This window comes from Camellia sinensis, chromosome 15, assembly GCF_055761805.1.
Source record: "Camellia sinensis isolate YWXY chromosome 15, ASM5576180v1, whole genome shotgun sequence".
Taxonomy (NCBI): domain Eukaryota; kingdom Viridiplantae; phylum Streptophyta; class Magnoliopsida; order Ericales; family Theaceae; genus Camellia; species Camellia sinensis.
In genome coordinates, this window is record NC_138975.1 from 28,222,580 (window position 1) to 28,294,668 (window position 72,089).

A 72,089-nucleotide genomic window follows, 5' to 3' on the forward strand; every position below is an offset into this window, starting at 1 on the left:
TTGTAGGCTCAAAAATGATGAAGAAATTATGACTTAAGTGGTGTATAAGCCTTATGTAGGCTTGATTAGAGAATTAATTAAACTTAACTTAAGCTAATCAAATTGACATTAATTATGCTAATCAATTAAACCTACCATAATTTTCTAAAAATTCTAAATAGCATATATACTGTGTCAATTTCATGTTCGGATGCCGATAAGACCTTCAATTCGCAAGACAAAAAAAGAAAAAAAAAATAGATATTCCTACAACAGACAAATATAAACACAAATAATGCAATACACATGCAATTAATCCAGAATTTCATCTTAATTACTTATTAAGCATATTTAATCATGATTTATCGACTAATCACAGGTCAGGGTGGTTACAAACATCCCCTAAGAACTATCAGTTTTCTATCTATGTGATCAGCGATCTTGCACTCACTAGTAGCCACCAATTCAAGAATATATTCAGAATTATAAAAATTCAAAAAGAATATATTCACCCACCCTAATGGGTTATCTCATCTTACTTTCAAGCAAAGTCACATAGTAATCATACATGCTATAATTAACATAAGGATAATATACTAATTGACTCTGATAAATTCAGAGATATCATTATGTAATCTTATGATTTTATTTAATCACACTTGATTTCTCTTAATCTTCCTTTAAGAACCTCGCAAGGCTTAAGGTTGTCAGGTAGAACAATATTTTTTGTTGTCACCTCTTGAAACCATTTCTGAAAAATCACAATAGATTTTCACTATTCTGTTTTTCCAAAAACTAAACTTAACACTAGAAAATTCAAAGTCTGAAATTTAATTCAAAATTAATCTCACCACTTACCCTAGAATCGAACATGGTCAGGAAAGTTTCTAGGAAGACTGGAGAGGTCCCAGTTAACCTTATACAAAACTTTCAAGAGCATGTTGACTCCTAGTTTATGGGAAAAAAATTTAAAAATAAGTTTTTCAGGAGATAAAATAGGTTAAAACAAATCAATTCCCAAGCAAATAAAAATTGCTACCAGAATTATATCACTCATAGAAGTTAACTGGTACTCCTCGAACCGAGCCCATTATTTCTGAATATAACTCCTAACAACTTAAGCACTAACCATCAAATAACTTATGCAATAACAACTAATTAACATAAAATAAATTGCATAAATAAATTATTTGAAACAAACAACTCAAATTCTAATAACTCTAGGTAATTAAATTAATTTTAATTCCAAAAGTCACTAGAATAAAATAAATGTTTTAAGATTGTTGGTATTTTTTCATAATAATAAATGAAAAATATATAAAATAAATTAAATAGAAATGACGAAACAATTTTATTATTAAAAAGATGAAATACAGAATAAACGACACAACTAAAAATACATAAATGAATTAAATTACATTAATAATAGAACAAATTATTAGTATATATAATTAAAGATTAGAACTCATCTTTGTAAACTAAATATTGAAAAATTTAAGAACAAATATAAGAAAAGAAGCAAATCGAAACTTGCACTAAACAATTTTCTTAAAACAGATTTACCGCATTCTGATAAATGCTGGAGGTACGCTGGTGTCTGTCTCTCAAGATATGATGATCGAAATTAGCTAATACAAAAGCACCTTCTGAATAGTTTCGGCAAACTTAACAATGGATTTATTCTCTCTAACAAGAACCAAAGAAGAGACTAACAAAACAAGATTAAAAAAAAAAAAAAACTTTGGTGTAAAAAACCATCTCCAACTTTTTATCTCAAAATACTATCTCATTTTTCATCACAAAACCTCTCTAAAACCAACCTACTAGGTTGGAGGAGAAATGCCTCTATTTATACTAGTAAGGGAGAGCCTTAACCATGAAGGCTAACATCACTGGGGTCATCAAATGTCATTAACTCTAGTCATTAGGGCTAGAGTTAAAAAAGTTCAAAACTCCAAAACTATTCTATAAATCATAATGTAGAATTAAACTAGATGGGTTACAAAATGGATACGGGTGTTTGGTCACAATCTGATCCAAGCCCAATCTCAAACATATACACAAACTAAACCCAGCATAGCTCATCCCAAAACTCAAGACTAGGTCCAAGTCCAAGTCTAAGACCAAGCCCAACACATACACAAGTATAAGTCTAAGACCAATCCAGACCAAAACTAAGTCCAAATCTAAACCCAACTTTATTGATGTCCACTTCATGAAACAATTCTCATTCACAACTCAATGGTTTCAACTCATTATTTCTGTATTGCAAACTTCTCATCTAAGAGAATACTAAACCACTCAGACCCACCTCAACCGACAGTTGGGTTCCACTTTAATTTCGAATTAAAATTTCTAAAAAACCTATTATTTTCCAGCAAGCAACAGTGAGAGGTGATTGTCAACCGAGAGAGGTACTGGCCAGAGGTGATTGTTGAAGGAGTTCATCAATGATGGTGGTGATTGGGTGGTGGTAAGGGGAAGTGAAAAAAAAGATAAAGAAATGAAAAAAAAAATTATAATAATTAAATAAGTGGAATAAATTTTTTTTTTTTTTTTTGTGATTACAAAAATTTATTAAATTTTATAAAATGTTTACAGCTTTTTAAAAATGAGATTTTATTTGCAATTTTAACAAATTGTATAAATATTGAATTATGGATTTGAGTAGTTTTTTTTTTTTTAAATTATATTTGAGTTACTTTTTACCTTTTTCTTTTCAAATTTTTATCCAATTTTATTATTGAAATACAATGTTAGTGTTTCAGCTTCTTCTTCTTTTTTTCCCCTAAATTAATAACGCTTCATATTTAGGCAAAACTAGAATATTGTAAAATAAAAATATTCTCCAAATATAAAAGTGACGCTTCTAATATCTTAATAATCTCAATCAATAAAATATCAAATAAGCTTAGGTGACATTAGATAGGAGCAAGTAGGGGTGGCGTCGTGTGTTGTCGTATTGGGTTGTATTTGTATCTTGTCATTTTGGATTCGTATCAAAATTATCTTAATAATAACTCAATTTGTTTATTATTTCGTATTATCATGTCGTATTATTTTCGGTTCGTGCTTGGTTCGTGTCATGTTAACTATCATGTCAAAAAAATTATTATTAACTAAAAATATCAAATGTATGAAAAAAAATTAAATTTTCTTCATAAGTTAAATTTAATGAAACTAATCTCTATTAAATGAAATTACTTATAAAAATATTTGATTTCAACTTAATTTTATTTTCTTAATTTATAAAAATTATATTTTATTATTATATTTTTTACTAGATTAACTCAAACAATAGACAAAAAATACATTAAGTTCAATTAAAAGCAAAATAAGATCTATATTAAACTAAAAATCATATTTTACATATTTTTTTAATAAATTAGATGTAATTATATAAGAGATTTAAAAATGTCATGATATTCTTTAATGAAAATAATATTAAAATGTGTAACTAAGTTTTCATTATACAGATTATTCGTATCAATTTCGTGTTATACAGATTTAACACTAACTCGACATGTTTAATATCCGTGTTATCGAGTCATGTCATATACGTGATAGTGTCAGGAAATGATTAATCCTAATCTGTTAACTTCGTATACGGTTCAAGTCATGTTATCGTGTCGTATCGCAAATTTTCACCTTAAGGGCAAGAAGGCCATGTCCCTCTTGTAAGAGCATCTCCAATGACTTGCCATTGGAGTTGCTATTGTCATAATTTGATAGCTAGAGATGAAAAGTGTGCCCCAATGGTTGGTTGTGGCAACTGTCATAACTTCCAACTCATCAGGTTGCAAAACCAAACACAAAAATTGGTGTGTTCGGCACGACCGGCCAGACTATCGATCATCCGAACACACTAGTTTTTGTATTTGGTTATGCCAAAATGATATCTAACTATTGGAGTATCACTGCTATAATTTTACTATTTTTTAGTATTCATTATCAAATTATTTGTAATGACAATGTTATTATAACATTTGTTATTAGAGATACTTTAAGGCCAAGTTTGGCATGATTGAAAAAAGACAAAAAGTCAAAAAGTCACTATTCTATTTAAGTTACATCATCTTATTTAAGTCACATCACCTCTCTAACACATCACTTCAAACCCAACCCAAACCCAACCCATATTTCATAAACTAGGCCTAAGTTTCAAAAGATTGTTTAAGTAACCCCCATTTGATGAATATTTCTCAAATGTATATGTGGATTATCCCTATTTATTTATTTATTTTCTAAATTTTTTAGTTCGTACTCGATTTTATGATTTCTATGCAATGTATATGGAATGACAATTGGTATGCCCTTAAAATGGCGATTTTAATCAATTATACAATAAGATCCTAATTATATAATTCACAAATTATATAAAATAATTGAAGTAAGTATTATGAATTGATTTATATAAAGAGAAATTTTGATTGAGTTTTTTCTTACGGTAAAAACGAGCAAGTGGGTTTTAGTGGAGATGAGCAATATAGTTATGGATTATTATAAATTAATGTATTTTTTTTATTGCTCTCTAGCTGTGTTTGTGAATTTATGAGGCTCAAATTAATAAATTCACAAACATAGGCTCATTTTGAAAAGTGGATTAAAAGTCACTTCTTAACTTTTAACTCATTTTCATCTCTCAGAAAAAAAAATCAAAAAATAATTTTTAACCATCTTTTTAAGATAGACCTAAATTTTATTATATGGACTATAAAGTGACCTCTAGATTTTTATCATCTCACATTAATTTTTTTTAAAATTAATATCTAAATTAAAAGTTGCATAATTTTAAAATTTTAAATATAAAATTAGTTATTAAGAATATTTTAACAATATTAATATAGGATGTTATTCTCAATGCAAAATTTATGTATCCAAGAAAGTTTTATGGGAGCATTAATGAAACTTATTTATCAAAAAGTTAAAAAAAAATTATAAATATTAATAATTAATATCATAAAATTTTTTTTATTAATCTATAATTTTTTTTCGCTGACCTAACCGTCAAGTAATTGTGTCAAGTTTTATTGCCTGACCTGATCCAAAAAAAAAAAAGTTTTATTGCCTGACAATTTTGACCATTCTCGTTTTTTTTTCCTTCCATCTTTAGGTGGCTAGCGTGATTTTAAGGATTATTTGAGATGATATAAATAAATATATTTTTTTGTCTTTTTATGAAAAAATATTTAAAAAAATAAATACGTGATGTGATAAAAAAAAAAAGATAAAAGGATATATTATTTTTAAATTGTCAAACGTGGCCTTAATCTATTATATGATTATTTTACTTTTAATGATGATGACTATTTTAAACCATAGGTGACCTCAATTGGTCACAACTGAAATTTGATTGGAGAACGACATTGCTTCAATTAGTGCGAAGGTCACGTTTGCCAAGTGACTTTTTTTATTAAAAAATTAAAAAGTCAAATAACTTATTTCAAAAAATTAAAGATTTCTTTTTTTTTATATTTTTTACACATCTTTTCGTAAAAAGTCAAAAAATCATCCCAAACATATTAGTTTTTTTTATATTATATTTTAGCTAAAAAGTCAAAAAGTTACTAAAACAGCATGTTCCTAAACGAGATCTAAATACGCCAATTAGTATATTAATTAGTGTACTAACATTAATTATGATATTATTATTAATCTCACTCAATCACATTATAAATACTAAAAACTTTTTAAATTGTGCCATATCATCAATTAGTACACCTAATTGGTGCATATAGTATGAGTTATGTTAAAGACCACAAATTATTTATCAAATTTTTTATCAAATCTCTCATATAGATGTGACCCACACACATAAATTTATGTAGATCTCACACCCATATGAAAAATTTGATAAATCTTTTAGGTTCACATCATTTTTCATACAGTATTATTCGCTTCACAAAAGAACAGTGATCCTGATTTTGGTTTCCCACGTGCGAAGCCATGTTTTTATTGGTTGGTGACCTAGCTACGTCCTCAGCTGGTAAGCATACATTAGTTGACCAAGTCCTCTGATGACTTCTTTTCTTCATTTCTTCGTCTCACTTTCGTTCTCTTTGTCTTCGTACTTTTCAAACCAATCGATTGAACAACTCTATGTGTACGAATATCTTGCCCCTTTGGTCATTTTAATTGTGGGACTATGACTGAAGAGTTTTTTTTAAGGTAAGGAAGAACACTGAACACGCCTCTCTATCCATGTTAGTTATAATTCCATTCCATAATTTTCTAGTTCTCTTGAATGATGTGTGATCTTGGAAGTGTTTTGAGAACTGGGTTTTGCTTATCATGGATTAAAACGCAGAAAACTATGTGGGTTTTGCTGAGTTTGTGTTGTTATTGAGCTCAGCTCATAAAATGTTTGTTGAAAGGTCTCAGTGTTTGTCACAAATTGGGTTCTGATTTTTAATATTCTAGCATAATTTGATTGTTCTAATCGGGGTTGAGAATTGATATCTGGGTCTTTTGGTCTTTAATCTTTTGAAGAACATTAATAATGGGATTTCTTGGATCTTTTAGAGCTGGTTTGGGGGATTATAAGAATGATTTCTTTCACCTTGATCTTCATCTTTGTTTTTCATTCTTGGAGGAATTGGATTATGATTGTTGCAATTTTGACAGTTTCTACAGAGTTAAAGTAGCTAGTTATAAGTCTTTATTGGGCTACTACTTGGTCTAATTAACATTAAACAATTGGAGAAAAATTGGAAAAACTAGTCATTTATCTTCTTTGATTTCAATGGATGTATTACAAGCTTTTGCTGCAGCAACACAAATAGTTTCAAGCATGGTAGGGGCTGTTAATGCATTGGAACAAGCCTCTAGAAATCTTGAAGAAGCTCCGAAGAGGATTCACAGCCTAGAGGAATTTGTGTGTGATCTTGAGAATCTGACAAACCGAATTGAGCAAAAACATTTTTACAAGCTTCATAATCCCCAGCTGGACCGTCAGCTTCAAAGTTTGAATGGTCTTATTGAACGGCTTCGTCCAAACATGAGAAAGGCAAGAAAGGTCGTGTCAAAGAGTAGAACTAAAAAGTTGGCGATAGTTGTGTGGAGTTCTGTGACTGGCAGTCCACTTGATAAGATAGTAAACTCAATTAGGGATGACTTGAATTGGTGGCTCGAATCTCAAAAGTTGACTGAAGATGTTGAGAAAGTAATTGAATCGACTGCAAGAAACATCCCCATTCGACCAAAAGTAAAGGCAGAGCAAGGTTACCCGATTTCTAGTAAGTGCAAATTTGTGAGAGGCTTACTAGAGCAAGAGACTACTCACCGTGTCATTTTAATTGTTGGGTTATCAGGTATTGGAAAGTCTTGTTTGGCTCGTCAAGTAGCTTCTGATCCTCCGCTGAAGTTTGATGGTGGAGCAGTTGAACTTGGATTCGGGCAGTGGTGCAGCAGGGCTGCTTGTAGTGGTAACAAGGATGAGTACCACAAGCGGTTGGCTAGAAGAATATGTAAGTTGCTCGTGCAGATTGGATTTTGGAAGAAGATTAAAGACGAGAACAATGATGATCTTGAAATAATTTGTTGCTTGCTTCAAGAAGCATTGTATGAGAAGAGCATTTTAATCCTTCTTGATGATGTGTGGGAACAAGACATAGTTGAGCGATTTGCAAAGCTGTATGATAATGATTGCAAATACTTGGTAACTACGAGGAATGAATCTGTATATGAAATAACAGAAGCAGAGAAGGTAGAGTTAAGCAAGGATGACATAAAGGAAATAAGCAAAGCAGTTCTGCTCTATCATAGCCTCCTCAAAGATGATGAAATACCGGTATATTTTATCTATTATATGCATGATATTTATGATTCCCTGTGAATGAATATAATCTAAATGTTAGCTAAATTCATTATTAGAGATTTTGAGTTATTAATATTGTAGAGAAACTTTGAAGGAACTAAATACCTTCCCCAAAAAAGAAAATTCTTGCAAATTCTGTTAGATGGTCTTATCATTATGATGTACAAATAGTGAACAATTCAATTGATTTGTTGTATATTGTGAACTAATTGTATTTCATGTAAAGATAAAACAAGTAAGCATTTGATTTTTATTTGGGTTCTTGATTGGTAATTACTCTCTATTTGACTAACCATTTGGTCTAGACAAAAGAAAACAACAGGTCATTCTTGGGAAAGTATCATAGGCTTTTGGAAAAAGTAATATTCATACCTTAATCACCCAGATGAAAGGGGAGAAATGAGAAGTCCCCACCTTATATATATATATATATATATTGTCGTTTTCTTCTTTGAAAATTGCTTCTTGACTGTTGCTTTTCTTTTTTTAATTTGATGAGATTTTTATTGTTCTGTAGGATGTGGCAGATAATTTGCTTGAACGTTGTGGTCACCACCCTCTTACAGTTGCTGTAATGGGTAAGGCTCTCAGAAAAGAGATCAGGGCAGAAAAATGGGAAAAGGCTATCTCCAACCTATCCACCTACGCCATGTGTGCGCCAGGTCCAGTTTCGTATGTAAATGAGAAAGAAGCCGAGAATGCAGTGACCATTTTTGGATCATTTGAGTTCAGTCTAAATGCAATGCCGGAAGATTCTAGAAGGCTCTTTCTAGCTACCGCTGCTCTTTCATGGGCTGAACCCGTGCCAGAAGCTTGCCTAGAGGCTGTTTGGTCAGCTCTTGGGCACGTGAACATGTTTCCTCTCGTTGTTTGCAAACTTGTCGAAGGCTCGCTGCTAAAGAAAACTGATTATTACCACTTGTATCAAGTACACGACATGGTCTCTCTGTACCTTTATGGAAAGATAAATGACTCGCTCAAAATTCTACTGATTGATTTGACACCTGAAGGAACTGCTTTTATCAGCCCTTGGCTTTTTATATTTGGGAAGGAAACATCTCAGAAAGTCGCCGGGCAGAGGATAGAGTTCTTCCTCGGTGTTTTAGAAGAAAAACAGGCAGTTATCACCTTGGAAGCAATTACGCAAGCCATTATGGAAATCATTTCCATTTCTGAATTTGAAGCGAGCAGAGCGAGTTTGAGCAGAATAGTGGGACCCAAAATTGCGAATCTGATCTCAACAGACTCACGAGATCTGATTGCAGCATTGGCAAAAGCAATCACAATTATATTCAGTACGAGCGATTACCGTGATTATTTTCCATCCCTTGAGAATATCGGAGCGGTTGACAAGTTCGCGAGTATATTAGATAACTGTCACGATCCCATGATCCAAACTAACGTTTCGACTATCCTTGCAAAGCTAGCAGAATTCGGAAGCCCTGCCACAGTTGATAAAGTGCTTCGGAGCATTCCCATGAACCGGCTGGCAGATTTGCTCTCTCCCAATGCCAAGGAGTGGCATGACAGCATCTTTACAACGTTGATGTCACTGACCACTGTGGGAAAGTCAAAGGCTGTTGAGTATATGTTTTCATTTGAGATCGACAAGAGTCTAATAAAACTTCTTGAGGTTGGATCTGAGGTTGCACAACACAATGCCATAGCCACACTGAAGGCAATTTACGAGCTTGGAAGCCCTCCTGCAAATTGTTCTCTTCGACCCGGCACTCTCAACCTCTTGCCTTGGCAAGCAAGACTTAGTTTGGAAAAGTTTGTTTTGTCAGATCGAAACATTACCTTTGCACCGAAGCTAAATATATTCGAAGATCTCGTCCACAAGGTGCTTGGAAGTGATAAGAAGATGGTATTGGATGCCATGCAAGAACTCATACCTGTGATTGAGAAAGCAGGAGACCCGGGAACCAGGGACATGATTTTACAAAGTCCTCTGGTCAAACGGTTATCAGACCTCCTGCAACATAGTAATCCAAACAACTCCATGAGATCTCAATCAGCTTTTTTGCTGATGAAGTTAGCTTGTGTTGGTGGAGAGCCCTTTATTAAAAAATTCCTCCAGTACGATATTATTGCTGATCTGGTCAAGATGATGCAATGCAGCATCTCGGAATTGCAGGATTCAGCCTACACAGTGCTGCATCAGATGCTTTTCGGAGATGGTGGAGACCTGATTATGAAGAGAATCCTCCAAATGGGTATCATAGAAAAATTAGTTAATTCAATCGAGGGCAAATCAGCGAAGACAAGGGAAGTAAATGTGAATTGTGTTTTGGATATTGTTGAGTTGGGAAACAAAGCGTGTTTGGAGCAGATGTTTGCTTTGCAACTGGTGGAGAAGCTTGCTAGGGTTGAAAAGGCCAATGGGGGCACTGGTGAAAGCGTGGTTGGATTTCTTAAGAGTGTGGATAAGTGTAAGCATCTCTCAATGGCTGAGCGTAGACTGATGAAGCAGCAAGTGGTGAGAAAGGTGAGGGAGACGGTGAAAGGCAAAGCTCAAATTATAGCAGCTGTAGATGTTTTCATGTCTGAAGGATCAAAAGCCGCTAGTAGTAGTGTTGATAGTGGTAGAAAGTAGTAGCTTTCTCGAGTTCAGTGAAAGAGGGAAGCTTGTTTTCTTGGCTTGCTGCTCGGGACATTTCCTTCTTTATATGTAACATTAAAAATTGTGTCAAATGAAGAACCAATAAAATCATTGCAATTTCGAAACACAAGCACATTACCATGTCCAATGTGTATTCTCTTTGAATAATCAAATGTCAAAAACCATTTATTAAACAAAAACAGAGTGATGGATCATACAATAGAATTCAATGTTGCAACTTCATACAAATCCCACTCTTGCACTCCTGCGTGAAACAACAAATACACAATTTTGTTCCTTATTCGGATGATTATCATAAAGCAAAAAAGTGCAGCTTGCTTTTCCAGATTTTGCTATTTTCGTCCTTCCTATATTGGCCAAGTGGTTGTGCTTGATGGGCTTGCGCATAGTTTGGAAAGTCATATTGTTGTATGCTGTAAGACATTTACTAGTTTGCTCAATCTGTAAGCTCCTCCATCAAGCCCTGTTCATCACGGCCAAGAATGATATTGTTAGGACCTACAACCCATGGTGTGTGAATTGATACAAAATTTAAGTAAACAACCTGAGAGATGTACGTCTCAGCATCAGTTCTTCTAAGAAAGAGAATGGCATGGCGCGCTAGGTTGGCTATCTGATCGCTGAGTGCCACACTGCCAATATCATCGAGGACTCTCACTTTGATGTATGGATCTTTAGGTGGCACCATGTCCTTGCAGACACAACGGATACAAGACGTTAGTGTTTAGTCAAAGATGCTTAACTATACCAAGCAGTTTCAGAATTAAATGTTCTAAATATTTAGGGTAAATCACACTTTGCCCCTTCATGTTTGGTCATTTTCCCACTTTAGCCCTTAAAGTTTATTTTTTCCACTTGGCCCATCATGTTTCAAGTTTTTCTCAATTTACTCCAAAAGTTAACTTATGTTCAAAATAGACAAAATGACACATTGACAATCACGTGGTATAAAAATATTTATATATATATATATATATATAACTTACACTTTTGACACAAACCCAAATCCCAATATAATACTAATATATTTTTTATGTTAGTGGTAATTAATGTGATATTTTCTGTCTAATTTTGAACAAAAGTTAGCTTTAAGAGTAAATTGGGGAAAAAAAAAACTTAAAACATAAAGGAACAAAGTGGGAAAAATAAACTATATGGGCCAAGGTGAGAAAATGGGTAAACATAAGGGGGCAAGCAAAATGTAATTTACCCATATATTTAACTAGCATTATTATTCAAGTAATTCACAAGTCAAATCATATCCCCATTGCATCATTAATCAAATGACTAGCAGTGGTTGTGAATTTATTGTGACCAATTATTCATTGACTGCAGCTATGTTTGCAAATCACAGTGACCATGGATGACAAGCCAACAATCAATAGTTCCAGATACAACTGGCTTTTTGGCAATCATGAACATGAGCGAAGGCCTACCTAAGGACCTAGACTTGTTGCCTCTGCAGCACAAATTCGACTGGGACATGTCACTGACCAAAGAGCAGAAGTTGACAGCAATTCAGTGAATCAAATAAAATACTTCCGTATAAGCCACTGATCTTACAAATCATCTTGCACTTGTGCTTTGATTACTGTTATCATTCGGCAAGTAGTGGGCAGAGCTTGGTTTGATGTTTCAACTTTGTTCGTGGGACTGAATGATCCTATCTTAAGACCAACACACTTTGACCTGACACTTTTTTACTTAGTTGGAAGGATGGTTCAAATTCCTGAAGACTTCAGGTAGAAATGGAAGGGCAAGAGGAGATAGACTATCCAGCTGGATGGGCAACAGGAGCAAAACCCCTGGAAACTCCTGCTTCTATAAGAAGATTATCCAAGTTTTTAAAGGCACACCCCTACAACATATCCAGACACCAATCAAATTTTCATTATCTTTCGAACTGATTGCATAGTGAAGTTCGCAACAGTAACCAGTGTTTCATCCAACAATAAGATAATCAAATTGTGACCAGGACAACAATAAGATAATCAAACTGTGAAGATCCAATTTCTGAATCCCAGCTGACTTATCCTGAGTAAAAGGAACTCAAATGTTTACCAGCAGTTCCACTTATAATTACTTTGCCAAAATTGGCCTCCAAATTTTTTATTGCTATATCCAACAATTATCAATTTGTACCTTTGATATTAGAAGGTTTTTAAAACTAAAGTCTCAGGTTGATCTTCACACAGAAAATAGGACCATTGAAGAGGTGTATAAGTGCTGTTGAACTAGATGTCCACAGCCAAATGCTTTGCAAAATGACCTATGATGAGAAATATAATTATATAATATAGAACTTTTTCCACCATTTAACAAGTTTCTTATACTCCAATAAAGAGAATACTGAGATCTTGGAGTATTTATCAATCTGATCTATAAAACAACTTAGTTCTTAAAACACTCGTTAAGATTCTTCGTTGGATAAAGGTTCTTGGTGAGATGCAATCCTTTCAAAGAGTGATTAAAAAATACATTTCATGAGAGAGAGAGAGAGAACTATTACCACAGCCAAATCAAGATCCATTTCTGATTGATATGACTTAATCGTTGCAGAATGATTCTTGGAATACTCTTTCTCTGAACTGCTGAGCTTCTCTTGAATTTCTTCAGGAAGTGGAGGCTCGATCATCCAGCCTAAGCTTCGAATGACTTCTGCTCGATTATGTCTGTTAAAATACAAAGAACAAAACCCATAATGCTGATGAAGATGATTTCAGGGGGACACACAAGCTAGAAACAGTTTACTTAAGAGAAACAAAAATGATGATGGATCATTACACATAAGCCATAAGGCAGCGCTTGTTGCGGACTAAAGAAAGGTGATGGATGAGTGCCCCAAAGTGGTCTGCATTTTTAGTTTGGCTGTCCGGCCCTTCTTGAATTTTGCTGTGATAACATCATGTTCAGTTAGTCATGTATGCTAAAGGTGATAATACTTAACACATCAATTGCAAATGTAATCATATGAATGTGTGTGCACACATACAGACATAAATATGCATATATGAGTTTGTTATAGTCTCCAAAAATTTATTGACTTGGCATGAACTCAATCGAACACTGGCCATCTTGACAAGTTGACGTTCTAATGTCAAGTTCTTTCTGAGTCAATCCAAAACGCGGCCAACTATAATTTGGTTTATAGTCAATCCAAAACGCGACCAACTATAACTTGGCATGAACTCAATCGAACACTGGCCATCTTGACAAGTGTCGTCAAGTTCTTTCTGAGTCAATCCAAAACGTGACCAACTATAATTTGGTTTATAGTTAACTTGATAGTTTCCAAACTGGTGCATGACTCAAAAAGTCCAATTGTTATGATGAAGTCAAAAACATGATCAAATGGGTGTTATTATTTTTGTTTCGAGTAAGATTTCTATAACTCTAGTTCACTCCTAAGAAGTAGGATTTTATGAGAACCATTAAGGAACATGCAGAGCATGGTGCAAGTGCCAAAGGCTGGCACCCTCAACTTCAGAGAGCAACCACTAGCTAAGGGTTTGCTCCCAGTCTACCAGTTCAAGGCTTGAGTTGGAGTGGCACCTATGAAGCATGGGTATTACGACACCTATGAAGCATGGGTATTTCGACAAACATGTCGTACCCGTACTGAGTATTTACTAGCGTATGGTACTTCTACATACGTACTGGATACACGAAACACATATCCAAATTTTTCTTCTTAATTTTTGACATTCCCAAACATACCTAGTATATACCCAATCCGTACCATACATCAATCGAAACAATATTTTCTTTTACTATAAAGATAAAATTCCTTTTACTAGTCTTCTTTTTTATTTTTAGTTTTATGCTTAGCACGATTTTAAAATTAAGTTATGGTTTGTAAGTTATTCAATATAATGACATTTCATTTGGTTTATACCTTTACTTTTGACATTAAATGTTAATTGTAAGTTGGACCTTAACAAATTAAACTATTTAATCAATTTTTACATTATTCCAAATTCAAAATAAATATTTTTTTACAAACGTACCAAGTCGTATCCGTACTCCAATTTTATTAGATTTTACCATATCTATCAACGTACCCATATTGTACCAATATGGGTACTCGTACCCGTACCCGTGCTTCATAGAGTGGAACAGAACCGTGTGCAGGTGGATTTTAGTTATGAGGATTTCAGGAACAACTATCACAAACCAACATGCTGACAGCTCATAAAAACATAAGAAAAGTGAGAAGAAAATAAAAAAACAATAGCATATCATTGCATATAACAATTGAGATGTAAAAGATGGTCTGCTGCAATGCAACAATACACCAACAAAAAAGAAAGGATGCAAAAACTAAGAGAAGCAGAGGGAAAACAATGGCAAAAGAGGGTTACCTCAGCAAGGATTGGAGCTGATGGAAATGAAAATTACTTTCTTCAATTACTTGAGAAAACAAATTAGTCTACAAAAGCATTGAAACAAATACAAAGTTAAATGATAAAATTGGCGTCACCTCAACATTGGATAAACAAAAGCTTGATGACCACACTTTTAATGGAACAATTAAACAATTATATGTCAAAATGAATTATCATAGTGATGTACTTGTAAGTTAAAAAATCAACATTGTGTTGGCCCCAGAAAAAATCAACCACGCCAAGAAATTCATTCACAATTTGTTCATTCATCATCGTAGACAACATATACGATCTGATATGTGGATATTCATGAATGAGCAGCCATCTATTGGCATAGCATTTCATCAAATCAAAATATCATGTGGCACACTCATCCCTGCTTCTATAGCTTCAGTATGCTACAATGGAAGAAATCAAACATATTTGTCTAGCTAATTCATTGATCCATCTCAATGACAAATCACCCCCACCCTTATTGTAGTCCCAAGAGTGCCATCCCAATTGAATAGAGTAAATACATAAATGGACACACCCCAAAATATGAATTTTTAATTTTTACACTTTTCTTCTAAATCCTAATTGTTTGTTTGTGGGTGATTCAAGTTCTCTTGGAATTTTTACATCCGAGATTAACACTTGCTAAGGTATCTTATTTGTATTTTCCTTCTGCTTTTATACCAATAATCATTTGGATTATCCATCTATCTAGACTCTTATAAAGAGAAGGCTAGAATCAGTGTTTATGTCTCATTTTTTGAATTTTCCCAAAATACCCCAAAAGTATTGTCCACATTCAGTTTTTTTTTTTTTTTTCTTTTTCTTTCCACACCAGTTACATGGGCAGTATGAATTCAAATTTATTGTTTCAAATCCCTCAATTGTTGGTCCTTTTAGATTCATAAAATGTTTCAATTTTCAATTTTTAAAATCCAATCATACATTTCACAGTCTTAAAAAAAAAAAAAAAAAAAAAAAAAAAAAAAAAAAAAAAAATCATATGCGCACACCACGTGTATCCACCACTTCTAGTATATTTGACGAGTGTACTCGATCTCGATTATCTTGAGCACAAATTGTAACTTCCGAACTCTACTCTTTAGAAATCACTCAACAGACTCAATGCCCTTTCAATCCCAAACATACTAACATAATCCCTGCCCTAACCCTAACCTAACCCTAACCTCATCAAGCAATTCAAGCAAACAATCATTATTAAACACAAAGAAACCTCCAAACGATCGGAAATTCAAGTAAAATCGAATTACAACTAGAGGGAACTTACATTGAAAGGAGCAAGCTGCCCAGGTTCGCTGCTCGAAAATTCTTTCACCAACTCGCAAGCCTTCTTAGCATACATATCTTCTTCAACTACAATGGGTTATACCTCTACAGCTTCAATTACTCAAGCAATTCATCAAACACATGAACCACATAAAGTTGCAACAACCCATAATATACATATGTATATATAGACATGTCTATTGAGGTTTTTTTGTTCTTTCATGAAGAAAAGCGAGAATTGTAGATTAAATGGTGGTGTGGACTTACCTGAGCAAGTCGATTTTGAAGGAGATCTAGGGCTGAGAAATTGAACGGAATATGAGAGAAACGAAATCAATTTGTTGAGATGTGTATAGATTTGGAGAGTTTTGGCGGGTGTTTTTTCACAATTGTCAAGATTTTGGCGCCAAAAAGCAAAGACTCTGTTTGGTTTTGAGTTTTATTTTAAAAAATTAGTTTGGTAAAAAAGTTAAGAAAAATTACAAATAGGTGACACCGTCACAAAATAATTATACCACATATGTAAATTTATTTTTGTGCAACTCTAAGACATTGGAAGAGTTGCACCAATCATATAAATTAATTTATGAAAAATGCTTGGGAGCACTAATTAGTGCTCCCACTAATTAGGTGGCAGTGGGTCCCGCCATTAATGATGTGATGTTTTGGTCTTGGAATTGTATTTTTTTTTTTTTTTACTTTTTTAATGCATTAGTGCTATTAGTGGTGATGTTTTTAGTGGGATGAATCATTGTTGTTAATTTATACCATACATACGTGAGAGTTACATCATCATAAAATTTTCTTAAAACTGCTCCATTAAAATGCAATTTCCAATATATATATATATATATATATTTATTTATTTATTTATATGATTTTCTCCTTTTTTTAAAACAAAAATAATTTTAGAAATTCAAAAAACAAATATATGTAGTATTTGATTTAGTTTTGAAATTGTGATTCCAATCATAAAATTTCAAAATCCATAACTAAATACATAATTCAAAATTCAATTCAAAAATTATTTTTAAAACTTATAATCAAGCACACAATTTAAAACTCCTTTTCAAAACTCATAACCAAACATTTTTCAAAACTCTATTTAAAAAATATATATATATTTTGTTCTTTAAAATTATTTTTTATTTTATATTTTAATGAAAAAATATAAAATTTCCAAAAATATATTTTTTTTTGAAAAAATATATATATTTTTTATTTTTTTGAAAATTTATTTTGTTATTTTTTTAAGTATTAACCAAATAATTTGTAATAATTTAGATATATATGGGCGATCCAAACTTTTTAAAAACATTTAAAAAATAAAAAATTTAAGATTTAAAATATTAAAAAATTAAAATATTTTAAAAATAAATTAAAATATATAAAAATACAAATTATATATTTAAAATAAAAAAATACAACTCATTTTAAATTTTTAAATATTAAAAAAATATTTAAAATATTTTTAAAAAATACGGTGCACACATGTAATAAATACAACACACATTAAAAAATAAATATTTAGAATAAAAAAATATTTACCCTCAAAAATAAAATTAAGAATTTTTTTAAATATTAAAAAAATAATTTTCAAAAATTTCAAAATACAACTCAAAACTCAAAACTCTTTTCAAAACTTATAACTAAACAAATTTACTCTTCTCAAAACATAACTTCACACTCAAATCATGATTCTAGAACTAAACCAAACGAGAGTGTTTTTTTTTTAAAACTAACTTGTAATTTTTTTATAAAAAAAATTAAAAAAGAGATTTTGAAAACTCAACCAAAACTATCCCTCATTTTTTTGGGGTAAATAACACTTACCTCAAATTTTTGACAAATACAAGAATCTTTCACGTGATTTCAATAATTACAAAAACTTCTCCTATTTTTGCTGACAATCTCAAGATTCTCTCAATCCATTAATTTAGCACAAATGACATTACTTGGCTACCCAAAATGACAATATTACCCTTTGAATTGAGCTAAAAAAGATAAAAGTTATCAACTAATAAGCTATTTAAAAGAAAATTTTCACTCACCTCTCTTAAGATTTTACGTATATATTATTTTAGACTCATGCATATTTTAACATAACACACTAATAGTTTAATATAAAACCCTAATAATTATTACAATACTTATAAGACTTATTTCACACTCTACAAATAACAAAAAAATTATCAATTGTAATTAATGCATTTATTATTTAAATTTATTTTATCTTTTTTTAAGTTGAAACAAACGGATTTTTTTTTCCCACCAATTTGTCCTACTTATTTATTTATATGTAAGAAAATTATTTATTCCTAAATTGTTAAGATATTGTTAACAAATTTTAATTTTTATCTTTAAGTCATTAAATTTATAATTGATGCATATTTAAAAAAAAAAATACTGGTTATTCTTACATGATTAAAAAATAAACATAGAAGTAAAAAAATCTAATCACCTCACAATAAATTAAAATTAGTTAATATGGAATGAAAGATCAAGAAATAATTTGAGAATAATAAACAATTCAAACAATTTATCATTTCTTACATCTAAAATTAAAATTAATCTTTACTTGAATGGAAAAATTATTTGAGAATACTATAATACTCAATTAATGTGTTGCGTGATACTTAAAATGTATTTATCCATCTACATTTTTCTCATTTAAGCTATTTTTATTAAATGAAATCTTGAAATTAATTTCTTACCTTCATTAATAGTTAAATTTTTATTGAATTTTTCTCATTTTACCATTTTTTTCAATTTAGCTTTTAAAAATTTTGTTTTCACTTTGCTTCTTTAAGTTTTAATTTATTTTTTATTCCCAATTTACTTAGAAAATTAGCTTTTGTTCAAAATTAGTAGAAAATTTCATATTGATAGTCACATGGTATCAAAAATATTATTATATTAACATACATCTCCAACTCAAACTTAAATTCAAATATAATAATGTTTTTTTATGTCCATGACAACCAAACGTGATATATTCTATCTAATTTTAGACAAAAATTAACTTTAAGAGTAAATTAAGAAAAATTTAAAACGTAAAGAACTATAGTGAAAAAGAAAAAAAGGTAATGTGAAAAAATAGTAAAATATAAATGAAATAAAATATAATTTAGCCTAATATTAATCATTAGTTTTTTTTTTTTTTTCAGTTTACCTAATTATGGTCAAGAGTACGTTTATTAAAAAAAATTAATTTAAATTAAATGCTACCATATTAACGGAGGAGGTTATTGAATATGAACGCTTTTTCAAAAGTTTGATATCTAACAATATTTTGTATTCATCCTATCATATATATATATATATATATATATTTGTGTTTATTCGTGTTTGAAGGCACAGTGTAAATAAAAATAAGTAAATAAATAGAGAGAAAAAAAAAGGGAGAAAATAAAAAATAAAAGAGGAAGGTAGGATCATGAGATTATTCATGGGATCATGGGAAAATGTACTCGTGCGATACATCACAGTTGTTGTTTTGTAAGTTGAACATATCTGAGCTGTCCAAATGTCCTAGTATGACAAATGTGTGTAGGACATTTTCAAAAACTTTCTTGTCTTATTATATAGATATATGTATTATTAAAAGTAATCAATGTGTTTGGTTTGAGTTTTTGAGATAAGTTTTTTTGAAACTTGAGTTTTTTGATTTTCGTGTTTCTAGTGAATATTTTTAAAATTTTAAATATTTTTTTATTTTTTTTAGATGCACCTTACTTGATGTATCTAAAAAGTAAAAAAATTATGAAAAAATATTTTAAAAAATTAATAAATACATAAAAATACAAAAAATGTACTGAATTCTCATTTATTTATTTATTTTGTATTTTTGGTCATTAGTGAATTTTTTTTTAAAAAAAATCACAAATTTTTTTTACTTTTTTAGGTACATTTATGTTAGGTATATCTAAAAAGTAAAAAAAAAAAATTGCTTAAAATATTAAAAAAATTCAGTAAAAACAAAAAAATACAGAAAACAATAAAGTAAAAATTTTCTGAAAAATATTTTTAGAAAAATGTAACCAAGCAATATGTTTAAGTGGCATATTATCACGTCTTACTTTTTTATTTTTTATTTTTTTAAGAAAGCCACATCAATATGTATTTTTTTAATTATGTAAAATTCTATGTATACCTAATTTAAATTATACTAATTTTACTTATTTTATATGAACTCTATTTGACAAATATTTATTGTTCATATGTTTTTCATTGTAAATTGAGATAATCCACAAACTCAATGCCAGTTTTGCGTTTTACTTTTTTCTTCTTAATTATTTCAAGGGTATTAGGGATTTTCTAATACTAAATTGCCTTCTCTTTTTTTTTTCTCTCTCTTATTTTTTCACCTGCATTATTTTATACCCAACACCAATTATATATTATTCTATATTATAGATTTGTCGTTTAAATTCTATAGCGATTCTATATATAAAATTATACTTTATTTTTTACATTATTTTATATAATCACAACTCACATGAGGAAAAATTTGTACAATAATGACACTCTCGATGAACCTCTAAAATTTGAATTTACTACTTGAGTTACTTTTTCAATTATTGAGCAGTAATTTTTTTTATGTTTTGACATCATATTACAGATGATTAATCATTTCACACACTGAGATGTATCTATCATTTGGATGTTTTCATTATTATTATTATTATTTGGTTTATATGTTATTATGTGATTCATTCTTTGTTAGCCGTTATAAGATTTTTTTTTATATAGTTGATATTTTAATTTAATTAAGAGTGCTTATTTTGCAATCTTATAGTTTAATATATATATATATATATATATATTATAAAATCATTATATGATAATTTAACTAAAATATATTTATATTTAATTTTTTAATAAATTTTATATGATATATATTTCTACATATTTTTATTTTACAAATGAATATAAAATAAAATTAAATAGTTAGGATTATTTTTAAATTTAATTTTATGTCACTAATTTTTCTTCTAATTTAACTATTATTTTTAATATCAAAGTGAGTATTTATTTTACTATTTTATAATTTAATTTATATTATACAAAATTATTACATGATAATTACATTTTTATAATACGATATAACTAAAATTATCAAAATGCACAAATAATTTAACTAAAATTAATATATATATATATATATATACGTATTCAAGTTACAATTTTATAGAACGGTAACACCAATATTATCAAAATAAATAATTAAAATCACACTTTAATTTTAATTTTAATCTTAATTTTAAATTAAAATTAAAATTATTATTTTATGGGAGATCTATTAGAAAATCATTTTTCAAGTGTTTGTATCCCAATTAATCCATAAGATATTATTGTATTCCAATAAGTCCTATTATTTGAATATTTGATCTATCAAATCTTAATTTTCATATTTAAAATATTTTATGTACATTTATATCCTTACAAATATTTTTTGAATGCTTAGCAATTTAGTGATGTGAACATTCATATTTTACGATGTGAATATTCACATTGACGGTGTGAACATTTACATTACGGAACATTCACACTGTAATTGTGAATATTATTAGGGGTATTTGGTAATTATGTCACTCGTAGAATTTATTGGAATATAAGAAAATAATGTAGACTAAATGGAACATAAGTAGTAAAAAAAGATTTATGAAAAAGTGCCCCTTCTTTTATAACACATATTGTGTAATCAAATATTGAAAAAAAAAAAAAAAAAAAAAAACACGTGCATTGCACGGGTCAATTGCTAGTATATATATTATTAAAAGTAGTGTTTTTCCTATGTTTAGGTGACATATTATAAGGGTTTTTTTTTTTTTAAAATTGAGTTAATCTACAAACCCCATACCAATTTTGCATTTCACGTTTTTTTTCTTAATTCTTTAAAGGGTTTTAGGATTTTTTTAAATGCTAAATTGCCTTTCTTTTTTTCTTATTTTCCATGCATTACTCTATACCAATACCAATTTTATATTATTCTATATTATGGATTTGTCGTTTAAATTTTATAGTGATTTTATATATGACATTATACTATATTTCATACATTATTTTATATGATCATAACTCACAGAAGGAAAAACTTGCACAATAATGTTACTCTTGAGGAATTTATAAAGTTATAGAAATTTACTATTTGAGTTACTTTTTCAATTGTTGAACAATAAGTTCTTTTATGTTTTGACATCATATTACAGATGATTAATTACTTCACACATTAAGATGTATCTATTGTATGGATGTTTTTGTTATTTTTTATTTTTTTTGGTTTAAATGTTGTTATGTGATTTTTTTTTTTGGTTAGTCGTTATTAAATTTATTTTATATAATTGATGATTTAATTCATTAAAAGTGTTTATTTTATAATCTTATAATTTAATATATATATATATATATATATATATATGTATATTATATAAAATCATTATATGATAATCCAACTACAACATATTTATATTTAATTTTTTAATAAATTTTATATAGTTTCTATTTCTGCATATTTTTATTTTTCAAATTAATATAAAAGAAAATTAAATTGTTAGAATTACTTTTAACTTTATGCTACTAATTATTTTTCTAATTTAACTATTATTTGGAATATCAAAATGAGTATTTATTTTTACTATTTTATAATTTAATATAAATCATACAAAATTATTATATGATATGATAGAACTAAAATTATCAAAATATATAAATAATTTAACTAAAATTAATATATATATATATATATATGTGTTTAAGTAATAATTTTATAAAATGATAGCACCAATTTTGAAAAAAAGTGGTAAGTACATTATATGGGTCAACAGCTAGTAATATATATAATAGATGATATTTTAAAACAGTAATGGTTATAAAAGTTCTTAAAATTAATTTAACTAATTAAAGGTTAAATTAATGTATTTTAAATTATTGTCACATTTTTCAAATAAATAATAAAAGTTAGTGTAATTTAAAATGTTTAATGAATTTAGAAATGTGATTTAATTTTCTTAAATGTATGTGTAATTTAAACAATTAAAATAACCAATGATAACCAATAATATATTCACATATGTATTTTTGTATTTTAATGATTCAAAAAATTGAGTAAATTGTGTTGAGAGTTTTTTTGAACTTCAAACACTATTACAACGTTAAAACCGGAGAACGCGGTATATCCGGAAACCTTAAACCCTATAAATGCGCCTATATCAACTCTTTCTCCTCTCAATCTCTATATCTAAACCTTTGCAGACCAAACCCTTAAACCCTAACCCTAACCCTAATCAGTCGAAGCAGCAGCTTGACACATTGAAGGTATTTATTTTTTCTGAATCTTCTTTCTTTCTTTCTGATATGATGAGAATTGCTTCAAATTTGATTCAAAGTGCGTGAGATTACTTGTTTGATATTGCTTGAGATTACTTGTTTGAAATTGCGTGATTATTGTTGTTGTTGTTTTTATTTTTTGGTGAATTGTTAGTAAAAAAAAATTATTGTCTGTTTGGGGGAGTTTTTTGGCAGATTTGGAATTTCATTTTATTTTTCGTTTGGTTGCAGTGGCGTCCTAATTTCCAGAACAGAATGCCGAAAGATGAAAGTGCTCCTCACAGATTTTTTGATCGGTCCAGAAGAGCATCTCCATATGCTCGTAGCCCTATAAACACAGAGCAGTACAGACCCAAAAGTCGTTTGCAATCAGTTGAGGGAGATGAGAAGGAATGGGAACAAGTTCGATGCCCCATTTGCATGGAGCATCCTCACAATGCTGTCCTCTTACTCTGTTCTTCCCACGAGAAGGGATGTCGCCCTTACATGTGCGACACCAGCCAGCGCCACTCAAACTGTTTCGACCAGTTCTGCAAATCATCACCCACTACTCCATCATCAACAGATCTTACTCAACAAGTTCCTCTTTACACTGCAGCCTATCGCGAAGGAATTGAGGAACACCGACAAAATATCATCCCCAGGAGGAGGATTCATGGGAGACAATTCCAACCAAAGCTTTCGTGCCCACTCTGTCGGGGCCAGATTAACGGGAGTATAGTTATAAAACCCGCTCGCCATTTTTTGAATTCTAAACCCAGGAGTTGTTCTCTTGAGACCTGTGATTTTAGTGGGACTTATTCAGAGTTAAGGAAGCATGCAAGGCTTGAACATCCTTTTGTGCGACCATCAGAGGCTGACCCGAGACGCCAGAGTGATTGGATGAGCTTGGAGCATGAACGGGATTTGCAGGACATCATTGGTGCATCTGGGTTGGTGTCTGCAGAGGAATGGAATCATTGGATGTCTTTGGATGGGGCCATTGACGAATTAACCCTTGCTTCATCTCAGTTGGAGTTTGCAGAGGCATGGAATGATTGGATGTCTATGGATGAGGGCATTGATGACTTATTGAATACATTGCAGCAAGAGGTTGAGGATCAACAGTACAACACTCTGCACATGGAAATTGAGATTTTCTTACGTTATGCTTTGAATGAAACAAGTGTTTCCGGTAGTTCTGAAGCCAGTGACCAATCACTTTACTGGAGAACCACTGGAATGATGAGAACTGGTAATCCTCCAAGTCCAAGTGTTAATTCTTTGAACGAGACAAGTGTGTCTGGTAGTTCTGAAGCCAGTGACCAATCACTTAACTGGAGAACCACTGGAATGATGAGAACTGGTAATCCTCCAAGTCCAAGTGTTAATTCTTTGAACGAGACAAGTGTGTCTGGTAGTTCTGAAGCCAGCGACCAATCACGTAACTGGACAACCACAGCGAGGCTGAGGGTTGGTAATCCTCCAATTCCAAGGGTTGATTCTCTGAATGCGACAAGTGTGTCTGGTAGTTCTGAAGCCAGTGCTCAACCACATAACCAGAGAACCACAGCAAGGATGAGGGTAGGTGCTCTTCCAAGGGGCCCGCTTGCTAGTAGAACGGGTAGCCGTTTGGCACGGGGGAGCAGGTCAAACCGAGGAAATTAGTTATGTAATCACACTGTTGTTGGCTGGCTGAGAATAATACAGTAAAGTGAGGTGCATGTTGAATTTATTTGGTTTAAAATGTATTTGTTAGGTTTTTGAAATTATTTTGCGTGGGAAATATGAAAATTGTAGTCATTATATTTGTAGTTAAGAAATACAAACAATTACATTGAGTACCTAGAGCAATAAAAATCCTAGAGCAAGAATTGACTTGGGAAACTTTTATGCTATTTCAATTTTGGCTAAATGCGGGAAATATTGTATTGATTATGATATGGCTCAATCTTATAGTCCATTGGCCTCTTTTGATCTTAATAAAAAAGCTCCAGCTGCTGTATTTTCTGTAATAAATTTGTCGTAGGTAATGAATAGAAAATTGGTATGGTGGTTCTAGAGGTTTTTGTTTTTCCTAATTTACAATGATCATGTTATATGCAGAAATCCTAGTCATCAGATAGATCTGTGTGGAAGGTTTTGCTGTTGGGTTGAATCATAATATTGCATTATTATGTAAAATCTGTATATATTTGTTGGTCTTTTTTGTGTTTCTGAATAGATTGTATAGAGAAATTGAATGCAATTATTAAATTGCTGTGTAACTTTGCTCCCCTGTTAATGAAATGTTATTTATCCCTTAAAAAAATTTATAGCCTAAACAGAGCAATTTTGCCTCAAAATTGCATGATTAGGCAAGTATATTGAACACAAAAGCAGCTGCAAAAATTGACCTTGATGTACACAGACAGACACAAGCATGTTATATGTAAATGTTTTCTTTGAGTGCAGTCCGCTTCAAATTCTCCAAGTGCTCATGCTTGTGGATGACATTTTCACACCAACCATAGTCTACTGTACTAATCTTCATCACCATTAAGTCTATTCAATAAAAACATGTGCCTACTCTCTCTCTCTATGTGGTAAAACTCATCCCTTCACTTGCAAATCTAGCAAGCAAGTTTGATTTTCCAACCTGGAAAAGAAAATCCTCAAATTGCTCCTCTTCAGTACACAATGCCATTTTCAAACCCCCATACAATGCCACACTCAACTAGAGAACCATATTAGCTGATGTGTGATCTTCAGTATCGTGGGTCCTTTTCCAGGAGCTAAATGTCTATGAAAAATTAAACAATCCCCAAATTCAAGATGAGAAGCTGAAATTAGACAATATAAGGACAAGGACAGTGGTTTCCACACTCATCTCCCTCCCAAATGGAAATATATCTGAAGCTTTCTCAACTTCAGATTCCAATCTGGTCAACCAAAGGCAAGTCTCAAGGTACCTGCAGTTTCAAGAAAGCATCAGAATCTGAAAACTTTTACAGAAGGATTTAGCTTTTTGATTGTTGATTCTTTCTCAAAGTGCTCAGAAAAATAAGTAGCACATCCCGGTAGAACAAATTATCTTGAAAGACAACCGTACTTTGATCTTTGCAACTGACAGTCTATTGTAAATGTGCTCGTTGGGTGTAGGCTGTAGCTGCTCTTTCTACAGAGGCTCTATTATGTAATTTGAGAAGTTTCTCTTTGGATGTATATATTACAAAATCAGTGTAGATGAGTTTGAGAAGTTTCTCTTTGGATGAAAATTCTATGTAATTTTATATTTTTTGTTAATTTGTTTTGGTAGCGGGGAAGTGAATTTTCTGTGTTTTGGTTTCTAAAGTTGCATTTCCAACCAGTCTTTGCTTAAGAGCAAAAGAAAAAAAAATGATGATCTTTCCAAGGCGATGATAATGAATATGAAGGTATATTAGACTTTCAAATGCACAATCTTTGTGGATTCTCTGGTCAAGTTCTAACCACTATTTCCATTTTCTCCATTTTCAAATTTGCATCTCAAGGAAAATTTATTTCTCATATTTCCTTGTGATTTTTTGCAGAATGACACTGCTTTTAGGTCCTCCAAGTTCTGGAAAGACCACACTGCTGTTGGCTTTATCCGGAAAGCTTGATTCTGATCTTAAGTTAAATGCATGTCATTGAAATTTCAATTCTTTCTTGAAATTTGAATTTTTAGCTTTGAAGTATAGGGTATGTACCCAAAAAGAACAAAAAAACAAAAAAACAAAGAAACCCCAAAAATGAAGGGTATCGTGTAGATTACATTTTCTGGGTAATTTTTGGGATACTTTTGCGCAGTAATGTTGAGAGTTATATGGCTAATTGGTCCCATCTCCAATGTGAAACTGATATTTTCTATTTTCTGTAATGCTAGTTTTCTGGGAAAGTGACTTGCAATGGCCATGAAATGCATGAGTTTGTACCACAAAGAACTGCTGCATATATCTCTCAACACAATCTGTATATCGGAGAAATGACTGTGAGAGAAACCTTGGCATTTTCAGCAAGATGCCAGGGGGTTGGATCCCGTTATGGTTAGAAACAAAAACAGTTTTTATTTTTATGTTTATCGTACATTGAAAATCATGTGCATTGTTGACTTATTGACATATATTAATGATTCTTTTTCGAACATTTGTAGAGTTGTCAAAGAGAGAGAAAGCAGCAAATATTAAGCCTGATCCTGATATCGATATGTTCATGAAGGTAAGAAAGCATTGTTTCCAACTTCGAAGAACTTCCAAAGAGATATAATTTGCAGTACTGATGCTAGTCGTGGTCCAAATAGAAGCCCAAACCAAGATCCCAAATATGCGATCCTCCTTTAAAATGAAGAACAGCCGAATGCACCATTTTAAGTTTGGGATCTAATTTAAGAAGGTCCATTTTTTTTAATCTTTGGTAATATATATATATATATATATTTTTTTTTAATTTGTGTCAATTTTTACTTTTCAAGTTTTAATGTAAAGGATACAAATTTTTGAAAATTTGTTTAAAAAAAGTTTTTTTTTTTTTTTTTTAAAAAAAAAACAGCTTTAGCTCTTTTTGCTTTTAGTGGGTTTTTTTTTTTCAAATTTATTTATTTATTTTTCACTTTTCTAGTCCATTTAATTAAGTAGAACCTAAAAGTGTAAAAACAAATTAAAATTTTAAAATACTAAAAATAATAAAATAAAAAATCACTAAAAAAATTAATTCTCAAATGAGGATTTTTTCTTAGAGTCATCTTAGAATTATTTTTTAGATGACTGAGATTTAATTCTACCAAAATTGAGGGTACAATAATTATTTCACCTTCTAACTCTCAAACCCTAACCCTATCACTCTATAATCAATGTAAGGCTCCGTTTGATTAGAAAGAAAATTTAGTAGAAAGTGTAAGTGAAAGAAAATGAAGTAAAATAAAAATAAAAAATAGAAGATAAAATATATTTTCTTACAAGTATTTGATTAAGATGAAAATTTTGTAAGAAAAATATAGAAAAAATTAAAAGTTTAGTTATAGATAATTCACACACAAAAAAAAAGTTGTGTTTTTGTGTTTTTTTGTAAGAAATTAAAAATTAGATATAATACTAATGGAGTTATATAATAAAATTAGTTTTCTTCTTAGTGTAGTTTTCTAACACTTTTTTCTTAAAACATTTTTTTAAAATACTTTTTCACCATTTTTAAAATATTCTTTATATTAATCCTAATTTTAAATAATGTACATGAGGCACTAGTTAGACCATCTCTAATGATTCATCAAATTTAAATTTGATGAAAAAACTTACTTTTTGTTGCTCCATTGATTCATCAAATTTTTCATCAAATACAGGATTTCTCAAATCTTTCATCAAATTGAGAATGAATGTGACTTTCATCAAATCTTTGTTCATAACCGTTGGATTTTCGCCACCGGATGTTTCCCCGGATGACCACCTCTAAGCAAAAATTTGTGCAAAATTTATACTGGCTAGTCAACCGCCTGGTCGACCGGTGTTTTGATGAAGTTTCAAAAAACGTTCGTTGGAACACTTGATATCAAATGGACCTTTTACTCAAATTTGGTGAAAAATTTGATGTACTGTTGGAGATACTCTTAGCAATTTATCTTTTTATTTTCAAGGCAACTTAAAAGATGCTTTTGTGCAAGATTGGGAAGCTTACTTCAACTTCGTTTGGGATGAACTTTTTTAATGTGACTTTTTTTTTATTATTTCAACTTGATTAAAAAAGTCGTGTTTGAAATAATTTTTATTTTTTTTGTGATTAATTTGATGATTGTGAGAAAAAAAATAAAATAATTATGATTTGAATGTGACATTTTATCTTATTCATTATTGTATATATATATATTTTTATCTTTATTAACTATTAGCCAAAAAATTGTATCTCAAACATGAAAAATTGTTGGTTAGTCTAGGGCAAGGGTGCAAATTTGGCCCGGCCCAACCTACGTAGGCTCGGGCTTGGCCCGGCCCGTGTTGGGTCGTGCAGGCTTCAGCCAAAATTCGGGCCGGGCAGGCCTACGAACCAGAAAATTAGGCCCCGGCCCGGGAGGTATTCGGGCCTGAACATTTTTAAAATTTTTTTTCTATTTTTTCCACCAAAATTTATTTTTTGTCACTAAAAATGACACTAGGCCTCAGGTTAGGTTTTGAATGAGCCTTAAGCAGACCGATGGCCTGAGCCACGGACTTGGTCCACAAATTAGTCTGGGCTTCAAAATGACAACACAAGCCCAAGTATAGAGTCCTGGGCTAGGCTTGGGCTCGAGCCTAATTGGGCCGGCTCCACCCTAGACCGTAGGCAGGTTTCGGGCCACCCATTGGCCACGAGCCATTTTTACACTCCTAATCCAAGGTACCACATGATCATACCCTTTACCAATCACAATTTATCATGGCCCTTTGTTGGTAAAAATTTAATTCAAACCCAATCAACAGTGATTGATCTACAAACTTAAGCTAATTTTCAAATAAAAATAAAAAATATCAGATTTGTAGTTGAGTTATATGCCTTAAACAGATTGAAAGCTTCATTGGAGGTAAATAAGCAATAAAGAGATAGAACATAAAAAGAATATGTATTAATTCAAACAAATTGTCACTTGTCACTAGTTACAAGAACCTAAACAAGAATAAAAAATTGAAGAAATACACCAATCGATAGAAAGAAGAAAAAGGGGTTGGAAAATCTACTTAATTTAATCTACTGCTAAAATGATTGATTAATTGATTGATTTTTTTTTCATTTTTCAAGTCATTCTTTTATACTTGCTTGGACGTCTCATGTTGTAGCCATCAATCCATGATTTTCATTAATCTTTGCTCCACTTAACCATATCTTATCTTCATAGAATCCATGACCTCCCTTGATCTTTACTCCACTCAACCATATCCCATTTTCATAGAAATTGCTTGCAGATTTTGTACTTTGACTTGATATTGATCCCCCCGATTTTAGCATATGGTTTCTAATTGATTTTAGCAAATATCTTTATTGGCTTTTATTTTATCTTTTCAAGCCACATCATCATCTCTTCCATACCATATTACTAGCATATTTGTCACGCCATGTCAGTATACCTATCGATAGAAATAATAATAATAAAAGCAAATGTGGTCAAGATTATTCTTCAAAATAGTATATCGTCTCAATTGACAGACCATAACTAAACTTGGTTATAATCAACAGACCATAATCGACAGAAAAATAAAATGTAGTGCAAACACCTTTCATATTCTCTAGTCACCTAATACAAATTCGTAAAATCCTATTGGAGCACCAATAACTTCTCCGCAAACACCACTTTTGGTCCCATTTGAGAAGTCAGTTAAAATCAAAATTTAATTTTTAACTCATTTTAAATCACATCACCTCTTATATTTTTGGATAAATTACACTTACACCTCTTGAGATTTGGGTTTAAGACATATCACCCCTGGCGTTTGGAAAATTACACTAACCCTCTGTCATTGTAATTATTTAAACGGAATAAAGACATTGAACTCATGCACTCTTTTTTCTTTTTTGCTTTACATTTTCTTTTTTTCGCCTTTTCTTTATTTTTTTTTTAAATGTAATTTCTTCTATTTTTATATTAGGAGTTGTTGCCTTTTATATAAGTAGGGGGTTTGTGAAATGAAACCATTAACCACATAAGTGGAAATGTAATTTTCAAAATGTCAAAAGGTGGATAGTAATTGAACCAAACCTCAAGGAGTTAATGTAATTTATCCTATATTTTTTATACATTATTTTAAAAAAAAAATTAAAAATTTAAAAATAATAATTTTGGAAAATTTACCCATAAGTCCTAGTTTTTGAAACGTTGAACCATTTAGTCCTAAAAATTTTCTTATGCTCCATTTAGTCCCATTTTTACATCAACATGATGTGAATGATGTAAATGATCTGATGTTTCATTCTATAATTTCAAAATTTATTAAAATCTGATGAACATTAGATGTTTTTCATCCTATATTTTCAAACATTATTGAAATTTGATAAACATTAGATGTTTGAAATCCAATATTTATAACATGACTCTGATGTTATTAACATTGTATCTGATGTTATTAACATTGTAATGAAATCTTTCAGTCTATAAAAAAACTTTTAAAACTAAACAGTGCATAAGTTATCAATTTAGAATTTATTGGTGCATCACCGCCTCCCCCACGCTAATGTCTATGACGTCGGAAATGGGCGCCATAAAATATAGCCGCCACATGAAATCATCTTCTTATTGGAAGTTGGAAACTCTATTGTACCAAAAAGAGCTTGGAAAATTATTAACAATGCATATACGTGGTTGAGATTAATTAGTGTATTATAAAATACTGTAGATTGTACATTAATAATCTTAGATAAATTTTAAAAATTTATAGTCTACTTGTTTTCTTATTTTGTTAGGGGCTGTTTCGAATAGAGTCTCTAAAAAGTAATTTTTCAAGCTGTTTTTTAACCCAATTCTTTTTCTTCTTCTTCTTTTTTTTTTTTTGGACTAAAAAAAACATTTAACCCAATTCAAAGTTGTAAGTATCCTATAAATGAATTTTTTTTTTAAAAAAAAAATTTATCAATGAATAACTTTAGGGAAAATCACAAGTATACCTTTTCAAAAAAAATAAAAAATAAAAAAAAACCAAATCAAATCAGTGGTAAATCTTAACAATTTTAATAATTAAACTCATAATTTTTTTTATTAATCTCTAAATTTTTTGTAATAATGCCTTTGAAGTGTAATTTTCTCATATCTTTAAGGTTTTATTAAATAATAAAATTTAAAATAACTAACTATGGATACAAATGCAATATATTTACAATTTTACATCTACACTTTTGGAAGGTGTGACGAAGGAATATGGATAAATTTGAAAATTATTTGGCAATTACTCTTTTATGATTGTTTAACGGCTATTTTATGAACATTGTTGAAAAGAAAAATAAAATAAAAACATAACAAAACTTCTGTGTTATATACGGAATAAACTCAAGGAGTATGTAAGATAAATTGATAGAGAGAGAGAGAGAGAGCAAGTGAATAAATGAGATGTGTATATAATTTTGTTAATTTACAAAGGGAGCCTAGCTCTCTTCTTATAGCCTGTGATGTACATTGGATGCGAGGCACCGAAAACATAAAGCTAGCCGAAAGCATAAAGCTAGCCTGTTATTAAAGCTAAAGCTAAACATAATAATAGCAATACTAAAGTATAACAATATACAATGCTAACATATAATAATGTACTAACATCCCCCCGCAAACTCAAGGAGGGAAAGCATCAACCAAGTTGAGTTTGGAAACAAGATCATTGAAGCGGCCAGGAGGATGAGCCTTAGTGAAGATATCAGCGGGTTGATCGACGAAAGCAATAGGGAGAAGATGAACAGTACCATAGGTAACATGCTGGCGAATGAAATGACAATCAATCTCAATATGTTTGGTGCGATCATGAAAAACATCATTGTGAGCAATCTGAATGGCACTCTGATTGTCACAATAGAGAGGGGTAGGACCAGAAGAAGAAACACCCATATCAGCAAGAAGCCAGCGAAGCCAGAGAAGTTCCTGAGTAGTATCAGCAAGAGCTCAGTATTCAGCTTCGGTGCTAGAGCGGGCAGTGAGGGATTGTTTTTTGCTACGCCAATCAAGAAGAGAATCCCCTAAGAAGAAGCAGAAACCTGTGGTAGAGCGTCGATCCGTAGGATCCCCAGCCCAATCAGCATCGAAAAAGGCACGCAGTTCAAGAGAGGAGGAAGTAGAGAAGTGAAGGCCATGGAACAGTGTGCCTTTGAGGTAGCGAAGGATGCGGAGTAGAGCAGTATAGTGGGGAGTGCGGGGAGCTGACATATACTGACTGACAATGTGAACAGCATAGGCAATGTTAGGACGAGTTATTGTGAGGTAGACAAGACTGCCAACGAGCTGGCGATAAAGAGTAGCATCAGAGAGAAGAGTCCCATCAAGAGGAGTGAGACGAATCTGAGGATCAACTGGAGTAGAGGTAGTTTTGCAATCAGTAAGACCAGCACGAGCCAGAAGATCGGATGCATATTTGGCCTGGGACAAATAGGAACCAGTAGAATCATGAGAGACTTTAAGTCCTAAGAAGTAGTTAAGAGTACCAAGGTCCTTCATCTCAAACTGTCGGTTGAGAAACTGTTTGAGGTGAAAAATACCAGCTTCATCATTACCAGTGATAATCATATCATCCACATACAGAAGAAGAAGAGTGGTACCATGAGAAGTAGTCCGTATAAAAAGAGCAGAGTCATAGGGGCTAGAGGTGAACCCGAAGTCATGAATGGTAGAACTGAACGTAGCAAACCAAGCACGAGGCGCTTGCTTGAGGCCATAGAGAGCACGCTGTAGTTTGCAAACCTGATGAGGTGGAAAAGTGGACCCAGGTGGAGGTTGCATGTAGACCTCCTCAAGAAGATGACCATTGAGGAAAACATTTTTGACATCCATCTGAAAGAGCCCCCAGTGGCGAGCAGCAGCAACAGCAAGTAAACTGCGAACAGAGGTAAGCCGAGCAACAGGAGAGAATGTCTCCTCATAATCAATACCATATTCCTGGTTGAAACTCTCGGCAACAAGACGAGCTTTGTAGCGTTCAATAGAGCCATCAGAATGTGTTTTGATTTTGTAAACCCATTTGCAGCCAATTGCAGTCTTGCCAGGAGGAAGATCAACAAGATCCCAACTATGAGCTTTGTCCAAGGCCTGGAGTTCATCAGTCATAGCTTGCTGCCAAAGAGGATTAGTACAAGCCTCACGATAGGAGGTAGGTTCATAAGTAGAGAAGGCAGCAGATCCAACAATATAATCACGAAGATGGATAGGAGGTTGAGTTACCCGGCGTGGTCGACCCGTAGGAGGATCGATGGGAGGAAGAACTGGTGGAGAAGGAGGTGTGGTAATAAGAGGTATACCTTCAGGGAGAGCAGGCTGGACGGGATCAAGAGTGAGCAAGGGCGTCTCGATGAAGGAGGAACCTGTATCAAAATCAGGAGAGAAAAGATCTATGGAAGGATTAGTAAACAGTACAGGAGTGGAAAGTGCGGGTAAGTGAAAGGAGGATAGCGAGGAAAACATTTGGTGCTCCCAGAAAACGACATGGCGGGAGATACGAAGGCATTGAGAGAGAGGATCCCAACAGCGAAAGCTTTTATGTTCAATTCCATACCCAAGAAAGCAACAAAGACGAGAACGAGGTTCAAGCTTGGTGTGTTCATGGGATTGAAGTAGAACAAAGCAGGTAGAGCCAAAAACCCGGAGATTAGCGTAAGGAGGGGGAGTGCCATGCAGACGTTCAAAGGGAGTTTGATTATGGATGACAGGGGTAGGAGCACAGTTGATAGTGTAAACAGCAGTGAGGGCAGCTTCCCCCCAAACGTTTTCAGGGCAGGAAGAAGATAGAAGGAGAGCGCGAGTAGTGTCAAGAATATGCCTATGTTTCCGTTCAGCGCGGCCATTTTGCTGGGACGTGCCAGCACAAGAACGATGAGGCAGTGTACCATGATGCTGAAGAAAGGAAAGGAAATCTGAATCCCGATATTCCATAGCATTGTCAGAGCGAAAAATTTTGATGGCTTTGGAGAATTGGATGTGGACCATTTGGGCAAATCTATAATAAATGTGTTTAAGTTCAGACCTATTTTTCATGAGAAAAAGCCAAGTAAACCGGGAAAAATCATCAATAAAAACAACAAAATAGCGGGATCCCCCATAATAGTAGTAAGGGAGGGTCCCCAAATATCCGAATGTATAAGATCAAAAGGTGCAAGGGAAACAGAAGTACTTTTATTAAATGATAAAGCAGGTTGTTTGGCAAGTTGACAGGGTATACAATCGAAATGATCGGGAATTACATGACCCAACTGTCCACTAGAAACCAAAGACTTTAAGCGATTAACAGAAATATGCCCTAAGCGACAATGCCAAAGATGAAAGGGAGATAATGAGGAAGTAGATGTAGGAGCAGCGATCTGAGGAGAGGCAGGAACATGAAGGTGAATGAGTTCATAGAGACGTCCACGCTTACGGCCGATCCCAATAGTCTGCCCCGTCTGAGGGTCCTGTACCAAACAATCAGTAGCAGAAAATGTGACAGTTAGACCAAGTTCACATAATTGACCAATGGAAATAAGGTTTAAGGTGAGAGCAGAGATATGATAAACTTGAGGTATAGATAAAGAAGAGGTGGAAACAGTACCAATATGACGGACAGACATGAGGGAACCATCAGCAGTATCAATTGAGGGAAGATGAGGAGAGGAGGAGAAAGAAGAAAAGATAGTAGAACTGGAGGTCATATGATTACAACAGGCAGAGTCAAAATACCAAGAAGAGTTACCTGGGGTTACAGACAACGCAGTAGGAGGAGGTGTACCAGAAGGGGAGAGAAGTTGTTTGAGCATGGCCTCTACATCTGTCGAAGAAAAGCGAGGGGTAGACGGAGCAGGTGACTCAGAGAACCCCGTAGAGGCAGAAGCATCAGTGTGATGAAACTGATGCCCGGAAGCAGCAGCAGCAGTGTGATGAGACTGATTCCCGGAAGCAGCAGTAGCAGTGTGATGAGACTGATTCCCGGAACGATGAAAGCTTCCCCGGGAAGAGCCACCGCGAGAGGAGTGGCTATTGGAGGATGACCGGGAGGGATTGCGAAAACAATCCTGTTGCAGATGACCAGGACCAAGTTTGTTGCAGTAGCGGCAGGATCTGACGGGGCAATTGACCAGGAGATGGGTTGAAGGAAGGCCCCGATTCTGACAATAAAGGCAAGTAGTGGTCCGCTGGGTAAATGAGGGCCGGTGCGGAGGAGTGGCAAAAACAGAGTCCACATGATGAGTTTGAAGTGTACCGAGACGAGTCTCCTCTGATAGTAACTCAGAAATTGCTTGTTCAAGAGTGGGCAATGGATGGCGATGAAGCAGAGAGGCACATACGGGCTCAAAAGAGGAAGTAAGAGCTATGAGAAAGTGCACCAACCTTTGCTGGTTGCGATAGATAGTAAATAAAATAGCATCTTCGTGGTTATGCCAAGTTGGTTCTGAAAGAGCAAGCTGATCCCAAACAGAGTACATTTAAGAAAGGAAGTCATTAATGGACTGAGTGGATCCTTGGCGCATGCGGTGAAGTTGGTTCTGAAGTTGATATTGATGGGCAAGACCAGTAGTCTGGTATCGTTCTTTCAAAAAATCCCAGATGTCTTTTGCAGGAGTAGTTACAGAGTCAAGCTGAAAGCGACCAAACTGAAGACTGATAGAGGTAATAGAGGTATTACGAAACCAGGTAATGATTTGGTAATTCTTACTGCCCCATTCCTCAAGTCGGTCTTCATATGTAGTAGTATGAGCAGTAGTTTCATTAGTGGCACTGTCTTTCACAGGTTTAGTCACATCCCCGGTGACAATTCGCCAGAGCTTCTTGCCTTTGAGGAAGGAGGACATGGCTTGGGCCCATAGAACATAATTTGAACCATTCAAAATAACGGAAATGGGATGGGAGGCATCATGATGATCCATAATAATAGTTGAGTAAGGCTAAATTGATAGGAATAGACTTGTAGGAGCAAAATTAGGTAAAACAGAGTGTACCAGTGAGTCCGGAAGGTCGAAAATAGCTAGGAAAGGTGAGCTGTGTAGAGATGATGTCAGCAGGATGGAAAATGATGTTAGCGGCGCACGTTAGCAGAGAGGGCGTGCGGCGCACGGTAACAGAGAGGGCGTGCGGCGTATAGTAGCAGAATGGCGCACGCGGGGGCACAATAGTGGAACGGCGCACGCGGGTGCACAATAGCAGAACGGCGTACGCGCGGCTCACGGTAGACGAATGGCGCACGCGGGTGCACGGTAGCAGGCGCGGCGCACGAAAGGGCAGAGTGGAAGGCGCGTGAAGGCGCATGTGAGCGTGGCAACGGAAGCAGAGACGCGCCGAACAAAGAGGCGGCGCGTGAGAGCGCGTGAGAGAGTTTCTGGTGACGGGCTTGGTGCCGTTGGAATCGTAAGGAGATTCCGAGCTGTTTGGTGTAGTTCCACTGTGTACGGGACTAAGCACCAAAATTGAAGAATGCCAGAATTGTATTACTGGGCTCTGATACCATGTAAGATAAATTGATAAAGAGAGAGAGAGAGAGCAAGTGAATAAATGAGATGTGTATATAATTTTGTTAATTTACAAAGGGAGCCTAGCTCTCTTCTTATAGCCTGTGATGTACATTGGATGCGAGGCACCGAAAGCATAATGCTAGCCTGTTATTAAAGCTAAAGCTAAACATAATAATAACAATACTAAAGTATAACAATATACAATGCTAACATATAATAATATACTAACAGAGTACTTACGTGTAGGTCCTAATAAGTGAACTTATTGTCTAATAGGTCCTATGGAAAAAAATTGTTATTAAAAAAGTCACTAATTGTAAGTCTTAACGACAATTTATAAAAATCATGACAAAAAAAAGTCACTAATTGTCAATTTTTAGTGTCATATATAAAAAAATTGTCAACAAAAAATTATTTTTAGTGACAATTTTACCAAAACTTATTTTCAATACGACTTGATGAGAATTAAGTCTAACTATTAGAATCTATCAATAGTTTATCCAAAACTGAATCAAAACAATAAGGAAAAAAAAAAAAAATCACTTTATTTCCCCCTTATCTTTTCTCTTTCCTTTTGTTTTTCCTTTACAAATTCATAACCCAAACATATGACAATTTCAACATTATTGAAATTATCCTCTTTCCTTTTGTTTTTCGTTTACAAATTCATAACCCAAACGCATGATAATTTTAACATTATTGAAATAAGAATAATGCCTTAATCATGGTTCAAAAAAGTGGCGTATCTAATTTTTTAAACACCCGCTCACATTGTGAGACCCACATATGTAAAAAAATTAAGTACATAATTCATGTTTCTTTTTAGTTAGATATAACCAACAAATTTTTGGCTAGCTCAATTTTGTGGCTTTATTATGCAAAAATGTTAGAGGTCCTAAAACATGGTAGATTGGGAGTTCTAAAAAACACAATACTAATAGCTCTAATGAGCTGGAGATATTAAAAAAAAGGAAGGAAAAAAAAAACAGTGACACCCATCACATCATGGGAGAGTCAGCCTATTAGTGCTACCCATAGTGCTCATTTTTTAATGTTCCCAAGCAATTTTGGGTCCTAAAAATTCTATCAAATTTTTTTCCAAATATCTTACATGAGTGTGAGACTCACATGGGATCCGCATTGTGTGGGTTCCACACCTATATGAAACATTTAGTAAAATTTTTAATAAAATATTTAGAATCTCTAGCATTACTTCTTTATTATGTGCCATTATTGCTCACATATGTTAACCCTTCTAAGTAAAATGCATAATTCATTCTGTCTCTCTCTCTCTAGCACTTGTGTCCTTCAAAGCTTTTGGGGAAGTATTTGAATCCTTTATTTTATTTTGGGAATTTTTAGTGTTGTATCTTAGTTTTGGAGGAGTACAAATCGATTTAAACTTGTTGGGATTGCTCGTTCACATTTGTTTACGTTGAAAAGTTGTTTGGGAGCTTAAAAATCTTGTTCGGGAGTGGTGTCGACACTTGTCTTTTGTTTTTGGCCTTAAGAGTCGACACCAGTCTAGAAGGGTCGACCCTTGTGGGTTGTTGAATCTGGAAGTTGCTAGCTGTTTTTTGGTATCGACACTAGTCTGGGAAGGGTCGACACCTTGCCTGTTACACTTTTTGCTTTTCTGTTTGAAGGGTTGAACCCTGTGCCCGAAAGGTTGACACATGAGTATAATTTTCATCTTTTTGGGTTGGTTTGGGCCCTACTTTTGAGGGTTTTTGACTTGTCCTTTTTATTTGACTTTAGGGCAATTCTCTACTACTATAAATAGACCTAAACCACTTTCCTCTCATTACCTTTCCTCCTATTTTCCTCTCAAATCGTGATTTCTCTCTTCTCTCTCTAAAACTTGACTTTTCGCACCTAGATCTCTAGATCTACTCACCTAGAGTGATCTTTTCACCATGGTCCTTTGAGATTAAGTGTAAATCTTGTCAAGAACTTCGTTTTGATCCAAGTAGAAGTTGGTTTTGACATATTTGGAATTTTAACCTTGTTTTGCTCATCTTCTCTTCTAAGCTTGAGATAAGGATTTTCTTTGAATTTTATATATATGTTTTTGCAAGATCTATATGATTTTCGAAATCATCATTTGATTAGTTTTGAAAATTGATTGTTGATTCAAGAAGATGTGTGATCTTGAAAGTGGGTTTACTTTTTTTTCCTTTAAAAATATAAATTGAGAGTTTTTGAACTATGTTGATGAAATAAATATGTTTTTTGTGACATCTTCTCAAATGTTTGAAGATGAATGGTTTTTGGTGAGAAAACCTAGAAATTGGGAATTTTTAAGAAAGATGTTGAAAATTTTTAGAATAAGTTGTTATATTTATTTTGTGTGTCAAAATAAATTATGTTTGAAAAGTGTTTATTTATTACATATAAATGATGGTTTTCCATGAAATAAGAGAATTGTTGAAATTTTGAAAATTGTTGTTTAAAAGTGTTCATACAGTTTTGAAATAACTAAGTTGTTAGAAATGTTTGAAATGTGGGAATTATGTTATCTCTTGGATGAATTTAAATAAAAGTATTTATTTATCTTGTGAAATTGCATTGAAATGAGAAATGAGAATTTTGATCACAATGAGAATATTGTGTGGGAGTATTGAAAGTGGAAGAAATATTGCATTGCATTATTAATCATTACATTGGCATATCAATTCATTTGATAATGAAGAGCTTTTAAATTTGATTTGAAAACTTTGCATATAGAAACGAATGTTAAGAAACAAGTTTTCATGAAATGGTTTTGAGGTAAATACGGTGGTAAGTCTTAAAAAGTGATGTAGAGGATAGGTGTCGAGCCTTCTACTTAATACTGGTAAAAATGACAGATTACAGGTGTCGAGCCTTTTAGTTAATACTTAGGGAGTTGCATTTACCGCCCTTTGAATAAAATTGATAAATGTTGAACAGTTAAAATTGCATGACATCATTGAGCATGATGGTTTTCAAAAGATGAAAACGTGTTTTATTTTCAAAAGGACATGGCATGGCATGTGCATTCATCTCTTGAGACTTGTATAAAATGTATGTACTTTGTTAAGGATTTCCTACTGGGCTTTATGCTCACCCTACGGGATTTTTGCGTAGGAAAAGATGTGGTGATTCCACCTAACTAAAGGCGTGGAAGTGTGTGTGTTGAGAGTACAATACTCTCATTTTGTGTGACTCTGTTTTGTAAGCCAATGACTATATTTGTGTGGTTTTGAATAACAGATTTGTGTAACCGGGCCTAAGTCTTGGAAACTTATAAACCCATGAGGGTATTTATTTATTTATGTTATTTTGATTTGAAGTAAATGTATTATCGCATGAAGACTATTTGTATCATGAAATGCAAGAGTGTGATTTATTTTCAGTTTTACTTTAAAGAGCCATGATTATTGTATTATCATTTGGGTATGAAAATTGGGGCGTTACACTCTCTCTTCCCGATCTTTAATTTTTTTTTTAAGAAGAAAAATAATTTATACCACTAATTTAACATCACTAATGTATCACTATCAATGTAAATCCCACTATTAATATAATAGTTTAGCTTTTATTTATTTATTTTTCTTACGAGTCCTGTTGGGGACCCACAACACCCCCACCTCCATGTGGGGGGCTGTGACTTGCAGACAGAAAAAAAAATAAAAAATAAAATAATAATAATAATAATAATATGAGCCAATCACAAAACAGTGGGGGTGTTGGGGTCCAGCTCATTTTCCTTTTTCTTACCAAAAATGAGTGAGACCACTAAAAAGATGAGTACTAATAGCTCTAAAGTGGTGTGGGTTTCACATGATGGGATGTTTTGCTCTTGTGTTTTTTTTTTTTTTTTTTTTTTTTTGAATTTCCAGCTCATTAGTGGTTCATTAGTGCTCCCAAATTAATGGGATGAATTTTCTTACCAACAATGATTTAGACCACTAAAAAATATATCACTAATAGCGCTAATGCATTAAAAATGACAATAAATAAAAAAAATAAATAAAACTAAGGCATAGAAAGTGGACGGGGCTCACTGCCACATCATTAGTGCTCCCCTAATACTCTCTTTTTTAGTGACCCCAAGCATTTTTCTTTCAAAAATACTTTCGATCACTAAAAGTTCACCACTAAATCGGCACTAATGACGTGGCTGCCAACGTGGTAATGTGATGCAAACTCGTCGGCTTCTCTCTCTTCTCATTCATTTCAAATTTCAAATTCATTTTGACAATACATTTGAGACTCTCTCTCTCCCTATTCTGAACTTCTCTTCTCTGAACTTTTCCTCTGTTGTTCCTCTCTCTTGACAATTGCATCTCTCCAACACCGGTGACCCCGACAAGCTCTCCAACCCGGCGACGATCGAGGTTAAACGCAGCTTCTACAACCCCGGCGACCTGACGAGCGCAACTTCTCTCCGTCATCATCTTTCACTTACGACGAGCGCAACTTCTCTCCGTCTTCTTGACAGATCTGTCTACACAGGTCAGTTCTCTCTCTCTCTCTCTTTATATATATATATATATATACCTATATATATGCCTTGATTTGTTGAGATTTTTGTGCCTTTGACTTTGATTTCATCTGTTTAGGAGGATTTTGACTTTGATTTGCCCCAATTTTACATTAGATTGGATTTCCCTAAAAAGTCTATATATATATGGTGGAGAATATATAAAAATGCTTAATCAAACACTTGATTTAGTTAGGATTCTCTATTGGGAAAACGGAAAATTTTAAAATATTGCCCTAGAAATGTGTTTAGTTAGGAATTTTAAATTTTAAATATTGATTTAGTTAGGAATTTTTCACTCTTAAATGGTTTTATATTCCTCCAGAAATGTGAGATTACCATAGGAGTATGGGGATCAAATTTTTGATTAGTTTGGAAAGTGATTTCAGCTTGAGTAGGTAATCAAGAATTGTCTTCCCATTCCAATCCATTCCAAAAAGTGTAAATTCCACTTTTTGGCTTAAGACTAGTACATAATTTGTGAATCAAAGAGAAGACACAAACCCACCAGGCCATCTGAATTTGATGGGATCAGAGGAAGAGAAAAGGTAGGAATAGCCTTCCTCTATTAAAACAGGACATTCATTTTTAAGCATCCAACTTCAAATTGGATTTGCCAAAAAAATCTATATATATTTGGCAGAGAATATATAAAAATACTTAATCATTCTTTAAAGCCACTGCCAAATATTTCTTTCATCATGTTTTTTGTGGACACTGAGTTATTTTGTGGACACTGAGTTATTTTGTATTTGGTTATTGACTTGTACCCTTTGATGTTCTGGCTCATATAACTGGGTTCAATCCCTACATTCTCTTTCCTTAAACTAGGCTAGAGTATGAATTAATTTTTATTAAAAAAGAAAAAGATGAACATATATAAAAGAATTGAATCATTATCCAACTATAATCCTAACCTAGTACCAAATGCCAGCACATAGGAATTTGAGTTTTTGGGTTAACTGATTTTGGGCAATAATCCATATCCTCCTCCAAGTTATTTTGTTTTAATATTTAATTTAATTACCGTTTAGGTAGGTAAAACTTCACACCAATATTGCTCAACCATCCAATGCTCATTTTTTGTGGGAATAATTTTATCCAAACTTTGTACAGACTTTACCTACCCACTTCAATTTTCTAAAAAAAAAAAAGACAGTAATATACACACTAAATATAGGTTTCTGTGAACCAAAAACTTAGCAACAGACTTCTTTACCCGCTTCAATTTTTTTTTTCTTCAAAAAATAGAGTAAAAAGCACACTAAATATAGATATTTGTGAACCAATATATGCATATAGAGGAAGGCTAATAACACTAACCCTTTGGCCCTTTCATCTAAGTATTGCTTTTCTGTACACAACTAATAAACTAGTTAAATAAGAGAACGCAATCTGGAAAAGGAGAAGAACACAACCAAGAAACTTGTTAAACATTCTCGGCCACTTGTTTATTTTATGCAGCTTCTAAACATTCTCTACCACTGACATAGAAGGCATTTGTAAAATTTCAGTTTTATATCTTATTCTAGTAGACATCATATTGATTTCAGCCTTCCCAGCAGACATCATACACATGATTCCAACACCTAGTCCCCAACTGAAAGTTGAATTATCTATAAGGAATAATATGAATTAGATATGTACAAGTAGAATTCAAAGTTGTCAAAACTGTTGTGCTCTTTTGTGGCAGAAACTACCAGAGAAAGACCAATTCATCACGAACTAACAAACCAAAATAGGTGCAAATATGCAGAAATTATAAGTTATACGCTGTGAGAATGTAAACCATCTGATGACACATTTTCGTATCAATAACTTCACAAAACATTTAACCTAGTGATTTCAACAAACATGAATGGTGTTGCCACCATGTTCACTCACTGGATTCTTTTGCATATAAATGCCACCCCAATGAGCAATATATGAGTTTGATTATACAATTAAGTATATATGGCAATCGATGTTACATTTATAGGTGATAATGTCAACTTCAGATTTCGCTTCATATTTTTGCAGATGTCAACTTCAAGTGTTAACAACAGTACTTCAGATCAATTGACGTATTGCAACAGAAATTGTCTTCAATGTCGGAAAAAAGCAATCATTCTAATTTCGGAGACGGAACGAAACAAGAATAAGCTATTTTATTGTTGTCCTGATTGCAGTGGGTTTATTGCATGGTGCTTGCCTACAAATTCACAACGTAAGGAGGAAAGACAAGTGCGAATGGACAATACACCAACTGTCACCGAACAACTTCAAAGTATGGGCGAACATCTTCGATTTCAAAGCAAACCACATCAATTTCAGAACGCACAGATGCAAAAATTGCAAAGAGACATAAATAGAAATTCGTGTTGTATTAATAGGATCTTCATCTTGCTTGTAATTGGTGTTATATTAATTACGAAGATGTAATAATTTTTATACAAGTTAGAACATGTAATTGGTGTTGTATTAATTATGAAGATGATATGTATGAAGATTTATGATATATTACAATTATGGATTGAGAAGTATGAATATGTAATCATGTGGATTGTTTGTTATCTGATTGGAAGCTTGAAAGTTATTTGTTTGTTTGTTTGAACACATATTATGAACAGATTTGGACAGATTTTGGACAGATTTTGGGCTGATTTTGGACAGATTTTGGACTGATTTGGAACATAGATTCTGTTTGTCTGGTTGAACATAGATTATTGACAGATTTGGACAGATTTTGGGCTAATTTTGGACAGATTTTCAACACAGATTCTGTTTATGTATTTGTCTATTTGAACACAAGTGCTTCACAGATTTGGACAACTTGTTAACACATATTATGAGCAGAATTTCTTCACATATCTGGACAGATTTTGGACTGATTTGGAACATAGATTCTGTTTGTCCAGTGCTTCACAGATTTGTGTATTTGAACACAGGTGCTTCACAGATTGTTGAAATACATTCTTGTGTATTTGAACATACATTCTTGTGTATTTGAACACAGGTTGACAGATTTGGACGCATTTTCAACACAGATTCTGTTTATCTATTTTTCACACAGGTTGTTGAAGACAGATTTTAAGACATTTTTGCACACATGTTTTTGAACACAGATTTTTCCACACAGTTTTTTGCAGACAGATTTTTTCAACACTTGTTTTCCACGCAGTTTTGAAGACTTTTTTTTCACATAGGTTTTCCAAGACAGATTTGAAGACAGGTTTTTTTCACACAGTTTTCAAGACAGATTTTTGCACACAGGTTTTTGAAGACAACTTTTTTGAACACTGGTTTTTCACACAGTTTTGAGAACATATTTTTTTCACACTGGTTTTTCAAGACAGATTTTTTTCACACACTTTTGAAGATAGATTTTTTCACACATTTGGGTGTAGACAGATATGCAGACATAATTTTTGAACAGATTTGTAACAGATTTGGAACAGACAGAGCACAAATATAACATCAATTGGGAACATTAACTATAACAACAAAGTAGGGAACAACATCAATTTGTTTTCAACCAAAAAATAAAGAAACTGAACAATCCAAAAATATATTAAATAAATTATCCAAAACAAAATAAACTCCAAGTTTGGTCACATAAAAGGCATTACAATTACAAGTTTCCAACTAACGAAAACTACCGCCACGGTCATTGTGGTTCATTTTTATATTGAAGTCAACAAATGAAGATGGTATGGCTCCATAAATTTGATGCGTAGCAGTCATGGATTGTTGAGTTCTCATAAATCCCGGTGTGCCTCCAATACAGTCTGACGGGGTAAGCGATGTGCCAACTCCATAAATCTGAGTTGGGAGATTTATGAAACTTTGTCTGCTCATAATGTCCACACTTGCCGGGGTGAGAGATGTGCCTCCAATAGCATTAACCACGTGTCCTTATTAAATTAAAATGAAATGTTAAAATAAATTGGAAAATAACATAAATTGCTTAATGTAAATTCCTATGATGTACACGTACCGGCACACACATACTATTTTCCATGCCAACCACATAAGGATAAAGCTCTCTACGTACACGACGTTCAGGTTGAGATTGACATTGACCTTCACCTTCACCTCCAAGCACCTTAGTACCCTATATTCATAAAAGTTAATGAATGCCTCAAATGTATGACATGATTAAAATAAAATATGAGTTGAATAGAGAGTAATGAATACCAATTTACCTTTGATTTGTTATGTTTTCTTTTGCTTGCCTTCAACTGATTCACTATTTGATCTACTTTGGCGACCTTTCTTTTAGTAACTGGACGACCTTTTCGCCGAGTAACCAAAGGACTAAGCAACTTGGTATGAGTGATTGCCTTTCTATTAATGCTGGCAATCGGGAAAGATGGTACATTACTAGTAATAGGTGGTACATTACTAGTCGAAGGTGCTACATTACTCCCATCACCTTCATCATCTTTCATCACTTTTGCCTTGATTTCATCCAACCCACGGTCGATAAGTTTTATTTTCCCTTCACAATTCCCAACAAATTGTACAATGCCAGCCAATTTTCTGTTCATCTTTTCATACACCTTCGCATTGAAATCATCCCCAAAGCCAGTGTATGTGGTTTTTATACATGTGTACCCTTTATCCAAATCTTTTCGCCATCATGGTAGAATGTATTTATTTGGGACCTCATTTATGCATCTTGCAATGAGTACAACGAGTGAGTGAGCACACATGATGCCCCTAAATTCAAACAACCGGCACATACATTGCACATCAAATTCGGTGGAATTATAATAGATAACAAAGTCCACATGCTTCATCTTCCAAAAAACTACCATAGCTTCCTTTTCAAAATACGTACAAATTGAACCCTCTTCTTTGACAAGAAACGGCTGACAATAAACTAGTCTCTTCATCTCTGCTTGAACTTCTTTGAATTTTGCATTGGTGTAGGCATCCTGAAATTGCTTCTCAAAACCATACACAGTTAGGCAATCAAAGACTTTGTGTCGAGACTTGAAGTCAGCTTTCTTCTCTTTCTCTACCTTACTTCTCAAGGCATTGTCATATTGTTCAACAAATTGTTTTAATGTAGTCTTTGGGTTGTCATATCCATCAAAAAAGGCATTCATACTCTCACGTCGTTGTGTCGTTGACATGCCAGCCCAAAAAATATCTTTGATATAAACAGGAACCCATCGATGTCGCTTATCATATAACACCCCCAACCATTGATTCTCATAAAGATTGAATTTTGCAATCATGTTTTTCCATTTCATCTCAAATTCATCTTTTGTGAATGTGTCATACACTGCATTTTGCAAATCCATCTTCATGGATTCATATTGGGAATACCCTTTCAATTTCTCTGGAATTTTCTTCATGATATGCCATAAACACCATCGATGTCGAGTATTGGGGAAGACAATTTCTATCGCATTTTGCATAGCTTTGCACTGATAAGTTATTATAGCTTTTGGGGGATGATCTGACATGCAATTCAATCATGATTTGAATAGCCAAACAAATGTATCAGTGTCTTCACTAGATAACAGGCCACAACCAAGCAAAATCGACTGTCTATGGTGGTTAACTCCTACAAACGGAGCAAATGGCATATCATATTTATTAGTGAGGTAAGTTGTGTCAAATGAAACAACACTCCAAATTCTTTTTAAGCCGCCCGACTCATTGCGTCCACCCAAAACAAGTTTCTTATGCGAAAGTCAGTATCAACATCAATCATATAATAGAAACTCAAATTTTGTGCATGCATCCTCAAAAAATATTTTTGAAGTGCATCGGAATCTCCTTCTCCAAGCCTCAATTTTCTAGCTCTATCAATGTAATTTCGTGCATCTCGCTCATCAAATGTTAATGACTCATAACCCCCAGCTTCAACAACCATTGAGTGATAATTTCTAGACAACCCAATCCCTACTTGATCATTAATATCTAATCTTCTTTTCACAGTAGTAAGAATTTTCTTATTCATTGCAAAATGACGTGAGTCGGTGGAATCAAGTCATGGTTATGGTCAAGGTTAACTGTGGTTAACATAAATCTCCCATCATTTGCAAGGTTACTCGTACCCTTGCTTTGCAATTAATTTTTGTAGACAAAGATGGCTTTAGAGGGTTTACTTTTGATTTTTTGATTCTCTTTCCCGATCAAGAACATTCAATCTCAAAATATCTTAATTCCCCATCATCGCCACAAACTTGAGTTTTATAAGCTATGGAAAATCCAACATGTTTAGCATATTTGGCATAAAATGAATACACTTCTTGCTTTGAGCTAAAACACATTCCCCTCTTCGGTTCCTCAACTTCTTCACTCTCATTTAATAAAGGATTCTCAGCACTGTTCGAACCAATCTCCATTTCTGCTCATTCAAAAATACCATATGAAATCAAATGATTTAATAGATTAATAGAATAATAGAACCAAGCTATTCTGTTATTACTCTGTTATACTTACACATATACACACAGATTAACAGATTAACAGATGAACAGATTATTCAAATCTCCATTAACAGATTAACAGATGAACCAATCTCCATTTCTGTTATTAATCTGTCAATTTCTTTATTTATATTTTCCTAACAAATAAATAATATGTTTCTAACAATGCAAGCTCTTGAACAAATTATAACATATTACCCTTTTAACAGACTATAACATATTACCCTTTAAAAAATTAACAGAGCTTCAAATTGTAACAATTTTTAATCTGTAAGAGCTTCAAATTGTAACAATTACCAGATTAACAGATTATAACAATTTCTAACAATGCAAGCTCTTACAATTTTGACAGCTATACAATTTCTGTTAATTTGAGTTTTAATCCGTTAATTAGCATTCCCAAACAATTTCTAACCTATTAATATGTTGAGAAGGTCCTATTAAATATGCTAATCTGTTAATTTGAGTTTTACCTTGTTAATTGCCATTACAACTTGAGTTTTAATCTGTTAATTAGCATATTTGGCATTCTCAATCTGTTAAGCTATACAATTTCTGTTAATATGCTATGGAAATTATAAGCTTCAATGTATATCTCATTACATATTTGGCATTCTCAAAATCCTATTTTATATATATATATATATGTATGTATATGTGTAAGTATAGAGGGAGAGATGGACAAAAGCCACAGATAAACTTACCTGGACGAGGGACGACAATCGGATAGGGAGACGCTGGACGAAGACGCCGGAGATGGTGCACTAACTTGAATACGTCGGACGGTGGAGGAGAGGGACGACGGAGGATGCTTGAGCGAGAGGGGGAAGACGCTTGAGTGAGACAAAGACGGGGACGCAGACACGATTTTTCTCCCTGGAACAGCCCCGATTCAGACGAGAGAGGGAAGACGCTTAAGCGAGACGAAAACGGGGACGGAGACACGATTTCTTCTCCCTGGAATAGAGCTTTAGAATAGACACAATTTCTAGCTCCCTCTGTTATTAGATTTTTGGGCGGGATTTTTTTTTTTTCTTTCCACAGTGCGTGAAACACACGCACTGTAATATGAAGGTTTGATTTTTCTTTCCTTATTTGATGCCACGTAATTAGAGCTCCGATTAGTGGTCATGGTTTAGTGGTCTGAATTGGAGCTGTATTTCTTTTCTTACACTTGTACACTTGCCAACTCATTAGTGCTTTTAGAGCTGCTGATTTAGTGCTCTAAATCGCAACTGTTTTTAAGAAAGAACAATAATGATTTAGACCACTAAAAAATACACCATTAATAACACTAATACATTAAAAATGATAAATAAATAAATAAATAAATAAATAAATAAAAACAAGCCATAGAAAATGAGCAAGACTCACTAGCTGCTCTGACTGTTGATTTTTTTAGTGGTCCCAGCCATTTTTCAAGAAAGAAATGGGGGTGCTGCGAGTTGCTACTTCTCCACACCACCATTAAAATGGGAAGCAGAGCTTTGCTTCTTCTCAGACCAACAACATCGACGAAGGACTTGTATTTCAAAAGCCGCTTTTTATCAGAAGCCCTTATTGTGGAGAAGAGGAGGGTCCGAAGCTATTCGGTTCGGTCTACAATTCACCCCCCTGATTTGCCTCGTTTGGCCGAAACTGCTCGCATCTCTCTAACCCCAGATGAAGTATGGTTCTATTCATAATACCCATTTTAATTTTACATAGAATTATATATATATATATATATATATATATATCTTCATATGCTGTTCACACGGTGTTTTAATTTGCAGGTTGAAGAGTTTGCTCCAAAAATTCAACAAGTGGTAGATTGGTAACCCCTCTGTCATCTGGTGTGGTTGAATTGAAAGTGTTTTTGTGATTATATGTGTGTTTGTTTTGTGGCTTTGAATGTTATATATGAACAACTTTAATCAAATTTGACTCTTGTGAACTCAAGTAGATGTGGCAGATTCGTATGTTGTTTCTTTGGTTATGCATTATGAAATTCAAGCCATATAATTTGGCTTAAATTCAAATAAGGAATACAAGTCATAAGTATTTTCACGGATAAATTCAAACCATATAATTTGGCTTTTGAGTCAAATTGGTCCAATTACAAATGAACCACCTAAATCATTACCAGAATGGCAATAAAATAAATTTACATTTTTTAAAGTATGCGTTCCATGTTACTTTGGCTTCCAAAGTTTTTAATTTTGTTAATTTTGTCCCTAAACACTGATGGAGAAGAAGTACGTAGCCTTACAGTGTTCAGAGATGAACTTCAAAAAATTGAAAACTTTGAAGGCAAAAGTGACACAATGCATATTTCAAGGACCATAGGTGAATTTTAGTATTATTCTGTAAATGATTTAGATGACCATATGAAATTGGGTTAATTTCACTCAAATTGAAATTTTTAGGGACAAATTGAAACTTGGAGATGATTTTATCCATATTTTCACACAATGTCAAGAGGATTCTGTTGCGTGCCAAACTGTTATAAGGGGAAAGTTTGTGCAAACCTAGGAATTGATTCTTTTATTGTCTGGTTGGACTTGTGCATTTGTCAGATTTCTTTGAACTGCAACTATTTTTCTTCTTTTCTTATTTATTTTCTTGTCTCTTTGCTTTTGGAATTGTTACGCTGATTCATGATTTGTTTATGCTTTGTGTGGAGGCGCAATTGGCCGAACAGACAGTACACTTGTTCCTTCATTTTGTTATGTTGTATACACATATAGCTATTGGGATATAGTGATAAGTCAAACATCATTGCTTTGATAATGTGTACAGTGTTGTACTTAATTTCTTTTAAATTTCTATTTTCCATAGAAAGCAATACTTTGGCAAGCAGCTGTTTTGATTTGATCAACTGCATGATTTTTTTCCCTTCCTATTTTACTATATTTAACCCTAAACCAAACCAAACCAAACCAAACCAAACCAAACAAAGTCTTAAGTCTCATCAAATGGGGTCGGTTACATGAATCCTTATTTTTCACGGGGCTCTGTCAAAGGCCATTTCGTTAGTCAAATTAAGTAGATCCATATCTCTATTTACAACGCTAGCCAGCGTTAATCTAAGCCTACCCGGTCTCCTAACCGTCCATCTACCGTCCCTGTATCGCATCTCTTCACTACTGCCTCTGTCGGTCTTCGTTAAATATGACCAAACCATCTCAATCAATTCTCTCTCAACTTATCTTCTATCGGTGTTACTCCTACCCATTTCCGAATACACTCATTCCTAATTCTGCCTTGTCCAGTCTTGCCACACATCCACCTTAGCATCCTCATTTCAGCAACACTCATCTTATCTACATGTTGTTTCTTGGTTGCCCAACACTTTGTCCCAAACAATATCGCCGGTCTAATAGCCGTTCTATAGAACTTACCTTTTAGTCTAGTGGGTATATTTAACCCTATCCATGAAGAACTTTTTGGGTCTATTTTGCGATTTTGATGAAAGGGAATTTCTATGTGCTTATGTTTTCACATTGCATTTTGTTTGATAATAGGTTTGGACAACTTCAAGCAGTTGATCTCCAAAGTATTCAGCCAGCCATTAGGGCAGGTGGGTGGAACACTTCAATGAGAACTTGATGTTGTGAAATGATGAATTATTTGGTCATGTAAATAGTTTCTGCTTTCTGTATATGATTTCAAACGCACTGAAACATGTGAGGATCCATAAGACCAGTTTTCCCCCCTTTCCTAACAAAGCCAACAAAGAGACTGATTAGGTCACTAAGGCACTGCAGACATTATTATAATTATTGGAGATAAGGCGTATATAATTTTGTAATTCTTGATTCTTGGTTTCTGTTGTTTAGGTACTACCAAAAAAGAAAAAGTTATTTTGAGCACACAAAATTAATTGCCCATTACATAATGCATTTTCATGTTGCTGATTGACCCATTGATCCTCTGTGAAATATGTTCCTAATTTTGTTTACTCACACGGACAGGCAACCATGTCTTTTATGTGTCTTTACAATGGTTTGAGCATAAGCTAGCATTGGGAGTTTCCTTTTAAGTGGTGTAGTGTAGCTAAATGGATAGTTTTTGATTGGATGTTGCTAAAATTCTCAACTGCATCTGTAGATACTAAAGGTGAAAATTTGCGTGATGATGTGCCTGAAACATTTGAGAACAGGTAAAGGGGTTTCAATTTTTTACTTCTTGATTGTAGCTTTGTACTTTGATATTTGATAAACAATGCAGTAATTCATTCAATCTAAGTTCAGCTTTGTTCTTTGATAGGGATGCCATGATAGCTGCTGTTCCAAGCTACGAGGAACCATTTATCAAAGTTCCCAAAGTCCTGAATAAGGAGTAATGCTGTTTAGGTAATTCTTTAGCCAATAAGTTGGTCTTGGAAACCAAATGGAAACGATACTTTCCATGCTTTGTTTTTTCCACAGTTAGCTAGCAGTTTTCGTAGTGTCTCTCTTAGCTAGCAGTATTCATATTGTCTCTCCCTTGTTTTTAGAAACAACTGAATTAGAGGATCATTTTAGATATGAATTTGTGCCCTACATATTATAAATTCCACATAATTAAATTTGTAGGTATCGTTGTGTGCATTTGTAGGTATCAGTATCAACTGAAAAAAGGTTAGGAACCTAGGGCATGGTGGCGTGACTAAGAAAAAGGAAGAATGTGTAGCGGTGTTTTTGAAATTTTTAAAGGACTATTGCATTTTCAGACTCCCGTGTGAATTCTACAAGACTGGATTTGTATTGGTCGGTCATAGGAATTCATGGTTGACAATGTACCAATTTTTTCTTGAGTTGAGTCCAATTTTATGAGACTGGTAACGAGGCAACATCAAGCTAGTGTGTACATAATCTCAAGATTATAAATAAACAAAAAGCAAATTGTGCTTAGATTAGAGTCACTTTGTGCCCATTGGATTTATCGCTCATTGCAAAATGACTCCATTGTGGAGATTACATTTATTGCTAACATCCCATGGAGGATTGCGGTTATAATGAGTCACTGATTTCTTTTTATCACGATTCTGTTTCGCTTTTCACTATGTTATACAGAGAAGGAAGAGGAATACGATCAAAGCACGTGCGTGACACCTCAAGAATGGCAGTAATCTGATCCAAAGAAATTTTTATTTTCTTTTTAGGTGACAGAACAATTTGTGGGATTAAACTGAACCATGTACTGCCGGTAATGTTAAGCATTCAACAATTGAAGAAAGATCTTTAAATGACACAATGATGATTTTGGCTTCCGTTACATGCTCTTGTTTTTATTTTTTTATCAACCAACTTTTTTTTTGAGGAGGAAATGGTATTCACACACAACTTGGCATGAATTGTCTAGTAATTCATGCATGAGGTTTTATGTTGCCTTTTTTTAACAACGCTACAAAACACAGAAATTTTTCACATAATGCGCAGCTTATACTAGAATGCATATAGTGTTGCCAATATTGTATTACGTGTCTAGCAAAAATATATCTATATAATAAGACAAAATAGTTTTTGAAAATGTATCAAAATGTATTAGAGATATATTTTATTTGAATGGCTGAGATGATTCCTAATCAATATCTAATGGTTGAGATCAATTTTTTTCCCACCCAAACATGCTCTGCTCTGCTCTCTCTCTCCCACGTCTGTCCAAACACGTCTCTTCAACTCCCTCGATACACGTTCTCTCTCATGTTCTCTCTTCAAAATCAAAGGAACCTGATCTCTGCGATCATTAGCGGAAGCAGAAGAAATAGAAGCAACAATGGAAACATCGGCGGAGCGAACGGCGATGCTAGCAGGAATTCGGCAATAAGCCACTGTTCTTACCTTTCCCCTTCTTCATCCTTCATGCCGATCACCTACGATCATCCGATACTCCTCCAATCGCAAAAAAACTGTATAATCCTCTCTCTCAAAATCAAAAGAACCTAATCTCTGCGATCATTGGAGGAAGCAGAAGAAATAGAAGATGGAAATGGAAGCACCGGCGGAGCGAACGATGGTGCTAGGATGAATTTGGCAATAAGCCACTGTTCTTACGTTTCCCCTTCTTCATCCTTCACGCTGATCACCCACGATCATCCGATACTCCTCCGATCGCAAAAATCCTCTCTCTCTCTCTCTCTCTCTCTCTCTCTTCCAATAGAGAGAGTAGATGCCGCTGCTCATCATCAATGTCACCATTGATCAACATCAGTCTACTGCCATAGCAACTCCGCGACTGTCCACCACCATTGAAGAAGAAGACCAGCAAACAGCAAAAACCTAATTCAGCATTGACACCCACCCTCCCTCTTCACTACCGACGCTGCTCTCGAACTTGGCACCCTTTGAACTCGCACTCGCAAGGTAAGATTGAGAATTGTTTCAGTATTTTCTCTTTGTTTTATTTTTTTGCTGGCTGTGTCTGTTTTTCTGTTTCCCTTGCTGCAATTCAAACCCCAAAACAAAGGTATTTTACATTGTCTTCATTGGTTTTTCTTTAGTTCTTCAATTCTTTGTGGGTCGTTGAGAATCCTGATGCTTCAAATTTGAGAACATACTGTTATTATGGGTCATTTAGTTTTAATATTTTAGGACGAATTTTTGAATCCATACTATTTCTATTCTTCATACTGTTATTATGGGTCATTTGGTTTTAATATTTTAGGGCAAATTTTTGAATCAATTTAATACGTTTTATTTGAATTCCATTCTCCACAATTAATTATAACCTATCCTTCATAAGCACCAAGATGATTGTGGTTTCCAATTTTATGTAGAACAGCATTGAGTGTTATGGAATTTGATAAAACAGTAGGTATGAACTGATCTACTTGCAGTGTAGTATGGCTGTGGTGATAGTGTATAAACTCATCGAGTGTATGAACTGGTTTGAGGAAGATGGTTGTGGTTTCCAATTCTGTGTAGAACACCATTGAGTGTTATTCTCTGCTTCTCTTCTTTTTGTTTTCAAATTAGAGTTGGTTTTCTAATTTATTGTAAAAAAAAAAACGTACCATTGAGTGTTTATGTTGGTTGTTGATTTAGATTCTCCCCCACCCCCACCCCCATCCCCACCCCCAATTAGCTGGTTGTTTATTTTTATTTTTATTGCTTTGTATCTTCAAGTGATTAACAGTTTTAATTGTGTTTTTATGAATTATAAGATAGGCGATAAATTTATTTGAAATTGGGGTTGTTTGTTCAAAACTAACCTTTATCAAAATAGTTTTAATTTTGTTTTTAATTTTTTTAATTACCGTGCCTATAAGGTGGAGATGATCAATGTGGATTTTCATGGACCCAAAGACAGTGAATCATCTATACCCATCTTTGATTTTTTTATTTTTAATTTTATATTTTTCTGAAAAAGGGAGAATGGTTTTTGAATTTGTCCCAAAATGTATCAATATTTAATGGTTGAAGTATGTGTAGTGATTTTAGGATTGGATCTGTGTTCTTCTTACTGATTAATTTTTAATTGTTGTTGGTGTTGTGATGATTTGGGTGTTGTGAGTGCATATTGTTGTTGATGAACACATGTATAAGACTTGATCTATGCAAAGTAATTTTTGTAGCTAAATTTTGTACATATAAAAGGCTTTGATCTGTCCAAATTGATGATGATGATGATGGTGATGATGAGGTCGAAGAAGTACTTGGAAGAGGCACATACAAATCTGTTTTATTTTAATTTTTTGATTTTTTTTTATGATGATGATGAACATATATGATTTGTTGTTAATGATAATGATCTTGAACAGATGAGTGTGTATATTTTTTATGGACCCAAAGACAGTAAGTAGGATGATGGTGTTCCCTTTGTGGCTCCCAAGTTGTAGATTTGCCCTAATTGAGCTAAAATATAAGCTGAGTTGTGAGACTTCAGTTTGGCATTGAGTTGGACCTTTGTAGCCATTTAGGGGTAAATTTGTGTTTGATGGTTTTGAAATGGGTTTCAAAACCCATTTCATTGAAATATTGGTTTGTTTGATTTTTTTTATTTTTGTTGATTAGGTATGTGTTTGGGTATGATTTGGATTTGTGTTTGTGTTTCCAAACTAGTGGAGGTGGTTGGTGTGGCTGTGGAGGTCAACTGAGACATCAATGAATGGTAGAGCAACTTTGTGTTAGCTCAAAAATTAGTAGAGCAACTTTATTGAAATATTTAGGTGGGTTGAAAGAGTAGTTTTGTTTTTGTTTTGTTTTTTTTTTTTTTGGACTCATTTTGTAGTATGGTATACAAACTGATCTTTGGGTTTGAAATAATAAATGATCCTCATGAAATGGTTTTCATTTTTCAAATGGGTTTTTTGATATTTTGATACATTGATCCTCGATATTTTGCCATTTTCAACGTGTTGGGTTAGTTTTACTTGAAAGGTTGCTGCACTTGCTTTGGGAATACTTGATAGTTAGTTTAAATATTTTGAATTTCCCTTAATGTTCCATTGTATTTTCAATATGTTCGGTTAGTTTTACTTGAAAGTTTGCTGCACTTGCTTTGGAAATGCTTGATAGTTAGTTTAAATATTTTAAATTTCCCTTGATGTTCCATTGTATTTTCAATGTTTTGGGTTAGTTTTACTAGATAGTTTGCTGCACTTGCTTTGGGAATACTTGACAGTTAGTTTAAATATTTTGAATTTCCCTTGATGTTCCATTGTATTTTCAATGTGTTGAGTTAGTTTTACTTGATAGTTTGCTGCACTTGTTGCAGAAACCATTGTGAATAATTCAAAAGGGTGGAAATAAAAACTTCCCTCCATCAAACACATTGAAAACAATAGGTATTTTTCGCTTCACCGGCGGGCGGCAACCTCGCCTTGGCCGCCCGCCGGACCTCAACCTAATCCGCTAGAATTTTCTACACATACCTTGAAATTTATTCGAGTCCACCACCACTGCCCCTCCTCTCACTGTTGCGTCACCAATGATGCCAAAGACGAGCAGAAGAATGAAGACGACCGAGACGGTGGTGGATGGGAGGACACTGGCACTGCTGCCTTTTACGCCGCCGGCGCCAGCTCCGATTCTCTTTTCTCCATGGCCCTCCGTTTCCCTGCTCAGGAACTACAAGTGGATAGAATTTGACCAGCCCATTTCACGATTCTGCGAGTTGTTGGCCTCAAATCAAACTTCCTTCATCTTGTTCACTCCCCCGAAATCATGGACATATATGTTGTCCCTGTTGAACCAGTGGCAGCTCTAATGTCCTGATCTGATCTGACAATCAACCTCATAGAATAACCTGATCAGACTCCAGCTGAGTCATTGGTTGCATCAAAAGATCTTCAAAGTACTCTTTGCAGATTTCTTCTCCAGAGTCATCAATGTCGGCGGTTGCTACTTACTTCTCTGCCTCCGTCCGATTAAACAGCGGCGGTGACACCTCGTCGGAAGGTGCAGGTTCCACCGTCAGCCACCGTGATTTCGATTTGAACCTCCCTGCCTTGCCGGAGTTTTCGCCGGGATTCCGCGACTGGGTCTGGCCTTATCTCTGCTTCTTGAAAGGCTTTCTGTTGATTACGGAACGACATCGAAGCTTGGATTCACTGTTTACCCATCTCTCCCCCACTTTCTCTTATTTATATATATATATATATATATATCTATGTTTATTTTCTGCAGACGAGAGCACCTTGAAACTTATTTTATTTTATTTTCTTATCTCTCCTTTTGACCATTACAACACAGCACCAGCACCCTTGTTCCCACCTTTCATCATGGTCTCCACTTTCTTTTTCTTTTTTTATATTTATTTTAATCCATTTTTTTGAAAACAAAACCGAATCACCAGCTTTGCGCACCAACCCAATTTCCATCTCACATTTCTTTATTTAATATATATATATATATATATATATTAAAATAATGCATCATCAAACCAAACCCATGTGCACCCACGTTGTTTCCTCCTTTTCGTTTATTTAACTATATATCTATATTTATTATAATATATTTTCACTACTCCTACTTTTATTTTATTTTATTTATTCTATCTTTCTTTTTCTATCCATTTTCTTTATTATACAACTCGTGAGCACCATCCTATCTTCCGTAAAATAAAAAAAAAAAAAAAAAGAAAAGCCGCAGGAAGATCTGTACACCAAACTCATTTTATTCATGTCGGGGCTCACCCCGATCACCATGTTTCCACATAAAAAAAAAAAAAAAAAAAAAATCCCCCAACACCCACATTCACAGGTGGGATTTTTCTTCTCTACTCTGCCGTCGGTCTTTTCTTCTTGCCTCCGTCCTGGGAGGCCCTTGACGGTGTTGCCTCCGTGTTTCCCACTCCACTGGGCATGATCACTACTCCCTGCTCCTCCACTGCAGCATACGGCGGACCTCCAAATCGGAACATCACAGTGGCCTTCCGCTTCAGCTCCTTATTTTCTGCTTTCAGCACACTTATCTCTGCTCGCGCATCCTTATACATGCGTTGGAGCAGAGCCAGTTGGGCATTTAAATGCTGCACCTCATTTGTCCTACTCTGCAGCCGGTTCGACAAGTTTGTGACCGCAGTCATGGTTTCAACACAGGACTTCAATGTATACTGATTAGCTTCAATATCCGTTTGCATTGCCATTTTTTGCTCCACCGACCGCATCGGAAAGTTCAACGGAGCAAAACCAGAGGTGTTTGGTTGAGGTTCACAGGCCACCGCACCAGTTATCTCTCTTGTTGACTCGTTGAGGTCGGGAAAGAGAGTGAGCAGACCACGGGAAGAAGAGGCTATGTTCTGGGTAGCTGAACGGGAAGAAGAAGCCATGTTTTTTGGGTTGCTGAGTGTTTCAGAGCAGGGTTGGTTACAGAATGTTACAGAGAACGAAGAGGTTTCAACTGGTTTGTTATGCTTCCAAGCCTCAGACTTCGCTTTGGTTTATAAAGACAGAGACGACGAGGCCGACACGCGCTCTGTCAATCACGTGCATCGCCGCGTGTCAGGCGCCCCTTTTGATGGCTCGACGCTTTCTGTCGGGCACGTCTTTTGATGAAGTGGGTGCGCCTTTTGATGGCACGCCTTTTTATGGATTGGGCACGCCTTTTGAGGGCACGCCTTTTTGAAAAATTGGGCACACCTTTTGAGGGTGCGATTTTTTAAGGGTCCGACAAGACTCTGTAAACTGTCCCGACATTGATTCCGGTTAGCTCCTTTATAGGTCCGACAAGACTCTGTAAACTGTCCCGACATTGATTCCGGTTAGTTTCTACAAGGGTCCGACAAGACTCTGTAAACTGTCCCGACATAGATTCCGGTTAGTTTATACAAGGGTCCGACAAGACTCTGTAAACTGTCCCGACATTGATTCCGGTTAGCTCCTTCATGGGTCCGACAAGACTTTGTAAACTGTCTTCTACAACGGTCCGACATGACCCCATAAACTGTCTTCTACATCGGTTTGACACCGCCATCCAGTGTCCTCTACACCGTTATGACACCCCTATACAGTGTCCTCTACAACGTTATGACACCACCATCCAGTGTCTTCACCAATGGTCTGACACGACCATACAGTGTCTCCTATCCTTTTTTTATTTTTATGTATTTTCTTGTTTTGTTACTCTCTCCAAACTCAAGTTGGTTAGTTTCTATCCTCCTTGAGTTTGCGGGGGGCTGTTAAAATTTACCATCACCTACCACCAATTTACCATCACCTACCACCACCTAGTCCTCACCTACTCCTCACCTACTACACTCACCCTCTCCTATATAATGAGCCACTCACCATTTGTAATAAATATACTACACATCAATCAATATTACATCAATTTTTCTTACAGTATGGTTTAACCAATGTGTTGGGTTAATTTTACTTGATAGTTTACTGTACTCGTTGCAGAAACCATTGTGAATAATTCAAATGGGTGGAAATAAAAACTTTCCCCCATCAAGCACATTAAAAACTTGCGTCTCATAAGTTCATGGATCTGGTTGTTTTGGAGTTCCATTTATGTAAAATTGGCAATCCTAGAGCCTTCCACCACTGCGGGTAAACTGCTTCCCAATGTGCAGATAAACTCCTTCCCACCCTCTTGAATTATTTACAATGGTGAATGAAGCTACTATTTTTTATTATCATATTGTTTTAGTTGCCTTCATACTGCTTACAAAATGACTTTGTTGTTTGGTGAATATATATATTTTGACGTAAATTTATGTTTGAAAAAAGTGTCTATTTTGTTGTCACATTATTCACAACTGATTTCAATTAAATTAAAACTTAATTATGTTGTGTGTGACTCTCACATTTAATTGTATCTACTTTACAAATTTTACAGTTAGAACCTGCTGAACATTCATATTTTTAGTTTGTAAATATTTTTTCGTAAGTTTTAGTTTGGTCCAAAAAACAAAACCAATCACATGATCCTTCGTATTCACTCATATTTTGATTCGCCAATCACATATGAGCATTGTTGGGGTATATTTATCATAAAATAAATATGATGGGTTTTGATTTCATTGCAGTGGGTTTACATTTCCTCCCTTTACATTTTCTCTCTCTACATTGATGGGTTTATTGATGTGCTTTATAGAATGTTATCAAGTATACAATATTTTTGATTTTTGTATTTTGTTCAGTGTTTACAATTTTTTTTTTTTTACTTGTTCTTAAATTCTGATTCGCAATATTGGTGAACAATATAAATCTTATATGTTTGTTTCTTAATTTGCATTAAGGCTAGGGAGATTGTTATTTTATTTGAGTTTTGTAGAGCGTGTAATACAAACAAAATTGTTACAAGTTCTCTAAGAAGAAAAATATTTAAATATAATTTTTTTCAGTATCTTTATCAAAAAATGACACAAATTTTACAAATTTCAACATAATACGTATAAATTGTTCGATTAACCTTTGTCTTCGACAATGCTTGATCCCCAAATCATTCAATTAAAAGTGCATAAGAATGGTCAACTGATGCTGGGGCACATTTCTCTTTATCAGGAAGAAAAAGATCAATTGCTGATAATGAAAGGGCCTCCTCAGTTCATATAGGTTCTATTGGGCATCTGGTAAATGAAAACATTGTTCCAAAGTGCATTTAATTCTTTATACACACTTGCCTAAACAATCAAATTGAAAACCTAAAAACAATCTTAGAAAGCCATACCCACTATTGTAATTTAATAACTTCCAACAAAATGAGATGTGTTCTAATACACAAATATATTAAGCTGTCATCAAAAAGATCATACAACAGTTTGAAGGGGTAAAGAACTTTCAACTTCCTCGGCGGCAGAACTCCTTTCCGCAACTATTTTTGACATTCCAGACATCTGAAAATCAACTCAATTGATATTAATCAGCATCAAACAATGAAGAATATACAGAGTCAAAGAGAAATCCTAACTTAAAAAAAAAAATACAGACTTGAGCATTTTTGAGTTCTGTGGGTTGAAAAAGCAAATAAACTGAAAACCAATGAAGTTTTGCCAAACAAAAAACTTTGTACAATGGTTTAAGCATGTACTTTCAAAACTTCAGCTAAAAAAAACTGAAATTTAATTTTATGAAATGGGTATTATGAAGCAGGATCTAACCTTCTGGATTGTCTTCTTGAAGCAATTCTTGTGTTCATCCATTGATGCATGAGTAAACTCATCAATGTGATCCATTAATGGTCTTATAAAAGTGTAGTCAGATCAGTAATATTGGTACTAATATTTAACTGGGTCAACAGAAAATTAATTTTAAATTTGGATTGAAACTCTTATGCTGTATTTGGTTGGGGGATTTGGGGAGGGATTTGGAAAGGGAAAGGGAAAAAGTGTGTGAAAATAGGTGAAATATAGGCATGTTTTATTCACATTTTACCTACCTTTTCCATTTTCCTTTCCAAATCCCTCCTCAAATCCCCCAACCAAACACAGCATTAAAAAGTCATTTATAAATTATGTTTGAATGACAAAAATCTTGAGGAGGAATGACAAAATCATTCCTGTGTCAATGTTATTCAAGCGTTTGATTTTGTTAGGAATCCTTAATGAGAAAATAACTAAATTTTAAATATTGGAAGTTCAATTATTATTTTTACTCTTGATTAATATTCTTTCAAGAATGTGAGATGCTCAAGGGGAAGTGAGAGAATCAAATTTTTACTAACTTGATAATGTGATTCCAATTGAATAGATAATCAGGAATCACTTCTCATTCCAATTCATTCCAAATGCTGGAATTATAGAGATCCAGAATAATTTCTGTTCCCCTCAAGATTAATGTCATCCAAGTATAATTTAATTTATTTACAATGACATAACAAAGTAGGGGTGCAATTGGGCGGGCTCAACCCGAGCCCAGCCTGAATTTTTTTAGGACTTGGACAAAATATTTTCAAATTCGGTACGGGCTCGGGCAAAAATTCAGAAGCTCGAATTAAATTTGGACGGGCTTGGGCAAAGACGTCACACAACCCGAGCAACCCGAAACCCGAATTATACATATATAGATATATAAAAATATTAAATATACATATAAATTATTAATCATTACATGATATTAAAGTAATTTATATTATTAAATCATATTGAATATATATTATATATACAAATAACATAAAATTTTAATTTTTTTTTCTTTTTTTTTCCATTCATAAATTGTAAGGACTACTATAGTGGCATCTCTCTTACATTATATAAATTATTTGTTTTGATGGTATTAATGATTTTCTATTAAAAAAAAATTGTAAATAGAGTCAAATTTTAATAATTTAATAACATAGTTGCAAAAAAAAAAAAAAAACTGAAATTCATTTACAATTTGGGTAATTCGGGCAACTCGGGAATTCAGGTTTAACTCGGGTCGGGCTTGGGCAGGTCTCAGCACAACTTGGGCTGAGCTTGGGTAACCTCCCAACCTGACCGAACCTGCCCGAGTTGCACCCCTATAACAAAGTACATAGCTCTCGTGAGAATTTATAACAAATTAAAATTTGACATGTAATGGAAGCACAGCCCTAGTTAAACTGTAAATTCAATAGACAGTATTTTGTTATATGATTTATAGTATTAGGGCTTTTGTTATGCCCTAGTTTGATCTATTAAACTATAAATTTGTAACAAAATACATGCTCTTGTTCCAAATGCCCAGCCCTAGTTTTTTGATCATTTAGTCCTAGTTTTTCACTTTGGAACAAAGTATACTATGAAATTTAATAGAATGTTGCAAACCGAACCATTCAAAATCGAACTGCAAGTACCTCTAGGAAAAACTGAGAATATTCTCAGTAATAGAATTTATTGATTCAAAAAATCTTAAATAGTATCTAAGCTACCATAACATTTGTAAATAAGACTTTTAAGTAATTAACTCAAAAAAAAAAAAAAAAATACAAATGGAAAATTGTGTTACCTCAAATCCAACGGAAAAGTGCGTTATCTTAAAATGTGAATGATTCAAATTATTAAAACATGACCAAAAAATGAATCCACATGACCGAACAACACCTCTCCAGTTTGATAGAGGAATGAGAGAAGCCATGGCTCTGTCTATATATACAACCTGTGGAGTAATGTTATGATACTAAAATATTATAGAAATTACCAATTTCTTTTTTATTATCAAAACCCTCACATGAATGGACCCACACCTATGAGGATTCATGGTAGGCATCAGCCCATTGGCCTATCTAGCCTATCCGATTCGGTGTTATTTTTATAGGATTTGAGAAAATTGTTTTAGTCCATAGAGTCAGGATGGATTAGATTTTTTAGCTCAATATATTAATGGATTGGGCTTGTGATTAATAATTTCAACCTAGCTTGGCCTAGTTTGCTATTAAATTAATTAATTATAATATATTGGATTTTTTTTTTGTTCGGATCTAAACTTTATCTTTTTTAGTTTTATTGAAACTCACATTTGTGATGATATTTAATTGAATTTATTTAAAAAATTATTCAATTTATAATAATATCAGTATATTTATTTAAGAAATATAATGTGTGGTTGAATTTAATTATGAAATATTTAAATTTTTTTTTAAATATATAACCCAATGGGTGAGTTTGGAATTTATAATTATGTTTTAGGTTTGATTTGGACAGATGTAGAGGTTCAATGTTAAGGTCAGACTGGGTTTAGGCTGTAAACATAAATTTCAGAACATGAAACTTCATGTTTCGGATCATCTACTATGTATATCATCAAGAAAACAAGACTAAAACATACCCGAATCCATCGATGAACGGCTAAACGGAAGCGTCTGATTGTCAATAAAACCTTTGATATTGACTTTGTTAGTGCCTTCTAATCCTTTCCCTTTTAGTGCCTTATGTTTCTCCTTGAGAGGATTTAGAAGAAGAATCGCAGCTTTTCACCATTGGAAGGAATAGGGACCATAACAAAACTTAAGGCTGAAATTGGTTTTTAAATAAACATGAAACGGTGTGGCAGTTTGTTTTTCAAAAGGAAAACCAACTTAACCAATTTTTTTTAATTTCTATTTCTGCCCTCATAGAAATAGAAATTACTCAACTATTATCTACACATTATGTCATGCCCCAAACCCGCCCCTAAAAGTTTGGGCATGACCTCTTTAGAGACGGACACGTAACCTGGTAATTTAACATACGGGGCCTTATCGGAAGCACAAAAAAAAAATAAATAGATAAATAATAAAGAACAATTAAACTCCATTGAGCTACTCCTACATGCCAGGATCTCATTCATCACATGCATTATACCGGATAAATAAAGTCTCAACTATATCCCAGAGTATGTTCATACACATTTACAGTTCCAGCCCTAAAGTTGGGCATATACAAAAACAAACATGAAAGGTATATACAACCACTTTAGATGGACACTCATAAGCAAACCAACATCTTGATAACTTAAGAAATTAAATGACTTAAACAGTGCCTGGACATATGGAGGTTGACAAAAAGAAAGCAACGTCTTGGCTAGGACTGACCGCCTGTTTGGTGACCTACAGAAACAGACATAACAGAGGGTGAGCCGGGCTCAGTGAATAGTATGATACATAAATGCACAATTTAAACATAGTACATAACAATGCATAAGTAAATGCGAAGATCATGTAGTTAATCTGTTCCTGTTCTCATTCCATATGGCCTTAGGCCCAATCCTGCAACATAAACATAATGGCTATAAAGCCCATGAAACATGGTGGCACGAGGCCCTTGAAATGTGTGGCACGAGGCCCTTGTAACTTGTGATGGCATAAAAGCCTCATAACTTGTAATGGCATAAAGCCCTTGTAACTTGTAATGGCATAAAAGCCTCATAACTTGTAATGGCATAAAGCCCTTGTAACTTGTAATGGCATAAAAGCCTCATAACTTGTAATGGCATAAAGCCCTTGTAACTTGTAATGGCATAAAGCCTCACAACTTGTTATGGCATAAAGCCCTTGTAAACATGTTGGCATTAAAGCCCTTGAAAATGGCATGAAGCATACTTAAACTTGTAACATATACATGAACATACCTGAAACATCCTTGAACTTGTAATATACTTGAAACCATACTTGAAACATACTTGAACTTGTAATTTACCTGAAATCATACTTAGACCATACTTGAAATATACTTGAATTTACAACATGCGTGAACTTGTAACAGGCGTATACTTGTAACATATTTGGACTTGTAACATACATAGACTTATAGCATACTTGGACTCGTAGCATACATGAACTTATAACATACTTGAACTTATAACATATTAAACTTGTATATACTTGAACTTATAAACTTACTTAAACTTGTGCATACTTGAACTTGTCACATATATTAACTTGTAACATTCTTGACTTATAACATACGTAATCTTGTAACAGACTTGAGCTTAGAACATACGTAAACTTGTGAACATTCATTAAGTCATAACGTAACATATCATAACTAGAGCATTTCTTGATTATTTAGAGTTGTTGGCCTTTAGCTCTTACATGTATTGGCATTAAACTTATTGGCATTTAGCCCAAACATTATCATAGCAAACTTATTTCAGAGTCTTACAAAATTCCAGAATCATAGAAGGGTTGTTTCATTCTTTCTCTTACTTATGTACCTTCCTTGAATCATTTACATAAACATATAACATTTATCTTCCTTGAACCATTTATATACATATGACATTTATCTTCCTTGAATCCTTTACATACATATAACATTTATCTTCTTTGAATCATTTACATACATAAGTAACGAAATTAACAGAATACTAATGACAAGCATTAGCGGTGGTAAAGCGTACTACTACTCACAGTGTTTAGATGCTAGGTCTGTCCCTGCAAATAACCCTACACAATTCAATTCAACAACATTTAACACAATTCGACATAATCGACATAACCCCACATAATTATCACTATCCAAGATAATCCACACTATTTAACATTATTCAACTCAATACTACCAAATATAATTCCACATAATTCAAATTAAATTGCTAAGACTCAATTCAATATTCCATAGCCAAGTTTACATCATCCACATCATCAACAAACCCTTCCCCCCAATCTCCTTTCTCATTAAGACATGATTCCCCGTGCTCATAACAAAGTTCATTCGCAATTTTAAACATAATTTCCAAGTATCACCAAATTCCAATTAAATTTGCATATACATGATTCAATACCTCAATTTCATTACCTTACTTTCAATTTGGTTCAATTCATTGGTTATCATCATTAGTCAACCTAGGGTTTTAAGGAAATGAAGATTTTTAACAAAAAAAATCAAACTTCTTAAATCATCACTTTTAATTCCAATTTTCCCAATGATTCTACATCTAGGATTCCCAATCCATCATTTAAACCCACCAATTTAACTCCCAACATCACAAACCCTAAAACCCCCAATTCTCATACCATACACTACATGCTCAAAATGGAAATTTGTACATTTATATAATGAAAATACTATAAATCTATCTATCAATATAAGTATTGAAGTGGATTAGAACCCCTACCTCAAGAACCAAACAAGAAAAGTAAGCTTTGAGAAGAATCCTTCGCAATCCCGAATTCCAATCGGTTAAAAGTGTTGATCCTCTCTTGTTCTCCATCCTTGATGCAAGAATCATGGTGGATTGTTGATCAAAGTAAAGGAAATCAAGGTTTTGGGGCTAGGGTTTCGGACATAGAATGAGAGGAAAGAAGAGGGGAAAATAAAATATCAAGAATGATCTAGAAATCCCGATTTTAAAGCTGCTGTCCCGAAAATCCCGCTCGAGCGTCCTTATTCCCGCTCGAGCGGACCTGCTCTCAGCACAGATTCCAAAACTTCAAACAGATGTAACTCTCCCATCCGAACTCTGTTTTAGGTCGTTCTTGTGTCCAAATTGAAGCCCCGGAAATAAGCTTTCCAATGGTTCTAACCTCACATCCAAATTCTAAGTGTGGAACAAGAAAAGGGCAAAAGAGTGACGATTGGTCGTAAACGAATTATTCAAATTAAAGTTTTTGATCCAATCTTACTTACCATCATATTATCATCTCAATCAATACTCCAAAATAAGATAAGGAGGTTATAAATACACTAATAAAAATGTCCAAAAACGAACCTACGTGCCTCAGAAATTTAAACTTAACCAGGAGACCCGCTCGAGCGCCCAACCTTGCGCTCGAGCGCGCAGACCAACAAGGTAGTCCGCTCGAGCGTCTAATCCCCCGCTCGAGCGGGAAATCACAACTCGCAGAATCTCAAGCCGCCTGCAAAATTTGCTGGGAACCCCAAAATTACGCTCGAGCACCAACTATTCCGCTCGAGCGGAGGGAAAATTTTCAGGTTGCTTGGTAAAGGTCACCAATCTAGTTTCAAAGGCATAATCCAACGGATAATTCTTCAATTTCAATGGCAAGCACATTAACCCCTAATTAAATAAGGATAACTTTCTATACGCACATTAGGTCCATGACACATATACCCTTAAGCCTATTAACTAAATTGAATCACTTAAATTGTAGGCTTCTTATAAATGATAACACCACATTTAAATATGTGGTCCCATTGAGATATTATCTAACAATCTCCCACTGGACCATATATGTAACCTGAAAAATGTGCTTAACTTTAGTGAGCTCAGAAATTTGTTATCATGACCTGAGGGTATCCAAACAATCTTGTCCATTAACTATATTGATATAGGATCAAAGCGGTCTTCGTTACATTAATCGTAACTCGACCCACCAATGGTCACGTCTACCAATACAGCTAAATGACATAGATCAATCATGGATGCGTAGCATGGAAATTACATGTAATGTGATCCATACATGCCTACTTCCAACTGGTCCTACTTAACTTTATTGAGATCAATACTTCACAGTACGTAACAGAGTGTAATAAATTGAATACTTCATTTCTGCAGAAATTAATCTAATTATATAGATAAAACTCAAGGCTGACATGAAGCAGTAATATAAATACAAACTCCCACTAAACCAGAATGTTCTCAAATAGAACAACACCCATATGAGCAGTGTGCTCATGAAAGACCTTGGGTAGTAGTCCCTTCGTAAGTGGATCCGCTATCATGGAGTTTGTCCCAACGTGCTCTATGGAAATCTGTCCACTCTGCACTCTTTCTTTTACAATTAGGAACTTGATATCAATATGCTTTGATTTTGTCGAGCTCCTGTTGTTATTGGAATATAAAACTGCAGACTTATTGTCACAATATAACTTAAGTGGTCTTTCAATGCCTTCCAAAATACGCAACCCAGTGACAAAATTCCGCAGCCATATCCCTTGGTTTGATGCCTCATAACATGCTACAAACTCTACAGCCATGGTGGATGAAGCTATGAGCGTCTGCTTTGCAGACCTCCAAGAAATTGCTCCGCCAGCTAACAGATAAATATAGCCTGATGTGGATTTCCTACTGTCTTGGCATCCAGCAAAATCGGAGTTGGAATATCCAATGACCTCTAACTTATCCGATCTCCTATATGTGAGCATATATTCCTTTGTTCTCTGCAAATATCGCATAACACGCTTGACTGCTTTCCAATGATCCATGCCAGGATTACTTAAATATCTGCCTAACATGCCAACTATGAACGCAATATCCGGACGCGTACATACTTGAGCATACATTAGACTCCCTACAGCCGAGGCATAAGGAATCTTCTGTATTTCTTGAATTTCAAGACTGTTCTTCGGGCATTGGCTGAGACTAAACTTGTCTCCCTTAGCAACCGGGGTTTCACCTGATTTACAATTTTGCATGCCAAATTTATTGAGTACTTTTTCGATATAGCTCCTTTGTGATAATCCCAGAATACCCCGAGAACGATCTCGGTGTATTTCGATTCCTAATACAAAGGAAGCATAACCAAGATCTTTCATTTCAAAATTCTTAGATAGAAATCTCTTGGTGTCATGCAATAAGTTTATATTGTTTGTGGCAAGCAATATATCGTCAACATATAAAACCAAAAATATGTGTTTACTCCCACTGAACTTGTGATACACACATTCATCAACAACGTTAGTTTCAAAACCATACGAAGTGAGAACTTGATGAAATTTGAAGTACCACTGACGAGAAGCTTGTTTGAGTCCATAGATGGATTTAGTCAATTTGCAAACCATATTCTTTGGGTCTCCTGACACAAAGTTTTCTGGCTGCACCATATAAATTGTTTCTTTAATGTCACCATTAAGAAAAGTTGTTTTGACATCCATCTGATGCAACTCAAGATCAAAATATGCAACAAGCGCCATAATTGTCCTAAAAGAATCTTACGAAGAAACTGGAGAGAAAGTTTCTTAAAGTCAATTCCTTCCTTTTGAGTAAAGCCTTTGGCTACAAGACGTGCCTTATACCTCTCCACATTACCATTTGAATCCCTTTTGGTTTTAAATATCCATTTATAACCTACGGGCTTTGCACCAACTGGTAATGAGACAAGTTCCCAAACTTTATTGTCTTGCATAGACTTATATTCTTCATTCATGGCTTCTATCCATTTATGAGAGTTGGAACTTTCTATGGCTTGACGAAAGTTGATTGGATCATCTTTCGACATTCCATTTTCTACCTCATGTTCCTGGAGATATACAATATAATCATCCGAAATTGCAAATCTCCTTTCTCTTGTGGATCGCCTTAATGGCACAGGTTCTTGAGGTTGAGGTTGTAGAGTTTGTTCCTCAGTTACAATTATCTCATCTTGAATGAGGGGTTGAACTATATTATCTTGAACAACATTGTCTGGTTGAGGATCCGAAGTTACTTCTCGAGCAATGACAAGTATAGGAACCTGTAATTGGTCAAAAGTAGTAGTAGGAAGTGGGATTACTCCTGCTTCCTCCTCAAAGACAATGTCTCTAACTGGATTTCTCCCCCCAAACTCAACATCCTCAAAAAATGTTGCAATTCCCGTCTCAAATATTGACCTATTTATGGGATCATAAAACTTGTAACCCCGTGATCGTTCGGCATAGCCAATAAAGTAGCTGCTAATAGTTTTAGAGTCCAATTTTCTTTCATGAGGTTTATAAGGCTTCGCCTCAGCAGGACACCCCCACACATGCAAGTGTTTTAGAGTAGGCTTTCGCCCAACCCAAAGCTCATAAGGTGTTTTTGCAGCTGCTTTAGTTGGCATCCGATTTAAGAGATAAGTTGCTGTCTTTAGAGCCTCACCCCAGAGGGACTCTGGTAAAGTAGAATGACTGATCATACTTCTTACCATATCCTTAAGAGTCCGGTTTCGTCTCTCAGATACACCATTCATGCTAGGTGATCCTGGCAGGGTGTATTGTGGGACGATTCCACATTCCTCCAGGTATTTGGCAAATGGTCCTGGATGTTGTTCACCTGATCCATCATATCTGCCATAGTATTCACCACCACGGTCAGACCTGACACTTTTAATCCGTTTGTTGAGTTGTAGCTCAACTTTGGCCTTAAATTTTTTGAATACGTCCAAAGACTATGATTTCTCATGGATAAGAAATAGATACCCATATCTGGAATAGTCGTCTATGAATGTGATAAAATACTGTTGACCATTCCAAGACGCCATAGGGAATGGCCCACAGATGTCTGTATGAATTAATTCTAAGACATTTGTAGACCTATGGGCACCAAATTTCTTCATTTTGGTCTGTTTTCCCTTGATACACTCAATATAGACATCGAATTTTGAAAAAGTCCAAAATTCCATCAGACACAAGACGCTCAACTCTAGATTTAGAGATGTGACCTAGGTGTTTGTGCCATAATGAGGCTGAATTTTCCTTAGTTAATTTACGCTTTGTACCTCGTGATTCCACGTGCAAGGTTTCATTATAAGATGCAATAGTTTCGAGCAAATATAGATTATCAAACACATTAAGTAAACCAGTACCAACAACATTTGAATTAATAGACATACTAAACTTCATATTTCCAAAAGAACAACAATATCCCAATTTGTCCAATACAGAAACAGAAATTAAATTCCGTCTAAAGGACGGTACAACAAAAGTGTCTAATAAATCCAAATAATAACCAGCTTTAAGCAATAATCTAAAGTGCCCTATTGCCTGCACTTCTATTGACTTGCCATCACCCACAAAGATGTATCTTTCAGCATTAGTTGGCTTTCGGTAGTTCAGGCAACCCTGCATAGAAACACATATGTGAGTAGTAGCACCAGAATCTACCCACCAAGTGTTTCTTGGTACTGAAGCTAAATTTATTTCAAAACAGACT

General features: G+C 33.9%; 5 protein-coding genes across 11 annotated transcripts; 3 read left to right on the forward strand and 2 right to left on the reverse strand.

Moving 5' to 3' along the window:
- Positions 1–6,000: 6,000 nt before the first annotated feature.
- On the forward strand, positions 6,001–10,524 carry LOC114307040 (uncharacterized). The gene is made up of 2 exons (XM_028252403.2): positions 6,001–7,768; positions 8,313–10,524. The coding sequence occupies exons 1-2, from the start codon at positions 6,722–6,724 to the stop codon at positions 10,389–10,391; spliced, it is 3,126 nt and encodes a 1,041-aa protein (XP_028108204.1). The 5' UTR covers positions 6,001–6,721; the 3' UTR covers positions 10,392–10,524.
- An 8-nt stretch (positions 10,525–10,532) lies between these two features.
- On the reverse strand, positions 10,533–16,499 carry PSF1 (partner of SLD five 1). Of its 2 annotated transcripts, none has more exons than XM_028252404.2 (7): positions 16,352–16,499; positions 16,086–16,171; positions 14,780–14,847; positions 13,203–13,310; positions 12,928–13,090; positions 10,963–11,109; positions 10,533–10,881 (listed from the first exon to the last, which is right to left on the reverse strand). In XM_028252404.2, exons 2-7 carry the CDS (start codon positions 16,158–16,160, stop codon positions 10,855–10,857), a joined length of 588 nt encoding a protein of 195 aa, XP_028108205.1. In that variant the 5' UTR covers positions 16,161–16,171; positions 16,352–16,499; the 3' UTR covers positions 10,533–10,854. The 2 variants fall into 2 exon arrangements, with proteins under 2 accessions (XP_028108205.1, XP_028108206.1); XM_028252405.2 differs by having other exon boundaries at positions 16,086–16,189; positions 16,352–16,376.
- Positions 16,500–23,237: 6,738 nt separating this feature from the next.
- On the forward strand, positions 23,238–25,279 carry LOC114307043 (uncharacterized). The gene is made up of 2 exons (XM_082909212.1): positions 23,238–23,401; positions 23,645–25,279. Exons 1-2 carry the CDS (start codon positions 23,285–23,287, stop codon positions 25,058–25,060), a joined length of 1,533 nt encoding a protein of 510 aa, XP_082765338.1. The 5' UTR covers positions 23,238–23,284; the 3' UTR covers positions 25,061–25,279.
- A 24,548-nt stretch (positions 25,280–49,827) lies between these two features.
- Positions 49,828–56,715, forward strand: LOC114313690 (glutamyl-tRNA(Gln) amidotransferase subunit C, chloroplastic/mitochondrial). 6 transcript variants are annotated; one of them, XM_082907769.1, is made up of 6 exons: positions 49,828–50,115; positions 50,224–50,264; positions 51,955–52,010; positions 52,541–52,592; positions 52,700–52,785; positions 56,428–56,715. In XM_082907769.1, exons 1-5 carry the CDS (start codon positions 49,921–49,923, stop codon positions 52,773–52,775), a joined length of 420 nt encoding a protein of 139 aa, XP_082763895.1. In that variant the 5' UTR covers positions 49,828–49,920; the 3' UTR covers positions 52,776–52,785; positions 56,428–56,715. The 6 variants fall into 6 exon arrangements, with proteins under 6 accessions (XP_082763895.1, XP_028115902.2, XP_082763896.1 ...); XM_028260101.2 differs by lacking the exon at positions 56,428–56,715 and adding an exon at positions 56,011–56,173; XM_082907770.1 differs by lacking the exon at positions 56,428–56,715 and adding an exon at positions 55,683–55,993.
- A 4,788-nt stretch (positions 56,716–61,503) lies between these two features.
- Positions 61,504–62,035, reverse strand: LOC145812715 (uncharacterized). Its single transcript, XM_082907771.1, has 2 exons — positions 61,961–62,035; positions 61,504–61,696 (listed from the first exon to the last, which is right to left on the reverse strand). Exons 1-2 carry the CDS (start codon positions 62,033–62,035, stop codon positions 61,610–61,612), a joined length of 162 nt encoding a protein of 53 aa, XP_082763897.1. The 3' UTR covers positions 61,504–61,609.
- Positions 62,036–72,089: the final 10,054 nt, after the last annotated feature.

Excerpts from the sequence above, each read along its gene's own strand:
- LOC114307040 (XM_028252403.2), top strand. The coding sequence starts at position 6,722 with ATGGATGTATTACAAGCTTTTGCTGCAGCAACACAAATAGTTTCAAGC. Across the intron at positions 7,769-8,312 it reads TCAAAGATGATGAAATACCG|GATGTGGCAGATAATTTGCT; the intron begins GTATATTTTATC and ends ATTGTTCTGTAG.
- PSF1 (XM_028252404.2), bottom strand. The coding sequence starts at position 16,160 with ATGTATGCTAAGAAGGCTTGCGAGTTGGTGAAAGAATTTTCGAGCAGC. Across the intron at positions 13,091-13,202 it reads CGCTGCCTTATGGCTTATGT|ACATAATCGAGCAGAAGTCA; the intron begins GTAATGATCCAT and ends GTATTTTAACAG. Across the intron at positions 11,110-12,927 it reads TGGATCTTGATTTGGCTGTG|GACATGGTGCCACCTAAAGA; the intron begins GTAATAGTTCTC and ends TGTGTCTGCAAG.
- LOC114307043 (XM_082909212.1), top strand. The coding sequence starts at position 23,285 with ATGCGCCTATATCAACTCTTTCTCCTCTCAATCTCTATATCTAAACCT. Across the intron at positions 23,402-23,644 it reads AGCAGCTTGACACATTGAAG|TGGCGTCCTAATTTCCAGAA; the intron begins GTATTTATTTTT and ends GTTTGGTTGCAG.
- LOC114313690 (XM_082907769.1), top strand. The coding sequence starts at position 49,921 with ATGGGAAGCAGAGCTTTGCTTCTTCTCAGACCAACAACATCGACGAAG. Across the intron at positions 50,265-51,954 it reads ATTCAACAAGTGGTAGATTG|GTTTGGACAACTTCAAGCAG; the intron begins GTAACCCCTCTG and ends GTTTGATAATAG. Across the intron at positions 52,011-52,540 it reads TCAGCCAGCCATTAGGGCAG|ATACTAAAGGTGAAAATTTG; the intron begins GTGGGTGGAACA and ends CTGCATCTGTAG.
- LOC145812715 (XM_082907771.1), bottom strand. The coding sequence starts at position 62,035 with ATGGATCACATTGATGAGTTTACTCATGCATCAATGGATGAACACAAG. Across the intron at positions 61,697-61,960 it reads TCAAGAAGACAATCCAGAAG|ATGTCTGGAATGTCAAAAAT; the intron begins GTTAGATCCTGC and ends GTTGATTTTCAG.